Source organism: Necator americanus, chromosome III (genome assembly GCF_031761385.1).
Source record: "Necator americanus strain Aroian chromosome III, whole genome shotgun sequence".
Lineage (NCBI taxonomy): Eukaryota > Metazoa > Nematoda > Chromadorea > Rhabditida > Ancylostomatidae > Necator > Necator americanus.
The window spans coordinates 20102697-20172752 of NC_087373.1; the positions used below are offsets into that span (position 1 = coordinate 20102697).

Below are 70056 nucleotides of genomic sequence, written 5' to 3' on the forward strand. Positions count from 1 at the left end.
GCCACTCTGAGTTCTCAAAAGAAAAAGGAAAATTGGGGAAAGCTTAGCGCAATAGCATAGTGCCCCAGTCCAGCTCCTCGTGTCAAATGAGGTGCCGACGGACTTTTGCAGAGGTGAGTTATCTCCATCAGCTCCCTTTTGCCCACTACAATCGGTAGAAGCACGCAGTCTAAAACCCCTTCTGTGTTTTGGAGGAGCGTGCGTGAAAAACATTTCTCGTGGGAAACAGCGTAATAAAAGTGAGAGAAAAAGAAGAACATGCTTGAGCCAGATCCAAACCGTGGAACTATGAGCTCCTAGAAATACGAATGTACGATTATGATTATGATTATCTATTTTATGAAGAAGTGACTGTCTATACGTCATAACATCCACACATAGCTAAAATTCCATCAGCAAATGCGAATAACGAAAACATATAACTCCTTTTATTTCCGAAGGTTTGATAAAAACAACCACTTTATGCTTTACTCGTGTGTTTTTTGTAGACCGAGCATGATGTTTCTTACAAAAAATACGAAAGAAACACTTTATGCAGGAATGACCAGCACAGCGAAGAGAATTCGCGAAAAATATTGGATTGTTGCCCGAGCAAAGCGAAAAACATCTAATTTGTGAGATTTTGCACACTGTGATGTCCTGAATGAAATGAAGATGACACATCCTTCGGAAGTTATGCGGAGCACTCTTGGGCAACCAATGTGTTATAATTTTATAAATTAACTAGGCGAAATCCCAAAAAATACTCTGTAGGGGCGAAGGATTGGCAGTGATTAATGAAGTGCGAGAGTGCGTTGCGCTTCAAAGGGTCATCGCTCAAAAGCATCGAAAAGGCGTTGTGATTAATTGCGGTTACTGCACGGCCTGCCAATGAAACCTTCGATTCCAATCAACTGCATGCAGTGACAAGAACAATACACCGGTTCCTTATCTGGCGTTGCGATTTAGAGGAGTAAGACGAATTGACAGATTAAGACCGACGAAAAGATGTGAGACGCACAAACACAGCGCCAAGGCTATGTTCACTGACGGATTCATTAGAAAATTTGGATGGAAAAATAATCGAAGTGAAGGTGCGACTCCGCTGAAGCTCACGGCCACTAAATACTCGAATACTTTAACTGGTGTGAAGATGAGACGATTCGAATCTAAGCTGATAATGATTCGCTTCTTTGAAACTTCTGCACTGTTTTCCATCGTTTTATCCAGCATAACTCATTCTAAAGAAACAAATAAAATCCTGAAAAGTTGAGTTTGAAGAGGATAAAGAAGTTTATGTCTATGATAGTGTTTTCGGATGAAAAGTTACCCATAGATAGTGATGTTTTTGTTTTGCGTCTCCTCTAGTTTTACCACTTCATTCATCGTGATGACAAGATGGAGCATCATGCCTTATATTGTGTCGCCCCACAAACAGTGCGGTCCTCCGGGCAACGCAGAAATTTTCTTCGTCACGGATAAGTGAATCATAGAAGAGCTGGATTCGAAAGTTTGCCGGAGAAATGTGTGGGAATTACAGGAAATGATGCATCGCATAGTTCAAGTTTAAAAACTTTCGTTTTACCTCAATTTCGAAAAAAAAAGAGTGAAAAGAAAGAATACCACATTGTTTACGGATGACCCTAAAATACTGCTAAAATTAACCCCTGCCACTCTCAGCTCTGCACAGAATTATCTCAGGCACATATATCCGAATACGTTCACTCTCGTCTCATTTATCGCTCACTATCGCTTTTTTTTTAGAAAAAAACAAACGTTTTTAGTGCTCTTGAAAGGAAATTACTTCTGCTTTAAATTGATTAAGTTGAACGGTCACAAATTGGTGCACGCTCAATGAAAACATAAGTTAATCAACGTGTCAATCAAAACTTACGAGAGGAAACTTTTGCTGAAGAAAGCGCTCCAAAATTAAAAACGTGTAAGTGTGCGAAACTCATGTTAAGAACTAGACAACGTTTGCAGAATATTCAGTTTGCAACTGGGTGTTTTGAAATGGACAGGCACTAAAAAAGGTAGCAGAGTGGGACAACTTGAGAAAACGCATATCTGTTCCCCTGATTCGTGATTCTAACGGATACAAAAAGAAATGTCTGAAAAGAAGAGTCTCTTGAAACGAAACGATAAGAGCAATGCCAAGGAGGAAAGCTTTGGGCGGATCTATTCGCTCCGTTTATGTACATAGGCGATGGAGTGAAATCTGCACAAGTTGCGTGAGCTTCTTCATCACGCTGCTTAGATTTCCGAATCAACCTTCCATGATTCTGGAAAACATCCGCTGAAAATGCAAAGCGAAACACTCAGATTCCATAAAGAAATGTTTTTAAAAAGTTTTGAACTACCTGAAAGTAAGGTATGAGTTGAGTCTGTGTACTTCTCAAAACTTCCTCAAATGCTGCTAGGAAAAACAGCAGAGTGACTCACAAAAACGAGCTTTTACGTTACTGTTATTTGGTCTACGACAGAATGCAGCGACCTGGATCATTAATACTCTTCTCATGCTTCTTTTCAGCTTTTGAAAAAGAATGCGCTTAATAGTATCAAGTGAACGCATGGATTTCTAATAGACATTGCGAAAAACGCAGTTTTGAAAGCCATTAGTTTGAAAACCACACGCCAAATATCCGGATATATTTGTTTCTGTTCCTGTGGATCTTTTGAGCCGAGACCAAGTGCCGCTAATGAGGGGTGTTGCCGTAAAACAACATGCTGATATACTCCATCTAAGGGGGCGAGAAGGCCCTCAGCCATAAAACAGAAAAGTGTCTACCTTGACACTGCAAACTTCTCGATACTGCAGCTCATTTTCATAGCTACCATTGTAATAAAACTGAGGTAGACATCAACAAGTTTCTTAGCCGTAAGGCCACAAAGAAATGTGTGTCAGAAACGTAATTTTTTTAGAAGCATATATTTGTGTTTGAAAAATCGGAAGATAGAACCAGGATACGACAAGCAGATCAGACGATGGCTTGCGTGAATAACATGAGGTCTCATGTGGTCGGGAAAAGGGTGGCAATTGCTCTCGAATGCAAATTACTGTTTCAATTCCCGCCACGCGCTATAAAGAGGATATTTCTAACGAAATTAGCTGCAGCCATAGTCACGAGAGAAAGTTAAGGGGGTAGCTTGAGCGTGCACGGAATTTGGTCTCAGTTCGACCACATTTCGTCGCATGATTCCGAGCAAAGATCACTTACTTTCCATTTTTTGAGACCATGTTCTATTCCTCAAATATCGCAAAAGGAATAGAGGTAACTGCTTCGAATAGATTCGGATTTAAACACAGGGATCAGGAAAATTTCCGATGTTGTTCCTCTCCGGTAATAATTAGGATTTGGGATGCAGCTTTCAAGAACGGTGTCAAAAATGAGAAATAGTCCCTCACAAACCCGCAGGCCAACGGTCCCAGTTCAGATGACGAAGCTGCTCTTCACATGCAGTGGGTTGGAGAAATAGAAACGCATTGACGGTACCCAACAAAAACCTTTATCCACAAGGTTGTGAGACTAAGTCCATCTTTTGTGATTTTACTTCGTCAATCTTGAGTGCAGACGGGCGCGAAAAGCTGCCTCAAATGCCTCAATATCACTTGTTTACATACTAACCAAGTGATGTTTGTGAGTCTCCAGCACTTTCAAGCAAGCCCCTTCTGCATTTCGCGAGGCGGCTTCGAACTGGGACTGAAAGTAATGGAATAAATTTGTTGAATCAACCTAGCACTTTCGGCGAAACTACCACGGACAAAGAACTCCAGCTTTGATGCAGTGGTTTCCATGGAAGATCAGAGCAACGCTTCAATATTTTCCACGCCATTTTTCTGTCTTTAATCAAAAGATGAGATTGGCGTGACGTATGGAGGTTGAACAGTGCTTGAAAATATTCCCGCCGTTCGTTTTTGTGCTTCAAAAAGTGAAATGTTTACTTTAGAAACCAGTCCAATGCCAATGGACTAATTGTCGTGCATTGTGGAAGAAATATCCAACCTTCACAATTTTTTAAACAAAAAAAACCACTTCGAATTAATCAATGGTATGCTCTTTTTGTTGTTCCTCCTGTCCTTCTGGACGTTTTTCACAATCACTTCACAATCACTGAACAGCACGATGAAGAGGGAACACGATTCTCTCATAAACACTCTTTATCATTGGGAATGAGTGTGGGATTGGTGCGAATTTTGGAAAGTTGCAACAAACATTTACGACTCGCTGCCAAAAAGCTTAGGAAGGTAAATAAGGGCGCGTTTGTAGGAAAAGGTTCGCTTTTGTCCAGTAAAACAGTGAAAAAGATGGTTTTAGGGGCTCTCACGTTTCTATAAAGTCTACTTTGGTTTATTTCTTAATTTTAATAAATGATCCAGATTTTCGCCAGCGAAGTCCCAATTTTTGAGAGAATGAAAAAGTCTGTGAAAATACAAGAATCTAGAGGGGATAAACTAAAGAAGAAGAAGAACTAAAGATAAACTTTCCTATAACATATTTGAAGATGAAGATTTTTGATTAAATATGAGTTGAGTTCTTGGATTTTGTTTGAAGTCGTACCCATTTTGACATTTCGACGCAAGGAAAAAATCCTACTCTCTCAGCCCAGCAAAATTATGATGTGTGGAATTGACTATGATCGTCTTTATTCAGCATCTCCTGTAGCGAACAAGCGAATTGCATGGATTTTACTTCTGTCTTCAGTGTGTAGATGTCTTCATTCGCTTTGAAATATTCGAAATTCTTTTTGAGTGATAATATAAAAACTCGGCATTGTCACGAGAAAATTTCATTACAAGAAAAATTTGTGTTCAACTCTTCGAGGCTATACTCTTCCAGGGACTGACTTCGGACTTTTTTCTTAAAAGATGCTCTTCAATGCGCCGCGCCACATGGACACTTGAAGGGGTTACTGCGAATCCCCCACACAAATTGCCATTTCCCATCTTAAGTAAGTAAGTAGTAAGTAGTCGTGCCTATTTTATCAACGTCGTCGCGATTACATCTGAGTTTGTGGTAGAGGAGATTCTCAAACACGTCACTTCATCCGCAATACCTTCACTAATTTCTGGGAGACATGTTAGCCAGTCTCCACAACCATGTTTCTACACTGCTCTCTCGTAGGGTCTCTCATACTTCTGTCTGTTTTCGGAAATTTCCTATTTCGTCCCTTTCCGAGCTCACCTATCTTTATTTATCTTTATCTCATCTTACGGTTCTTTTACATATTGAGCTGGCAGCAACAGACGAATTGTTCAGAAGGAAATACTTTTTTTAGAAAAATCGTAAAAGAAACCATTTTCGTTTTATCATTGGATGGTTTTTTCATTTCAAAAATCACTATTCTTTATCACGAACTGATGCTTTAACGTTTACAATTTGTCCCTCACGTGTTCAGCATTTTCAATCAGCACTTTCTATTTTCTTGAAGAAAAGAGAAAAGCTTGATATTTGTAGAGTTTTCTAGGGTTCCGTGTAAAGTTTAGCTCATGATGCAACTAGCACTTGTGCATGCATTTTTAGTGTCTTTTTACAAATGTGAACTCTTGCTCTCATCTTTATGTTTCCAGCAATCCCCTACCATTTCATATGTTTGGTATTTTTCAAATTTTTTTCCTGGGACAAAAACCACAAAAGTCTCTCAATTTTTTTTTGTGAAAAGTCCGCGCCGTATTTGCTTTGAATTATTTAACTGTATTTAATAGTTTATTTTTTTTATTCCTTCAAATTCTGTTTCAAATGCAACTGTCGAACGTGGATTCCCTGTCCTTTTTTTATTCCATCCTTGAAACAGTTCCCCCTTCTTAATCACCGCTATCGGAACCTTAAGGTAGCTCTTTCAAAATGTACTGGTTGTCGACGTATTTTCAAACCTGCAAAATTTTCGCGCTCAGAGTTTTTCATTTCATTCATGACAGGTTCTCTTCAAACTTACCGCATTTCATCTGAAGTCAATCATTTTCTTTTCTGCTACACATTGTTCGCTGTTGGTTATTCTGCTATACATTGTCTACTGTCTGTTACTCTGAATGACTCTCATCATCATTATCGAATTCATGTAGTAGATTCAAATTAAGGTTTCAACTAGCTTCGTAGAAGGTACTGAAATGGTTTAGCCTACATGTTTTTACGCGGTTAAGGGCTGCCTCCACGGATCTCCCTCACTAGAGGGATCACAGCCGGTTAGTCGCGAGGCTACGTGGCGCGTCCCCGGGTGGCGGATAGGGGGCTAATCGCGGACCAAAAGCGACCTTGTGCTTGCTCAGAGACGCAGGTGGATTTAGGGGATGGACTCCCTGTTTCTGCTGAGCCAGAACTGACTCATGACATCCTTGTATCCCGCACGTCAGTCCGGCCAAAAGCCTGCAATCAAGTGACTGGGAGGTGCAAGGGAGGCGGTTTGGAGTCGCCTCCAACAAATAAGCTCCACATATCCACTCCGGGAGAACGAAAGTTCTCCCAGAAACTCATGGGACTAGAGGCTTGCAACCTGCTCGTGGGTTTTAAAATTTTATGCAAAACACAGTAATAGAAAAGAGTCTCCTGATTCCATAGAAAAGCCTGTTACGGTAGCGCCAGGTGGGACGGGGTTGCAGGAGTCATGTAGGTACCGAAACGGAAAAGGGCTAGGATGGCGATCTGTACTTATAACGCACGTACGCTTGCATCGGAAGCGGCTTTCGAAGATCTGATGATGCAAGCCAAGAAGATCAAGTACGACGTCATCGGACTGACGGAGACGAGACGACGTCTCAACGCCGTATATGAGACTGGAGAAGAACTGTTCTTAGGAACATGCGACAGTAGAGGTGTTGGTGGAGTTGGCGTCCTCGTCAACACGAGAACGGCAAAGAACATCGACTCTTTCGAACAACTTACGACCCGAATCGGACGTCTGCGGATGAGAAGATGTGGTCCAACACCAGCTTTGACTATCTTCGCCGCTTGCGCTCCAACATCAAGCTACGAAGAAGAAGAAGTCGAAGCTTTCTATATGGACCTGGAGAAGTTCTACCGAGAAGATCATGCCTTCTACAACGTCATAATTGGCGATTTCAACGCCAAAGTTGGCTTAAGAAGAACGCCGGAGGAACTTCACATCGGGACCCACGGCCTACAATGGAATGACCAGGGGGAGAGGCTCTCCGAGTTCATCATGATGACTAAGACCATCCATGGGAACTCGCAATTCCAGAAGCCCTCCTCTCTACGCTGGACGTGGGAGTCACCCGGTGGAGGGTACCGTAATGAAATAGACCACATCATTGTCAATAAAAGGTTCTGCCTGACGGACGTCGCTGTTGTACCAAAGTTCTATACGGGATCGGACCATCGCCTCCTCCGAGGAAGATTTTCCTTCACAAGAAGAGCAGAGAAAGCCGCCAAGTTCAGAGGGAGAAATCCCAGGACTATCATCAACTGGGATCTCTTCGCTACGTTAGCCGGCTTTTGGGAAGATTCCGCAATGAACAACATCGACGAGGAATATGACCGGCTTGTTGAACACCTTCACGACTGTGCGAAGAAGGCTGAGAGTTTTAAAACGACCAAGAGACGCCTGTCTCTTCAAACTCTTGAGTTGATACGCCAGCGTGGAGCAGCACGAGCCGCAGGGAACCAAGAACTCACGTCCGAGCTCGCAAGGCTTTGCAGAGAGGCGATAAAGGAAGACCTTAAAGAGAGAAGAGCAGAAGTGCTGGCTGAAGTTGCAGAGGAAAAGCATCCGCTATACCCGTCGAGACTTCGCCAGTCGCAAGACGAGGATGACTGCTCTCCGGAACCCAAAGGGAACAGCCATTGCATCGAGAAGGGGGATGCAGAAAATCATCTACGACTTCTACTCTGATCTCTTCGACAGCCATGTCCACTTGCCTCCTCACCATCTGAGGGAAGATGGACAAGTCATTCCAGAGGTTCTCCCGTCCGAAATACGACATGCTATCATGTCGGTAAGAAATCGTACGGCACCCGGTCCCGACAGAATAAGACCAGAACACCTGAAGAGCCTTCCGCCAGTACTCATCAACACCTCTGGCGAGGCTCTTTACACGTTACCTGTCGGAATGCAAGGTTCCTAAACAGTGGAAGACCAGCAAGACCGTGTTGTTGTATAAAAAGGGAGATCCACATGACATCGGCAACTATCGTCCAATCTGCCTACTGTCCGTCATCTACAAGCTCTTTACAAGAGTGATCCTTAATAGGATTGAAAAAGTCCTGGATGAAGGACAGCCATGCGAGCAAGCAGGGTTTCGAAAAGGATTCAGCACGATTGACCACATTCACACTGTTTCGAAACTCATCGAGGTATCACGAGAGTACAAGATGCCGCTCTGTCTCACCTTCATCGACTTAAAGAAGGCTTTCGACTCAGTTGAGACGGAAGCGGTCGTGGAAGCCTTGGACAACCAAGGCGTCCCTACTCAGTACATAAAGGTACTTCGAGAGTTGTACAGTAACTTCACGACCGGAATTTCGCCATTCTACAAGAACATCATCATTGACGTGAAGAGGAGGGTCCGACAGGGTGATACAATTTCACCCAAAATATTCACAGCCACCCTCGAGAACCCAATGCGAAAGTTGGAATGGGACAACATGGGAGTGAAGGTTGATGGTCGGCAGCTACACCATTTGCGCTTTGCTGATGACATCGTACTGATAACACCTAGCATCAGCCAAGCGGAACGAATGCTGACCGAATTCGACGAAACATGTGGATGCATCGGTCTTCAGCTGAATCTACAAAAGACGATGTTCATGCGGAACGGATGGGTCTCGGATGCCCCATTCACGCTCAACGGAACGAACATATCCGAATGCACCAGCTACGTTTATCTGGGTCGGGAACTGAACATGATGAACGACTTGACCCCCGAGCTGGGCAGGAGGAGACGAGCGGCTCGGGGAGCGTACAAGAGCATCGAGAATGTAGTGAAGAAGACCAGGAACACCCGACTCCGTGCTCACTTCTTCAACACCACCGTACTTCCTGCTTTGACCTATGCTTCGGAAACCTGGGCATTTCGCAAGCAGGAAGAAAATGGGGTGAGCGTCATTGAACACGCAATTGAGAGAGTGATGCTAGGAGTATCCCGTTTCACGCAAGTGAGGAACGGGATTCAAAGTTCTCTCCTACGTCAGCGGTCGAAGATTAGAGACGCTGCCGCGTTTGCCAAGGAAAGTAAAATAAGGTGGGCCGGACACGTGATGCGCTTTAATGACAACCGTTGGACCAGAGCCGTGAGCGGCTGGGTTCCCCGCGATATTAAGCGCACTACAGGAAGACCGCCGACCCGATGGTCAGATTTCTTCACGAAGTCCTTCAAAGAAAAATATCATGCTCTTCGTGTCCCACGCGAAAGGAGAAACCACTGGGCTACTCTGGCACGCGATCGGGACAAATGGAAGAATTACTAGCGCCCGCTGGACCAGTTCGAAGATCAACGGGAGTCAAGGTAATCAAGGTAATCAAGGGCTGTTTGTGATAGCCAGTGTAGGACTCGTACTGATGATGGCTTTAGGCCTCTTCAGATACTATGTCATGTTCCTGAATTGGTCAGGGATCTTTTTGGATCGGTTTGGCCAAATTTCAAAGCAGCGAGCTCCTGGAGCCGAGGAGACCACCCCGCCTGGACGTGCTGGATAAAGCGACACCATCACCGGGCTAATCGTACAAATGTGATTTTGTGTGAACTCACGAGCAAATTCTAAAGGTGTGTTTCAATAAAAGGTAAAAGGAAAGATTTGATAACATTTTGCAGAAAGTTCACTCCCTTATCCCTGTATGGTTTTAATTTTTTGTTAGCTTCTCCCTCAAACTCAATCAGCAGTTTTATTGGCTCAAAACCGAAAATACCCGATTTTTTGTGCTCATATTTGGACTCGAATTCCTCACCAGAAGCGAAACCACATTGAATGCCATGGACTGTTTAATTTATCATATTCGGTGTATTTCTAGACCTCCTTCACTGCTCGGCGCTTCTTCCTTTGGATGGAGATGTTATTATTTGGTAGACGGTTCTTTCAAATACTGCTTCCTTATTTCGTACTGCTGCGTTTCGGTCATCACAAATGAGGTAAGCTGTTACGATTTCATTGACCCTATCTAAATTTACTTAAAGGGCTGCGCATGCGGTCACATTGCGGCGCACTTGCTTGCTGCCAGTTCTGCTATGTTGCCGGCCCTTCGCAGCCATGAGGGTCTGCAGTGCTAACACTAGGCACTCGCAGCTATTCGGCCTCACCTCAACTGGATAGTTCGCCATAAAAGGGTCTATTATCTAGCCCAGCTTCCAAACGTCTATAAACTAATGTAGGTTATGTCTAGATGTGTGCTCCGTGTTGTGACTGCTTCTCTTAACTTGTGTCTAAACTTACACCCGGTTGTGGGAGGCTTTCCTTGGACCATTGTTAACGTTCATAGAAACTTAAACAGGGAATAACGAATGCCTATTTCCTCCGCCACTTCGGATTTAAAAGTGTGAGAAACTTACAAATTAAGTACTAAACGAAACGTTCATTAACGACTTCTATCACAGACAGAACGAAGGACATTGAAATAAGAAACAAACACAAGGAAGATATGGAAATAAAAATGTTGGATCCAATAGAATGTCAGAAGATAGCACTTTTTTTTGGATTTCTAGTCGATAAAACTCTGAAGACATCGTGTTTTTGAAGTATCACTTGTTACAGCCTCTTTGTCTTTGTTGCCATTTATGAAAGTCTACATGAATAACCATTTCGAGAATGTTGTAGGAATATGACGAAGGAACATCTGGAAAGGTAACTAGTGAGAGCGAACTCAACCGTGTTTACATGCCAGCCATATAGGCAGGGTCAAGCGTATAGTTGGGAAAAATCCCTCCTAAAAACGACCACCCCTCGCAGACCCTCCCAAATACGACCCCCTCATCTCGTTCCTACCAGTATAGCTGCCCATACAGCAATCAAAATTTGGGTATAATAATAAAAAGAATTAAAAAAAAACAAATAAACGCCTAATAAATAAATTAAAATAATACAATATAACAAATAAATAATAAATTATTTTAAGAAATAGTAATGCTACAAGTAAAACAAAATAAATATATATATTGTAATAGGGCGATATTAATGGAATAAATAATAACTAGAAATTATATGTTCATGTTAATTATATGTTCAAGATTGCGCGCGACGTGTGCCAGATGGAAGAAGATCAAGAAAAATAATCGAGGTAGAAAAGCATTAAACCTCTCGATGGACGGATCTAAACAAGGTTAGAATATTGTGTTTGATTTTCCGTAGAATTTCTGTAATAAGGTGTCTTCCAGGTAGCTCGTCTGGAGATGTGGAACAGTGCAGTGAGAAGACAACAGAGAAAGATGTTTATTGGAATTTACATATATAATAAATTTAATAAATGGTTTTAATTTTCTATGTCGAGCAGCAAAGACCTCGAGCGAATAGACTGCTCGAGTAGTTCTTGATGTTCCTGGACTTCGCGGTCACGCTTCCTTTGCTGTTTCACAACGTTTCGTTTCACAGCCAAAGTCTGAGCAGAAATAATGATAATAGCACAAAACATTTTGCAACGAATTTCAAAAAGCTCACAAATAGACTGGAAAAAAGTGTTTGCAAAAAAAAACCCTTACCACTAGCGCGATGATCGTTATCAAAGCGAGGAATCCGAGTACTGCGAAAAGAATAGTAGAGGATCGATCAGAGAGTGGAGCTGTCGTCGTCGTCGTCGTCGTCATCGTCGTCTGAAGTTGAGATGTGAACCATACATCTCTCAATTTTTTCTTCTTTGCCAGCCACTCCGCTGAAGGTCTTGGTTCGGAGTTAAATTCTTAAAACTGCATGAAGCTCTCGTCAGGAGTAAGGGCGGAAATATCCTGGTACATCTGTAAATACTGAAATTAGTGTATGAATAGATCCAATAAATGATTATCATTAGGCGAGGAGATTAAAAGACGTGTCAAGATAATAAAAAAAGACTAACTAGAAGGCAGTCAGATTGTCGAAGATGCTACCTGTAGGTCGCGACCCATTCCACATTGGCTACTCACCAAAAATATCCTCCAGGTATATTTGCTCGGATTAGTGAGAGGTAGACGTTACTGCAAGAATTAGAAGTGAGTCAGTGTATATGTAGACATATAGTTTAAAAAGATAAGTGAGCTCTAAATGTGTATTCGGGAACACAATTGTACTGTTTGACAGTGATAAAGAGATGATCTAAAGTTCGATCCCCGCAGGAACCATTATTTTTGCAAAACGAAAAAACAGCTGGAAAAGAAGGAGAACACCTTTTAAAACAATTTTCACACTATTTCCAACTATTAACAAACAATTTTACTCATCGTCAATGGAAATGAACGGATGAGAGTTCGGTTATATAGAGGTTATTTTAGCGATTAAAACCAGGTCTTAATTGGAAATTACTGCTGGACAGGTCGGATTTTGTTACCTTGAAATAAACATGAATAACTCACTAACGAAGAGAAATAAGAAGATAAAGCTGGCTGCGTTGTGTAGAGGAAGATTTGCGTTATAAAACGGTTAAAAAATCTTCTACAAAGACCTTCTGGTTTTTTTGAAACCTAGTTGGGAAAAAGTTGAGAAATTTGGCATTTTTCTCAACTTTTTCTCAACTAGCTTTTTTTAGAGATGAAACCTGCCTGTAAAAAAGCGAAAACAAAAATTATAATAGCAAAAATCTTCCTCTACAACATGCCTCAACCGAATTCGTTTTTATAAACAATGAGCAGAGTTATGGAAATTTGTTTGAAGTCACACAGATTTTGACGCGTTGCCGAAAATCTGAGATTTCGCTCTATTTCCCGTTGCGAGGATACGGTAGCGCCTTTGAAAAATTCGACTCCATATTTGGATAAAGCATCAAGGAAAACCATTGACTGCAAATTTTGGCCTCTGTGGGTGTTCTGGTTCTCTCAAAAGCTAGTTGAGAAAAACTCGGAAATTTGAGGCAAAAATTGGGATTTTTCTCAACTAGGTTTCAAAAAGACTTGGAAAGCTAGAGCCACCAAACTTTGTAGAAATATAGAAATCTCTCTCTGCAGATCGCAGCCAGCTTTATTGCATAAAATTCACTTTGAGCGTAGATATTCAGAAACTCGTGAAACCTACTTCGTACTAATTTTAACCCTAACTGCGCCTTTAGATGTCTTTTTTTTCGCTCAGTGGCAGCATCATAACTGCTTTTTCGACTGAAAGTAAGAAGTTCGACACTGTAGGATGAGAAATGTGCTCCCTAAATTTTTTTTACGCTAAATGCAAAACCAGCAAAACTTTTGCAGGGATTGATCCCTGACCGTAACATTAAAAACAGCGCGGTATCCTGTTGAGCCATCCAATCTTGATGAGTCAACAGCATCAGCCCTATTTCAACAGAGCATTTAATGGCCAATTGACAGATGTCCTTATCGAAGTCTTTGTAATCGCGCACAAATAAGTCTGCACTACACTTACCAACTTGAGCCAGCGTACTTGCTTTTCATTGCAGCTATGCTTCTACTTTTACTTAGTGCTCTTACACTTCTGTTAGCTTCTGAAGATCTCGTTTGTCATCCGTTCCTAAGCGGATTTTCGACGCTGCGTTCCCGTACAACTGCAGATCTTCAATATATTGAATTGGCTGTGACGAAGAGTGCCAAAGCACTGTGCAAGCTATGAAGATTGCCTTTTATGGTCTCTTAGTACTCAATGCGAAATCACCTCTGATTAGTCTCATTTCTTTCGTATAAATTAGTAACACACAATTTTTGAAAGAATAAAAACTTTTAGGTAGTTAATTGCATTTAAAATAATTGGTTTCCTATTTTATCACATCACAACATTATCACGTTATTTATTATGCATCACATTTATTCAAGATTTCAATTGTTTGTGCTAATTCAGAACTAACCGAGAGGCTTGTTAATAGAAATCTTGATTTTTTAGAGAGGATGCTACTGTCACTGGTACGTTTCCTTCGACTACGAGCTTCTTCTTTCTCCTTTCTGAAGGCTTTCCTTTTCGTTCAGGTAATGTGGACTCCCTTACCGCCTTGCACGTACGACGACTTATGATTTTTCACGGTTTGTGCCACCGAAGTGACTCCGATGTCATCAAGCATAAGTTAGAGCAAACTGCTAAGTCGTCCATCTTCAAGATTGGCTCAAAAAGCGCACTAATTTCATCACCAGAATTATGACGAATAAATTTTTTAAAAATCATTTTTTGGTTTGTGTACCCTTTTTTTATCCTAACTTTTTATGCTACTATAGTCTTCCTCAACTGCAACCGCGGGTCTTCTTCAATCGTTTATTCGAATATTAAACAAATTTATTTATTCTATATCATTTATTTTATATTAAACAGAACTTAAGTACTGAATATGCATCACTGACGTTTTTTCTTCTTTGAGACAACTCTTCCATTTTTTGTCGCAAATATCGGGACCTGAAAAAAAGCCTTAGAATACGTTTCAGTTGTTAATATCTTCTGATATGCGGTAAAAACATGCCATTCACTGCTGATCCTCCTTCAAGTTTCGGCACTACGTCTGAAAAGAAGCAGTTTTCACTTCTGTTTTTCTGCTGAATGTCGCATACTTAAATTACACTAAATTTTGTAAGCCTTAATATGTGTTTATTCAACCCCGTATTTCTTTTCTAGTTACTCCTTGCATTTTTTTCTGATTTTCCGACCCCTAGTTTAGTTTTTTTTCTTGGTTTTCCGACCTCCTCTTATGACCTCCCCCCTCCCCCTGATCCGACACCACTTTTACGACCCCCTGTTGAGAAATTCTCAATACACCCTTGACCCTGCATATAGGTCCGCATAGCAGACGAGGAACGGATCTCTTAAGTCTACTTATTGTCACTATGGATTTCGCAACAGTAACACCATCCAGTTAGTGTACTATCTTCTTTCAAAATCATCACTTTCAACACTATCACCTTCCGCTCCACCACACCAGTTTCATTGCAATAGTCGCTTATACATAATTACGTAAATTACATACATTTATACATTAATTACATGCATTTATACGTGCTATGCCACTTTTTCTATTATACAATAAATTATCATGATAAGTAACAAAGCCCATAAAACATATCGATTTCTCACCTACACCTTTGTGGCAACTTTCTGCAAAAATACTTATATCGTTGGTACCTCAAATATTACCTTGGTACAGCCCCCACTGTATAGATTCCGAATCCGAAGCAAAAAATGAGTGCATAAACTGACTGGGTTCAGTAGTACGCGCCCACTTTCGTACGACAAGAAGTACTAGAATCTTTTCTCAGAAACGTCGAAAATAAGACTTGAAACTTATTGAAATTTAGAAGATAGTGAAATCTGAAAATCACTTGCTTCGCTTCTGAATGCTATAAATTTCTTTTCAGTGTTTCAGTCTTCTTCCAATGTTAAAGGAAGATCATTCAGGACGTAATCGGTGGAGAATGTCCTCAAAGGAGGTGCTGAAGAAAAGTTTCCACTCTCACTTGAGAAAAATCACATGTTTTCCATGGTGGACTCTGTTTCGTTATTCTTTTGTGATCTTATCCAATGTTCACTATGCGATTCGTACGCTGCAGATCAACATGTGTTAGCCACTCACAGTTTTGAAGGGGAAACGGTAAAGAGGGTCTCGGCGGATTTCCCGCGAGTGCCTCCAAGAAATACCGTGCCCAGTGCATATGCCGGCGGATACGCGAACATACCTCGACGAGGTCGCGCTTCAGTCATTCATGAAGACGCAGACAACCGTCTCAGATGTTCTACTAGCCGCAGAGACGCAGAAAACTGCGCAGTTACAAGGAAATATGCAAAGAAGAGTGATGTGAGCTGTCCAAATTACCGAATAGGTCAAAGAATAATAGTGTTTGATGGAAGTACACGGAATTTTGTATGGTGTTCTAATAAAGAAGAAGAGTCAGTTTGTCTTCATATTACTTTCAGAAAGTCTAGAAATCTTATCAAATTTGAACTCTTTTTCTTCCTGTAAGTTCCAAGAAGTCAGAATTAGGTCTTTTGTATAAATTAGGCTACAAAAAGCTTGGGAGTTCCAGGATAGCGATAATTCTCATTACCATTACTTTTGAAAGGTGGAATGTTCCGTTTTAACGAAAAATTTTGTCTACGTAATTTGAAGCTATTAGATACATCCTTATTTCATATTTCACGTGAGGATTTCTCTTGCTTCTGGTATTACAAAATTGAGATCTTTCACATCACAAAATTGCAGTGGATGTGTCTGATTCTCCAAAACAACTTAAATAGTGAATTATATCCCAGCCTGTGATGCAACGTATGACTAGTGGTAGGTAAGCAGAGTCAGCTATTTAGATGCCAACGAAAGTGAATCTCTTTAGGACACACACCATCACTAACTGCTCCGACGAGGCATGACCAGGGCATGCTCGAAATTCCGCCGGGACCCTCTTTACACGCACCCGTTTTAAGGAGTTTGAAGTAGCGATATAAAATTTTCTTGTACAAGAGGATTCTAACAAGAACAATTCTCATTAAGACATGACGTGGCGGTATTTGCAGGAAATGTCAAACTACGTTCTACAGCCGCACACGCAAAGATATACGGATTGCCCTAGGGTCCTTTTTGAGTGATATTAAGAATGTTTTCATGCAGAATGAGCAGAGCGAATCTTTCAGATGCAACAGACACCGACAAGAGAATATCAACAGATTGGGCAAGAAAGATCGGCGCCTCCAGGAAAGGAAATAAATAATGCTCCATCTGAATGTCACGTACATTTACGACGTCATAGTCGATGTTAGTGGTTACTCTGGTCATGTACGGTATGACAATCCATCGCCCTTAGAAATGCTTTTAGAGTACAAAACACGATGAAGAATACTTAGAAACTTAGTGCAAGGTAATGTTTAATAGAATATTTAAATTTTGAAAAAGTAACCTAAGATTTTCTGTTTCAGAATTTATCTTCGATTATATCATTAAAAGATGGGAAGATTAACACTTCAAGTTTGTCAAAATAAACTATATTGCATTCCTAAAAGTCTATATTTGGTAAATATTGTTCGCAACAACGGTATTTTTATAAGCATTTTTTTACAAGTCTTATAAGCTATTAGCTAAGCTATTCTCATAAGTCTATTCAGAAATATTGTCCTAAAGTACAAGTTACGACCCGGTTGCCTTCACATGTTTCCTTTGAAGGATTTCATCATTTTTCAGCCCAATTCAGTGAGGGCAAGTTTCGAGTGTCAGGGACTAGTATATGCACCACAAAAATCGCGAAACTTTGGCACGGAAAACTAAAAACTGAGTGCTTACATCCAAAGATAACGCTGAAGCGCTAAATTTGTGTCGACCTTTTCGTATCCGTGAAAGCATCGAGGCACACATAACAGTGATAAAGGACTACGAACCGAACAAAGATCGAATTCGAAATTTGGAAGATAGAAAATTGATGCTGTAGCAATAAGCAGGACCTTTAGCATTAAAGTGAAAATTGAACCTTGTTGATGTGATCCGAAGGTGAGCGGCAATGCCCAAAAAATGAGGTTTTTCAACGGAATGTGACAGAATGTTTCAGGAAAACTTATTTAAAACTTATTTGTTCTGTGCATCCCTGTCGATTCGCATGTTCACGTGCAAGTGATTCTTCAAGTAGGATCAGCTATGGTCACCAAGATGCTATTATGATGCTCAGGAATGTAGGAGAGAAGAATATTGGATGTCCCAGCTCTGGAAAGACACCAAGATGAGGAAAGGAAATGAGCTTGGTATAACTACTGAAAGTAGGGCGATAGAACACCTTCACTTATTTGTAAAGATGGATGAGTCGTTAGAGAGGATAGTTGATTCCACGAACTGAAATATCACAACGTCGAGCGAAACCTCAACCGACGACTACAAGAGTTTACAAGGTAGCCATCTTAATATTGAAAGACTTGCGCATCATTGGAATAATGTGACTTTTTCAGAGCGGCGAAAAGTGGAAAAGGTTATTATATTAAAGAAACGAAATGGAATAATTGCGGTAGATCCTGACAAACGTAACGTTTGTGGAATCTCTCGATTACGCTATCATCTCTTACCAGAGTACACTGGTCCAAAAGTGTACGAGGCTTTATACACAGACTGGCTTCGTTGCGATAATACTATATGATAAATGTGGGTGCTTGCGATAGTGAATGCGATGCGATTGCGAGGACATGGCAAATAAAGTTTCTGTAGCTTGCTAAAAAAAAGGGGCAATATTTGTTCAGTTCTCCAGAGAATGAATGAAAATTTCGTAGGATATGTGAAAGTATAAAGTTTGTGGGGTTTTTTGTGCGGGTGTATGTGAGGGAATAGTTGCACTTCCGAAAGTTTCTACCCTAATAAAAGATGTACATAATGCAGTGATGAAATAATAAGTATGATGACGACAGAAGATGACTATTATGTACGATGAAAGAGGGAGCCTAAAAAAACCAACTAGAGGAGAAATGGAGAGCAGTAATAGCCGCACCGAGTAGTCAGATAACGAAAAAGTATAAAATTAAGAAGAAATTGAGAAAGGGCAACGAACAAAAACATGAAGGTGAAGTGAAAATAACGGAATACCGAAAGTGAAACAAACATGAAAAGAAAAGTGTGGCGAAATTAAATAATAAAACTATCCGTGCTAAGGAAGAAGAAATAGAATGCAAAAAAAGAAGAATCTTCAAAAACAAAAGTACTACTGCAAAAGCGGAAAAAAACAAGGAAGTGAAATGAAGAAATAAGACAAAAAGTGAACAATAGCTATACACAATAAATAAAAATATAACAATAAATAAAGCAGAAACGGAACAAGTGGAGCAAAGAAACAAGTGAAAACCAACAAAAAATGAAAAAAAAATAGCACAAAAAATAAGAGAACGGTGACGGTCACTGTAATAAGAGAAACAATCAAACAACAAGATTAAAAGATAAATAAGTCAAAATCAACCAAAAACGTGTAAACCAAAAACGAGTGAAAATAAGAGAACAGGAACGGTTACTACCCAACAAGAAACCAAGCACATTAATCATTGAAACAACGTAAAACTAACCAAACAAAGAACGAAGAAACAATAGAAATTCAAGGTACAGAAATGGAAGACGAACGTCGCAAAAACAAAGAACAGAGTTAGAACGCAAACTAACGGTAAGAAATGCAAGCAGAGCAGAAGAAAAATCAAAGTATAGAAATCTAGAACCATGTGAATTGCCTGAGCCAAATGGAGTTAGCTGCAACGTACTTGCCCCTGAAATGTTGTTCAATCCTTATTTTCCAAGTTTCTTTATGTTTATTCTTTTGAAACGACGGAGGAAACAGGTAGTCGTTATTCCTTATTCGAGTTTCGCGACGCATTAGCATTTGTCTAGGGTGTCAAGTGTGTATAATTAGTTACTGTTTTAAATGTTTACCTTTTTCTTTGGAAAGCACGTGCAGTCATGCATACGTAGGCTAAAAGAGACCCACATTCTAGTTCTGCGGTACCACTCTGTTGCCATCAGTGTGCTCCATACCATTCCTGCTTGCATGGGAAATGTCGCTACTCCCTCGTCACTCCTCAGATATGGAGTGCACCGAGGTATTGCCTACTGCGCTCCACAAGCAATGTATTTAATCACGCTGATCAACGCATACCAGCGAGCTAGGTGATTGGCACTGTCCTGACATTTGTATCAGGACCCGAATTCTGCGTTGTTATGCTATATTTTTGGCGCTGTATCATATATCCATTATACAAACATTCGGCATTGTAAAGAGTTATATTTTGACGGTCATCTTATCAAGATGACCGCCCACGAAGTTTGTTTATTCTACGATTGCTCATTATGCTTATTTTGTTAACGACCGCCCACAACGGCATTCCTGTGTTTCATGGCTCCCAGTGAGCACATCGCTTTCGCCTATCAATAACTTCTTCGCCTATCAATATCGCTTTTGCCTATCAATATCGTCTTTGCCTGTCAATAAATTATTATACTACTACCACTGAACCACCTGTACTCTGAGGCCACAGCCTTATCGCTTTACTAATAGGGCATGAAAAAGGATCCGTATAAATCGCGCCATCACAGGCACCCTCTTCTCGCGCTTTTCGTAAACCGTACTTCGCAATCATCTGGTGCATACACGGAGTAATACGGTTATTATGTTGTGTTTCGCAATCGTGTTTGAATTATTGCGCACGTGTCTCGCACTTGCTAGGAAGGTGCAGCAAACGGAGGAACAAATTGAAAAAATCGCAAATGCAACATATTAGAGAACATCCTCAGAGCTTTGGAGGCAAGCGGCTAGGACTAGCAGACACGACCCTGAATATATTTTTCTTTCTTTATGAAGTTCCCCTACACTTCCTCATACATCGCCAAGACACTGTAGTTTCATTGCCAGCAGATGAGTTGATAAACATGAAATGTAAGTTGCTGTACTCTTTCACGTAGATATACACTTGTTGGCCCATGGTTGGGAACAGGACACAGTTGTGAATGTTGAGTAGTCAGTAAAGATAGGTTTAACAGAGCATTAGCGAGAGACTCTCATGTTGTACATGGTCGGAGCCTACAAACAAGCTCTCTCGTCACACTTATGAGATTATCTCGTAGAAAAAAGTGTGATGTTTTGAGGAAGCCCGTCATTTCTTTAGTGAATGAAAGTTAGGAAATAGTCACATAATTGCTCGTATTTCAAGGATTTCATGACATAGAACATTTGCATACGCGCTCGAAACCGCGCGGTGGAGGCTGCAGTTGAAACCGAGGTGGGACCGTCGCAAACTCCAGCGATGGGTGGTGCATGCAAGAATTCTTGCGCGCTCCTAAGTGCTACGCTCCGCCGCACCGTCTCGAGAGAAGCCGCGCACGCAATTCCACCGTGGTTCTTGTCGTTTTGACCCTAATATACTTCATATATATGTACTAATTGACGTTACTCAATCGATTTTTGTACCACGTACACAACGAACGTCGAACGTTGTTAGTGCATGAGATGCTTAAGTTATTGAGGTCTTCATTAACAGAGAAAAAAGTGGAAACTCATGAGTATACAAATACATCTAAGATCTTATAAATCTACTTTTTCACAAGATCAGTCGTTTGTAGCAGTGCACCTGCTGACTTGCGTAGTCACCGTTACTTGTCGCCGAACTGATTTCACTGTTCTCCGAAAGCAGTGCGACTGAAAACTTCGTTTAGTGGTACTGCAGTAACAGTGTACAATGTATAACCAGATAATGTTTTCAAAACACTCCTAGACATACCCAGTTTCGCAACATAGCCATGATCTTGCGGTCAGCAACGGTGTTGATGATAGGATCGAAGATCATAGCCAATAACCTAGAAATCGCAAATAATTGTAGAAACACTCCATTTTTTAACAGAAATAGCAAAATAGCGTGAAAGTACTTACCATACAATGGCAGCTGTAGCTGCGAGTATTTCGACTTGAACAAATAATCGGCTATTCAAATAGGTTTTGCAAGGTGATTTCTCCCCTTCACCTAAAACAGCGCGATAAATTGGGATAAGGTGGTATTATATCACTGAAGATACCAATCCACCACGATTTTCCGGTTTTTAGGTCTGTCCGGTAGTTTGCCGTTTGAAAAACAAACACCACAGATCGCAGCACGCAGAACACTAGAGGCATTTTGTATCACCGCCAAAAGTCCAAGAATAACAGGAAGGATGAGTGCATTACGATCACAAACGAGCTATCCCCATATCAAGACCTATGCGGGTTTTGATCTGCGGGGCGGGCCGTGAGCTCCCCATAAAAAAACCTTTGTGACTCACAATTGTGGTACGTGGTGGTCTATTGCGTAATCAGATCTAGTAAATGAGGTAAGCACTATGTGATTTGCTGCTGTTTGAGTTTACCTATCGTTTGAGTGCTTTCTGTAGGGATAACGATAACGCCGAAAAGTTAGCTGTTGTTTAATGAAGGAAGATCAATACCAATCCTGGCTACAGCTCAAGAAAATCAATTATAAACTACGTTTCAACATGCCAGGATTCAGAGACAGTCGAACATGGGCAAAACACCGCAGAGGTGAAAACGGTTTGTCTATGTATGATGCAATACTAGCCTATTTTAGCCTCCCAAATTGTAAGCCTGCCAGAATATATTGAAATTTCCCTGCAAGATAGGTTCACTCAAAACGATTTTGTAGTTTTAGGCCGTGTGCCGCAACCAAAGGAAACAGTTGGTTGTTCATTCTTACCAACACCAAGAAGTGAGCGACCAACTCTAGCTTGGAATGCTTCCTTCATCCTTTCCTTAGACAGTAAGACTCCAAAATCATTTTAAATAGTCCTACTGTCTATTTAAGCGAATTTTTAAGGAAATGTGACAGGCTTGCACTTCCGGAGGTGTCTAGTTTCCCCTGTAAGTTATAAATTCCTCTACAGTATTCAAACTCACCTGAAAGTGTCTAGTAGTATCTATAGTGATAGCTTTTTGTCACTAAATTTTGTTATAATTCGAAGCAGAAACATTGATGTATCAACATGTAACATTGACGATATATCATAGGAATTATTTCCGCGTGCAGCTGGAAAGAAACAACTAACAAAATGCTTGGACGAATCCAAAGCAGTTTCAGAAAAGTTCTGAGGTCGAAACCATTAAAGACAAAACAATTCGGAATAGAAGTCAACCGCGCAGTTGTACTCCCGTAGCAACTGATCAGCACCGTACACTTTGTCCTTGTACTTTAAAGAATCAGTCGCGAATTACGGGAACCGGTGAACTATTCCAAAATCGTCTATTTCATCTAACACATTAGTGCTCAAACACGGTTCTTGGGCGGAGGGAGAAGTCACGTCAGCAGCAATGCTTGTATGACAAACTACGAGATGTGCCGTGTTCTCGATTCTGAAAACGCATGTTGGGATGCAGCCAACATGCGTTTCCTTCCTTCCGGTATTTCCTTGTTCTTGCTGGTTTCGTATTTGACCTGTGGTGGTGGCACATCGGTTGCGCACGGTTAGAGATCAGATTTGAAGAAGTAGATAGTACTGGATATTCCTATTACGTAGCTAGATAAGAATTGTTCGTAATGCTACTGGAGACAATACGTAGATCGGATACATGAAATGTGGCCGTATTTCTTAGTGCTTCAAAATTGCTCGAAACTCAATCGAATTTTTCACATGGGTGACGGTTTCGTCGTAATAAGACGCCACTTCGTTCCCAGCTTCCCGGGTAGATTATGCGAAGCGAGCGAAAAGTATAAGTGGTTGCAAGAATCGCTCAAACCTTTCGTAAACGTATTGGAGGTTGTCGAGCCAAGTTGAAAAAAACATATGGTGTGTGGTACTCTATGTTTTCAAATAAACCTTTTTTCGTCCGACTTCTTGTGTCGAAAGACACGTTGCAACATTTTCCCTCATGAGTACTCACATTTTATCATTTTTTGTTGCTATTAGCAGCGCACATGACGAAATTTTTCACTGGGATTTTCCAGTTGGACAGAGTTCAATCCGCTTTTAGCCATTTATGCGTCGTAACTCGCAACTCTGAGCTCCAAAAGAAGTTTTTCTTCTCGATTTCTGGAAAACCATGTAGCGCTTTTTGCAAGACGACTTGTAGCCGTAGTGGATTTGTTCTGCTGAGGAGAGGGGCTTTGTGGTTCTGGCTGGGAAATAATAGGGAAAAGTGCCTTCATAGAAGGAGTCTGTTGATTCAGTGTGGCGCAAATATTGTGCATTTGCCCTATAATGAACGGCAAGTAAATGTAAATTAGCGAAACCGAGTTTGGTGTCAACCTGATCCTATTGACCAGTTACCATACAGCCCTTCTTTAAAGAAGTGAAAGGTAACACAACTATTATAGGTTCTGGTCAGATTTCTTTCCTAGTTTTAGAGATAACAAAATAAAACGTCGCATTCTAAAATTGCGCTTAATCGTTTTGTAAAAGGACTCGTAGCATACCTAACGAAGATAGACTTCTTAGGTTCACCATCGCTACGATACACACGATAAGGATAGGAACTGAGCCGACGGCAAAAGTGACCATATTCATGCCCAGTCGATTCATTGCCCTCATATGAGTCAGCTGACGTTCGTCGTTGTGATCTGACTGAAAGCAGCAATTTGGAAGAAAGAAATCCAGAGTATTAAGTGAGACTTAGACTGTGTGTTTAAATATCGGAATCAATAACAGAACAGATCCGCAAATAGATCCTAACCACACTACTTGTTAAAAACGACCTGACCATATCAAGGAAATAAAGCCTTACAATAGCACAGCTTGAGGATGTTCACACAAAGATTTTGATTGTTCTTCAGCTTATCTTGACTGAAGAAGTTGTGAGAAACGAAAATTAGCTGAGCATTTTGGCAGAAAAATGACTCAAGTTGTAAAATGATAAGGTGATCACAAATGAGGTCGATTTTCTTTGAAGAGAATTCTTGACAACGATTATGGAGTTGTCTAACACGCACCCACAAAACGTAAGTAGTAATAAATCTCGTTAATTACACAAGAGTTCTAGTTACTCAATTTCATTTGTTGTTCAGTGTCACCTTTGTGGTTCTATCGAGAGAAATTCGACTGCGCCGCAGACGTATTTGTAGTCTGATGATGAGCGCAGCATAGATGCCGAGAACAGACCCATACGACATTGAAAGCCCAATCACTAGAAAAAGGTAGGAGTGAAGTCAAATTCGCCTAAGTATTAGCAAAATTAATATACGAGTAATATGTGACCAACCAATTAATATGGCCAATGGCTTCTGGCACCCTCGGAACGTACAGGATACGGGCGCGCTGTCCGGATAAAAAAGCGTTGCTCCCCAGAGACCGACACAAGTCTTGAAACATGGAAAAATCCTATCTAAGACAGCAAACTCAGTAGCTGTGATTTTGCTTACCGATGCTATCGTTGAGAAAAGCGATATAAGGGCGATCAGCACATAACAGTGTTTTATTGTTAACTCTGAGTGATAATAAAATGGGTGAACTATTGCTGTGTAAAGCAATATTGACAGGGCGATGTAGGTTCCTGAAATAATCTGGAATTTGTTCTAAACCGAAATGCATCAGTAGGATCGGATCTATTACAGAAGAAGTCGAACATTTGTCATTTGGTACATGAGGTACAAGGGTTCTTAGGAGAACTCAACAATTAACAGCACAAGAAATAAATGTCCAATAAATTTTGTTTGTGTTTTTATTCACGCAAATTACTTTTAGATATAGCAGACCTCAACACTAAGCAACTATCAGATCGTAGTAATTCAATAGAAACGAGAGGAAGAATGAGGTAGTTGGGAGTGTGGAGCAAGCTGGAGCGGCTGAACTAGGTAGGGTCTGTGGATGAAAAACTATCATTAGCAATGGGTTCATTACAAAACCGAAAACAGGACCCACACCTCTTTTCGCTATGAGATGGAAACGGGTCCCAAAAAGTTTGTGTTTTTCCTATCAGATCTTTCCCATCATTCTGTTCCTGTTTTGAGCTCAAGCATATTCAAGAGAGAAAAAGCACAGCGGGAACTTCGAACATTCCGAGCATACAGCCTCGACTTAAATCATTCTCTTCCCTATATCAGGAACACTAGATTATGTCTAACTTTAGGATTAAACTGGATTTCGCCATGATTAAATAGACTATGAATTATGGGAGAACCTGAAAAGAATGTAATGGAGAACTTAATTGATTAAGGAGAAGGTTCCTCAGATCCCCTTGTCATACCATCGGAACTGGGAGGAGATACGACGCACAGCAAAGAAAAGGACTTGCGTATTGATGAAAGACTCCTCCCAAATCTTTGTTTTGCAGACGACGTTCTTTTTTTGGAAAAGTAGAAGTAAAATAAAAAGTACGCTCATGAAATCAAACGAGGCGCGGAAGATTGTAAGAATCCCAGTGGACCGAAAGGAGACAGATCATGGAGGATCTGTAGTGAGGAGGGAGAAATACAACTTGGAGGTAAAATAGGATGAACACGCTTTTCATCTACTTTATCTCATTTCATTTGCTGAACACGAACACTATTTGAAGGAAGAACATATGGAAAGGAGGAATGGGGAGCGTAGCTGCGTTGTCTCCCGTCAGGAAAGAAAGGAATCAATTGACGGTTCGTAGTCATTCATTTCTTCGAGCTGGCAAACCTTGCTTTGCTCTGAAACGCAGAAAAGAGGCAGTTTAATGCTGCCGCAACGTCTAAAACGATACATATCACTGATGAAGGACACTATACCAAACTGAAATTTGCGCTCCTTCGAGAAGAATCACCTATCCTTACGACTCAGAGGAAACTACGTGAAAAGCCAAGCGTAGGTGAGCCGATTACATCGTTAGAAAAACGGCGGTGAACAGAAGATGGAGCGAAAAATGGCTAACGTGGATACCAAAAGTGCAAGACGTTCTCGAGTAAGATTACCCGACGACTATGGGTTGATTGCTCGCGGTGCAGAGGAATTGGATGAGAGCCTCACTTACGAAGCCTCAAACCAAACCTAGAACGTCTCAGGTGATTACGACGAGGAAAAACAAACGCCATGAGTGAACCATCTTATCTAACCGAACCACGATCTGAATAAATAGTATTTTTCGGAAGAGTGAAAAATGTAGAAAGTAATGTTCACCCCAACATTCTGGAATGAGGTGTAATTTGAGACGGAAAACAGTTATTTGTAGTTTCTAACAGGATTATAACAGAAAAGTGCATTCACCTGTAATAGAAAGGAAGTTGAGACCACCGAGAAGCAGAAATATCATGACACTTGCGTAGGAGAAGCCGCTAGCCTTCCAACAAATGATAACCACGTAGAGGAGAAGAAGAGCCATAATTGTACTCAAGGTCCGACTTATGAGGAAAAGGTACCTTTTCCGAGCGCTGAAAATATCAACAATTTTGAAAGTAACTTTGAATATCACCACAATGAAAAATCGGACAATGTGCAGAGTAAAATTAAACAACCTCTCCTCTTCTTTCAAATAAATTTTCAACTGAATAGCTAAGTAGGTCACGTTTAAAATCATCGCTAGAATGGATAGTATAATTGGTACGACAGCGAATCCATAAATACGGAACTCCTTCGCTCTGTGCAGTTCCTAAAAGAGACAGTCAACGTTTCCCAATCGCCACGACTTGCTTTCCTGACAGGATATACCTTAAGTAGGAAGCAAGGACTGTCTCCGTTGGTGATATTGCAAAGCGCATATTTTTCGTCTCGACCAGGAATGAATTCGTACGGACAGTCGTGGAATACAGGTGGTACAGTTCTGTTCACATATGCAGAATCGAGGTGAAGCAGGTGAAGCAAGCTAAAAAGAGATCAGCACTCCTTGAATGAATATTCTGCATTGAGATATGAAGATTACACCAATGGAGCATAAAGAGCTGGCTGGCTGAAGTTTGCGGATGATATAATTGTTGAAAGTTTGCAAATTTCAATACTATATCAGCTGAAATTACAGCAGAAGTAGCATCGATGATGAATTACGTGACAGTGTGCTTTAGTGCAACATGTTCGTATATTCATTCTGTCATCAAGCGAGAGAGACACTGCCCACCTATAGTTAGGCACTTGACGGCGAGAGAAAAGGGAACATCTCCTTGCTCCACAACAACGCTCACCCTTATGTGAAAAAGTCAGTGAGTCAGAAAACCTGAGACGTTAGTTGGAAACTGATGTGAAAGAGTCAGTGAGTCAGAAAACCTGAGACGTTAGTTGGAAATTGCTGCTTGCACCTCATATTCCCCGCGGATAGTTCCCACGACACTACCAGCTCCGCGGCTCGCTGCAGCACTTGCTGGAAAAATGACTGTTCAAAAGATGACGAAGTACACAGAATCGAGTCCTAGAGTCCCTCTAACCAGAAATCAAAATCCCACATGAAACGGATTTATGTCACTGTCTAACTTCAGTTCATTGCAGACTGCGCAAGTTTGAGCACTGTGACTGAAGTTGCAAATGAATGAAGCAAAAATAGATTCTCCTTCTGGTGTTCCAGAACTCTTTCACCAGTATATATGTACATTTCCATCTAATTGTAGAGATCGACGGCTGCTATGAGGGAAGTTCACAAGGAACTCCGTCGACAGTTCATGAGTTCAACGAAAAGGAAAAGTTGCAGTTGTGCACCGTGTAAGCGTTAGAGTACGTACAATTTTTATACACTTGTGCATCGTAAAAAAGGGGAAGGCCTCGTGATATCCTTCACTTAGAAGGAAAAAGTGTTCAGTTTCGAAGTTTCAAGATATCGGTGATAGTACTAACATAGATTTTTAATGTCGACAGTTGGCGTCCAAAGACATTTCCGACAACTAAACTCTAGTTAAAGCTTCCTCTATCTTTTAGTTCGGCAACACTGAATAGACTAAGAATACCGACGTTTATGAAGGAGTCTTGCGACGAATTAATTTAATGAATATTTTTTGTAGAAGCGAAAAGATTACAAATCTGCTTTCGACTCCCGCATTTACTTATTTTCGCCTCCCGTCCACCGAAGGATACGACAGAAGATCCCTACTGGACGAATTCGTGGCCTGTCAAGGTTTCATATTATATATTGAGTTTTCTGAGAGATTCTAAGCTGGTTGATGTCGATTAGGTTACGATAATTTAAAATTCAACATGTTCTCTGCTTAAATTTTTTGAACAAAATTTCTCTAATAACTTTACACTTTACCACAGCAATTAACGTCATCTAAGATATTACGCTGGCTAGAAAAGAAGCAATATCCAAGGTCGAAGATTAGCGGCGTCTTCTCGCGCACCTATTCACGTGAAACCAATAAACAAACTGCCGAGGGGACCGGAAAAAGTTGAGCGTTATAACTTACCTCGCGGGAAATCAAGCGCTTCCCACGCATTTTTTTACGACGATGAGGGAGAGAAGAGCGGAACCACTCCGGATCTCACAATCTATCTATCTAATCACTCTATAATCTACGACCCCGGATAGAGTTTGACCATCGGAAATCCGTACCACGTCAGATTCGTGGGGTGACGCCATTAATCCCCCAAAAGTGAATGCTCTATCTTCTGGCTTTGATGTTTTGGAAGATACTGTGTTATTTATGCATCTATCGTTTTTTCTAGATTTTGCAGGATTTTATTCAGCGGTTTGAGCTCTCGCAGGAATGTCTATCGCTTTCTTGCATGAATGAAAATATTCTTTGCACTTATACTAGAGATTTTATCGATCTTGAATATAATATATCATACGAAATTGATGTTTCTGTAATCGCCCTAATAGTACTATAATCATAAATTTAAAGCTAAAGTTTTTGGCGTTAATGAATCCGCTTGGGATGCGCCCACACGTTCACTTAAATTCAGAATCGTTTGAGGTTTACGAACGTGTAACTGTCCTATACAATGAATTGCGGTGGCTAGCCGATGGGTCAAATGAGTGTTTTATCCTCCCAGACAACTCTGGTACCAATTTATCGACCCCGGAGGGATGAAAGGCTTGGTGAGCACTAGGGCGGATTCGAACCTGCGATCGATCGTGCAGGAGGCGGAACCTCTAACCGCTACACCCACTATAATCACAATAAGTGATAATACAATACTAATATTTACAGAAGATATGCATAAACAACGTAGGTTAGCCAGCAGAGCCAGTCTGCCAAAATTACTGTTTTTTGATTGAGCGGACATCTATGCTGTGAATATAATCCTTGGCTTTTTGATTCGACGCAAAAAAAACACAAATTGCACCACTACCTTTTCGAAACTTGAATAAATCTAAATGCTGAATTTGCCAATCTTTTGGTTTTGGAGTCAACCTTTCGAGCAGAAAACAAAAGTGTTTTCCTTAATTTGGAAATTATCTTTCGCATATTTCAGCGTACAAAATCAGTGGGATAGTAATAACCAAATGTTGCGATACCTATGAGGGACTTAATTTAGCGGCACCCTCAATACTCCGCTTAGCAACATAAATTTTTCACGAAAATGGTGTTACTGAGCGTAGTAGGGGGAAAGAGAGTCGGAAACTTTAGTTAATACCATCAAAAATGTCGATATTCACGTTTCTTCCCTACCTTAAGTTCATATTTGTTTATATTTTTACCCTGTGCTAAATTATTGGAGTCCATTATAGAAAAAAACATTTGCATGGTATCTCAAAGGCAAGGGGAAACCGGTGGAACACACGCTTAACATTTCTCATTCCCTCGTTTTTCAAAATCCCAACTTAAAATTCTGTTCTCTGCAAGATATTTTCCATTGTATTGCTATCGCTATCGCTAATGTGTAGTTGATATTGGACAACATTTGATAGGAAATCATGTAAAGAGTCTTACAGATAGAGTTTTTCTTGACATTTTTAGTAACGTGAACAAAAAAACTTACAAATCAAAAAACTGCATTTGGTGTGGCAATGACTATCGTTACCTCCACATGGGTGATACTATTAACGAGCGTATTATCCGATCATCAGGAGATAATTGGAATTGTTTGGAAACAAATCGGTTACATAATAGAGAGAAAACCACTCCAAACTGCCTGCCAGAATTGTACAGGAATCGTAAAAAAACAGTTCCTGTTGGTGGTCAGAGCATCAAAACAGAGCCAACCAAAAATCGAAAGTTGATGAACTTGGTAGAATTGAAGAGAGGTCACCAGTGTGCAAAACAGCTTATTTTTTATTCACCACTAATTCATCGGAAAACAAACAACTACTGGTCAGATTTAATGGTTGTTTCCAGTTCCGGTAATAATCACCACCACCGACTCGCTGGTACTGAGAACTGCTAACTACGGACCAACAATTTCACCACGACCTGCATCCCGGGCAATGATTTTGACGATGAAAAGAAGAGTTGCATAACCCAATAGGATGAGTGTGGAAAAAGCGTGAGAAAAAATGATGGAACGCCCTGGAAATACGGGAAGCACTCAAAATGTGATCCTCTACAATTCATTCCTCTCAAAATGTGGAACATATAACTTTACAGCTCGACAGTCGTACTGCTACAACTTCCGACTCTACTACGCGTTTTTCAATGAGTTCCAGACGAGTGTGTGTTTCCTTCTGGCTCTACTCTTCGCCCTGATCACGAAACCACTTTTCAGAGAGCGCGCAACATCCTCATAAGACACACGGTAACCACAGGTGCTTCAGTCGATAGCGGCAGTCCTGCACACATTACAATACCAACTACGAAATCCTCGGCACGTTCTGCATCGGGGACGAAAAATTCGATTACTGCGTGTCGGTTCTTACGCAACTCATGGAAATCGGCGATTTTTACTGCTCGATATCGTGCAACAATGTATGTAACTGGAAGCGAAATTCCCCGCTTCGCACAACAGTGGCGAAAAGTTGAATTTGGGTCTCTCAAAATCACACGCCCTTGGTAGTGCCCTTTGCCGTGAAAATAAACTGTGATGCTTTTCGAATGGTCATCATTAAAGGCAGTGTATCAGGGAATTGACGTAGTACGGAAACTCCAAGGAACCCGCAGAGTTCGAATTGTAAGACTGAGGTGGCTCCTCTCAATCTTCCTTATCCGTCATGAAAATGGCGATGAAGCGTTTCTCCCTACGAGGTGCGTTAGAAAACGTCCTTCTGAGTGCGCTCCGTTCTCCTCAGCAGCCTCCGCTGGTTTTACGTGAATAGGCTGGTGAGAAGACCTCTTCAGTCTTCGCCGGCTTGCTCGTGGATGGAGCGCGTGCACAAGGGAGGCGTGCTGTAACTGAAATCGCGGTAAAAAAAGGTTTCCATACTCCTTTTTTTTACGAAGATTAGTAGAAGTTGAGCGAAGCCGCGCTGGGTTCCGTAATCTACAACCCCGACTCTACGGGTTCCCTGTGGTTTCCACACTATGTCAATTTAGTGACACGCTGCGTTTGAAACGGATGAGATGAACTATCACTAGTAAACATCGCTTCTAGTTTGTGCTTGACAGTTATGAATGTAAACGTTGAAGAAGTTGCATCCACCTTCTTTAAATGCATCTGAGTTCTTATATAAGCGAAGGACAGTTGTTTTTTCTCTTCCTTTGTCGCTTGGATCACTATTATTTTCGAAAAACAACAGTGGAAATGATGATGGAATAAGGATGGAATAAGGTGGAATAAGGAATAAGTCAATATTTTATCTTTCTACTATTTACACCTCGATGATCTCGCGTGGAGAACAGTGAGACCCAAAGCGTGAATTACTATCCGAATTTAAAAACTGAAGAAATCATTGCTTTCGGCTCACTTCTTCTTCTTCTTCCTAGCGTTTGTCCCGCGTTGTTGCAGGGTCCGCTTTTCTGCTTCTTGTCTTCCATTTGGTTCTATCCATTGCATCAGCCGTACACAAACGTGCATCTATCATATCCAGCTTCACACCGTCTAACCAGCGAATCTTTGGCCTCCCGCGCGGCCTCACTCCTGAAACGTCGAGCTTCAGAGCGGTTTTGGCAACAGAATCTTCCTCCCGCCGCAAGACGTGACCAAACCATCTCAGTCGCGCCTCCTTCATCTTTTCAGTTATCGGGACGACACCGAAGATGGAGCGCACAGTGTCGTTCGATACTTTCTCTTTTAGCGTTACACCTATCGTCCACCTCAACATCCGCATCTCCATAGCGTGCAGCACTCTTTCCAAGGCTTTCATAGTCGGCCAGCACTCGCATCCGTAAAGGGCAACAGGACGCACAACCGTCCTGTAGATCTTCGACTTCAGTCGAACAGGGACTTTCTTGTCGCACAGTACCCCTGTTGCCATTTTCCATTTCATCCATGCTGCATTAACACGTGCTCAACCTTCTTGATCAATGTCGCCTGTGGAAGTCACTTTGGATCCAAGGTACTTGAAGCAGTTCACCTTGTTTAATTCGGTGCCATCAACACGAATTGAACCATCCTCTACCCTTGGTCCGCACTCCATGTACTCAGTTTTTGATGTGTTGAGGCGCAATCCATATTGCTGCAGCTGATCCTTCCAAGACTGCACTTGTTTCTGAAGATCATCTCGAGACTCCGACGCGAGCATGACATCGTCGGCAAAGAGTAGAGTCCACGGATGCTGCTTCTGGATTTCCTTCGTTATCGTGTCCATGCACAGTATGAACAGCAGAGGTGAGAGGGATGAACCCTGATGAACCCCTACTCGTACAGGGAATGGCCTGCTTGTTCCAACAGCACATCGTACAACGCTGGTAGGCTTCGCATAAAGCAGCTTCGTCCACCGCACATATTCTTCTGGTACTCTATGCGACCTCATGGACATCCATAACAGCTCATGTGGGACACGGTCGAAAGCTTTCTCGAGATCGAGAAAAGCAAGATGCACACTGCGGTTCTTTTCTCGATGTTTCTCCAGAAGGATTCGGACAGCATGGATAGCATCCGTAGTGCTGCAGTCCTTCACAAAACCGCACTGGTTGAGTGAAACGCTAACAATTTTCCTCAGACGAGCTTCCAGGGCACGCTCAAAAACCTTCATCGTATGGCAGAGCAGTCGTATAGGCCTGTACGAGGTGCAGTCAGCAATGTCTCTTTTCCCTTTCCAGACAGGCACGGTCACGGAAGTTTGCCAAACGTCTGGAGTCCGTCCTTCTGCAACGATCTTGTTAAATAGAGTTGCGAGCCACATGGACCCTCGATCTCCTAGCAGCTTCCAGATATCAACAGGTATGTCATCAGGACCGGTTGCCTTGTTCGACTTCATTTTTGCGAGGGCAGCACTGACTTCGACGGCAGTAAGTGGTAGAACAGGACCCTCGACGCTGGGAACGGTTGGGATGGGAGGACGACAGAACTCTTCGTTACACAAGTGATTGTAGTACTCTCGCCACCTCTCCAGGATCTGACCAGAGCGGCGCAGAACGGCTCCATCAGCTCCCTTAACGATCTTGGTGTGCTCCATATCCAACGTTGAGCGATGACGTTCTCTAACTAAACGATACACTGCCCGCTCGCCTTCTCTGATATCAAGCATGTCGTACACAGCCTTGTAGCGGTCCGACTTCGCCTTGGAGACTGCCTTCTTAGCCTTCCTCTTCGCCGCTAGGTAAGCACCCCGATCTTCAGGCTGACGCGTCCTCCACCAGAGCTTATACTTGGACTTCTTCTCACGAATTGCCGCCTGAACTTCCTCGTTCCAAAACCACGTAGCCTTTTGTACCTTTGGCTTACGTAGAGTCGTCTTTCCCAGAGTGTTTTCTGCGGTCAAGCGTATAACACTGGAAGTAGACAACCACATTTCCGCCACACTACGAGTAGGGTGGGGAAGTGTAGATGGAGCCATGGACGCGAAAAATACCTCCTTTCGATCCTTCAGATTCCACCATTTGATGCGCTGTGTTTCAGTCCTTGGATATCTCTTCCTTGGACGGGAGATTTTCAAGTCCATAACGAGCAGATGGTGTTGGGCAGCGACATGGTCTGTAGGGATGACTTTTGAATCCTGCAGAAGTCGGCGATCTCGTCGGCGTAACATCCAGAAATCTATTTGTGTTTCACGACCTCCGCTGGTGTACGTGATCAAATGCGATTTTCTTTTCCGATACTGCGTGTTAGCAATGATCAAGTCACTTGCAACAGCATACTCCAGGTTTCGCAACCCATCGTCGTTACGAGCTCCATAGCCGCATCCACCATGACAACTCTCGAATCCGTCTTTCCGGGAATCGACATGTCCGTTGAAGTCTCCTCCGATTAAAAGTACTTCTTCGCTTTCCAGGGATTGGACGTACTGCTTTCGGCTCACAATAAACACAAATTTTTGAAATGAAAAACTAAACGCAACATAACATTGAATGTTTCGGCTATATTCTATAATATTTTGTGCAAGTCTCTTATTAAACACTAACCTATCGTCGCCTCCCTCTTTGGTCATAATCATTGCATAGTTGGTTCAGGAGACAACTGCAGACAGTGTGATATGAAATGAAACTGAAATAGGATTGTATGGTACGGTCATGAACGAACAAACAATGACTCAGGGTGAAATCTTTGACGTTCTCCATGAAAATGATAAGAAGCCTATGTCATCACAGTCATTTCCGAGGAAAACGGTGAAGTTCTACCAAAAACGATCAGAATTTTAGTGCTCAGCAACAAACTTTCAGCTCTGAACTCTGGTGATGACTCAAGACTCATTTGTGATATTAGTCGCCGTAACAAGAGGACAGAACAAAAGCGAACTAACAAAACAACTCTAAACTCTTGGGTTTATGAAGTACTGCAAGCTGCTTAAGTCATCGATTGGTTCTGTTCACATTTCCCTCTTTTGAAGGAATCAAGAAGGTTACGGAACAGCCTATGAGCTACAGCCGTACCCCCGCTCTTATTTCAAGACACACCGTTCAAAAAAAGGTCACGAACAAAATCCTGTCCTTGTTTGCAAGGTCTGCGTTCTCACTCTCAACGTATCACTTAAGAGAACCCTTAAATCTTCACCGGGAATGGAGGGAACAAAGGACGAAAAATAAAATGCTCGATATGGCTAGATTCCTCTGCGATGCGCCCACACTTACGATTGCAACTCAAAATCGTAGAGGTTTATGAAGGCGAATGCGAACTGAAAGGTCAACTGCTGCATTGAGTCAGTGCCTTTATCCTCGTAGGATCTACCGACCCCTATGAAAAGCTTGGCCCTGAACGATATTAAATCATCGGTCGTGTAGGCATAGTAGCGACCTCAGGCGAAAACGGTAGTGAAAATAAGGCGAAAAAAGTTAGGTATTCATGTGAATTCACAGTGATGGCGAAAATCAGTGTCTCTGATATCGTTCCTCTCAGTATTCAACATTCATGGATATTCATTTTTTCCACCTGCTCCACTTCTTGTAATCGCCCCTATCTGCAATGTATTGTTTGAAGTCACTATCCAGTACACTTGAAGACGTACACACGGTGTAATTTCAATATACAATTAATCATGAATTTCTGTAACTTTTTAAAGTAACCACTTATTGTAGCTTTTCTTTCATAATAGATCCCTTGTAGGAGAACTGTGTTCCTCGCATCTGATATAGGTTAGCCAGAGGATTAGTAGCCTTCTTATTATTTAGTGGAATATTCGAGGAGATTTCCGATGTTGAGTTCTTTCTCTTAGTAGGTAGGCTTCAAGACGTAGTTCACAAATAAAAGGATACTTGGAATGTGCCAGCGCGTTCTACTGTACTTCGCGATCGTTGAGGTTCTCGAACGGGAGTTGGTCTATGCAATGACTCTCGCGGGCCAGCCGATGATGAAATCAGCGTTTTTATCCTCCTAGCCAGGTGTGGTTCCAATTAATCGATCCAGGATGGACGAAAGGCTTGATTGATAGTGGAGCGGTTTCGAACCATTGACTGTGCGGCCACAGCGGACCTCCTCAGTCCTCAGTTTACGAAGTTTTTACAGCAGCGAAAACCCGAAACTTTAGAAATCTAGAGATGATATGGTTCATACTCACTTAATTGAATCTGTGAAATTGAAGAAGTAATTGAATATCCACCACCTAGTACTGGAAAGACGAACCCAACAAAAAATTCCCCTGAACTCCTTATTAGAAAATGGAGGGTGAGGTAGTTGAAACGTTATACTGCAAAGTTCTAGGCTTCCGAAAGCTTGTGGAGCTGCGACATGGAAAGTCTAACCAATTAGACTATTTTAATTTATCATCGAAATAGCAGAGAGCACGCCCACCGCAAATGAGTTCTGTCGTAACAAAAGTGTGTGACGGCTTGTATTAAAGTGCTTTAGAAGAGCACTCGAAAGTTTATCCAAATAATTGACTAGACTGTCGTGGAATCTGTTGGGACAACAAATTCATGACCTTTCTACGTTGACCGAACAAATAAATAGCAATCGTGCATAAAGTGGCAACATTGAACTAACTCTATACTATTAGATAGAGATGGGCGAAGTTGAAGGGCGATTTAAAACATACTAATCCAAACATCACAAGAATTCGATCTTATTGGAGAGTAGCACGATCCACGACAAGATCTCCGATTAAGTGGGATGTCACCGTTAGAACTTGTATGTCGAAAGATCTTTCGAACAGGGTCAAGCAAAGCACGGAGACGTCTCTCTTCGTTCTTCCGTCCTCTCAGACCAAAAGAGAAAACGCATAAATTCGTTTACCACAAAATCGCGTGTCATTAAAAATAGAGTAAGCAAGCAGCAGAATCCGCACCAAAATTTTCCCAAGGGATTCTTTTTTTGCTATGATTGTAAGAATATGTTGTTTAACCTCCATAACGGTTTACCGTCTCATAGTGGCGTGGAGGTGACTCTGAGGCGTCGAACTGCGATGCAAAGCGAAGGTTCGTTTGGCAAGGTCTCCTAAGCTGAGAAGGAGTTCGACACGTCCGACATTTGGACCTCCCGAAATCGGAAGCCTTGCTAATAGTAAACCACTGCTAAGATTCACCACCGTCTTAGCAAAATATTGCAAGGTGGCTCCATGATTCATATAGGTTGGGCGACGACCTGTGGTGAAAGCTAAGCTTGCCGTGGCAGAACTGCTTAGTTTGAGGAAAGTCTTTTTGCCACGCCAACATATTCACTGCCTCAGTACCCTGCACACTAGGTCCTGCCGTCTCAGACGTCGAACGGTATGGCGACCAGTAAGAGGCGATCAAATCTCAGGTTGCTCAAGACGCCTTTGATTCTGGGCCAAGGCGACACAGATATGACTCGCCATGGAGACTGTCTTGGACTGTATACTTACAACGCGAGAACATTGTCGACAGACGCTGGCCTGCATGCCATTCTCAGAACTGCAGAGCGTATCAAATTTCACGTGATTATTCTGCAGGAGACCAAGTGCAGAAGGAACGTACGACCGATAAATGACGTACACTCGTCAATCATGGAGAGAAGGTTCCGGTCGCGAAGTATAGGCGGTGCCGGTTTAGTTGTGCACCGCTGTCGCACATCTTATCGATTCTCACTAGATGCTATCACCTCGTCTGGCCATTCTTCGCCTCCGCCATCTGCGCCAAAAACCCATCAGCATCATTAACTGCTACTCACCAACATCAGCAGCTAATGAATCCGAATTGGACGCATTTTACGAAGAGGTGGGGGAAGTGATCCGCAACGAGAACTTTTTCTGGAAATTCGTTGTCGAGGACTTCGACAACTAAGAAAGGCTACAGAAGAGTAGTACAGGATCGGAAGATTTGGACTAGGGGACCGGAACGAAAATGGCAATTGTCTCTCTGGACTGTTGCCCGCCGCTCGCCTTTTTCGAACGATATCTCTTTTCATGAAGAAGAATCATCGTCGGTGGACATGGGAATCGCCCATTGGTGCGACTCGTGCGGAGACCGCCCACATACTCGCCAACCGGTGGTGGTGTCTGCTTGACGTCTCGGTAGTACCATCCTTTTGCAGTGGTTCTGATCACCGTCTCCTTTGTGCGAAATTACGACTTAGCCACACGGTCGAAAAGAACATCTGCTATAAGCAAAGAAGGATAAAAGAAGTGGTCTACGACGATTGCGTACTCGAGGACTCCTTGTTCCAAGGTGACTGGCACATCGAGGAGGACCCAGACGTGGACTACGAGATACTGCTCAAAGTATTGCGAGCCTGTGCTGAACTTGCCCCGAAGCAGCACACGACAAACGTGGACCGAATTTCGACGACCATCAAGGAATTGTTGCGAAGAAGAAGTACTTTGAAGTTTGATCCGAGTGCATCGCACAGTAGCAAACACTAGCTGCAGAAAAGCGTTGCAGGAGGATCTTTTGAAATAAAGGCAGAAAAGATTCTGACCCAGAGCACAAAGGAGAACGAGTCTAAAGAAGTGCCGCAGAGATCTTCGTGAATATAATAATCCGCTAGCAGCCTTGCTGAGCGAAGGCGGGACTCGCACTTCTTCTCAACGTGAGATCCTCAAATCATTCTGGAGAAGTTCTACTCGAACCTTTGCCTTTCATCATCTCCTGCGTCAAAACCGATCATCTCCACTGGTGAAGGCCCACCACGGATTCTCCCTTGTGAAGTACGAGTCGCTATAAAGAGCACGAAACTTCGCACAACCGATACCGCCGGACCTGATTTTATACCTGATATAAAATCAGGTCCGGCGGTATCAGTTCATCGAGCTGGTGGCCATGAGCTTCATGTCTGGCCTCCTACCTTCAGAAAGAAAGGATCTCAGACCATTGGAAGAGCTTGAACGAACTGTTCTTATCCATAAGAAGATGACTGAGAGGTCCTTCGGAACTACCGTCCGATATGCTTGCTGAACATGTTGTACAAAATATTCACTAAGATCATCCTCACGGGCATATCTAGGACGCTGAATGAAGCCCGGCCTCAAGAACAAGCTGGATTCAGTCAAGAGTTCAGCTGCTTGGACCACATCCAGCCCCTGATGAGGCTCATAGAGGCTTGTCGGGAATACCACCTTCCCTTGTTCTAACTTTCTTTGACTATGAAAAGGCCTTCGACAGCGTAAAAACGAATGCAGGGTTGTCAGCGCTGCTCGATCAAGGTGCAGACGCGTCGTATGTGAGGACATTAGCCAACTGCTACGATTGATGTACCTAAGATGCAGTTTTCCCCACCGGCCCCTCACCATACCCACTGGGAAGGGAATGCGATACTGTATCTCCGAAGCTGTTCACGGCTGCAATGGATAAAGGAACAGCTTTCTTGGGAAGAAAGGAGCATAGATAGAAGATTCCTCTCCAACCTTCGTTTTGCGGAGGACATCGTTCTGTTTTCGAACAGTACCAATGAAGCAGAAGCGATGCTCAACGAATTGAACGAAGCAAGGAAGAGAGTAGGACCGCGAATAGACAGAAAGAAGACACAGTTCATGATGATCGCCTACTGCGAGGAGGGAGAAGTACAACTTGAAAGCTCCCCAATCGTGGAAACTTCGTCATACGTATACCTCGGACTTTCTATGAATATGGAGAACGACCTGGAGGAAGAACTGAATAGAAGGATGAGAGCAGCGTGGGCAGCCGTCAGGGAAGCTACGGTCCAACTGATGGATCAAGATCTCCGCGCCCATCTCTTCGACTCGACAGTTCTTCCAGCGCTCTGTTACGCAGAGGAGACGTGGGCAGACACCGCTGCCACGTCTAGAAAACTATTCACTACCCACATGATCTTTGAGATGTGTTCAAAAATTTAACCGGCGCATAACAACACCTTGCCGGTCTTCGCAGCTCCGATTTAAGAGGAATGTCCCGTCCTCGCGACCTAATGGAGTATATATCGAAAGCAAAGCATAGATGGGCCGGTCACATTATAAGAAGAATCGACGATGGATGGAGTAGAAGAACGCTAGACTGGATCCCAAGAGATGCTGAACGCCCTCGAGGGAGACGGCCAACGAGATGATGTGGCGTGTACGCCACACGGATGGAAAAGCTGAGAGCTCAGCTGAATACGGCTCAGGGACCTCATCAGCGTCATTCACGAAACTTGAGAACATCTTGGATGACAATGGCGAGGGAACGAGTGAAAGAGATACTGGGGCTCGCACATCCAGAGAAGACGGGGCAACTATGTATCTAAGTAGGTATCTTGTTTAACCCTTTGACACCAGCGTGACTTAACGGTGAGCCGTACACATTCAGCAGCTATTTTTCATGATTTCCTGATTTTTAAAAAAATATGTTTTGTACCCAATGGGCAAAATGTTATGTTATGTACCCAATGTTATGTACTGTTATTACTTCATTTTCAAATATAACTCATTAAATTCAAGTTGTTCCAGATAGATAAAAAGCGCGCTGTTGTCAGTCCGCTAAAGGTAACCGATCAAAAAGCAACGAGAGTACCCATGTTTCCATTCGATTTCGTTCATTTCGCGAACAGTCGAAAATGAAGTCATAAAAGGAAGCTACTCGTGTATTATGAATAGCGCTGAACAGCGTGAAGTAGGTGTCGTTTCTTCTGTTTTGTCTTTTTTCTTGCACCTTTAAAGAGTCTACCTTTAAAGGCAGTATATCGCAAAATTAGCGCGTTGGGATCTACACACGAAAAGGTAGGGATAGGGATGTAGATTGCGACTATGAGCTTCTTCATGCTCAATTCTCCCCTAACAGTTCTCAAAAACGCATGGGAAAAGGGATTCAAATTCGCATTTTCGTATGAGGGACGTAATAACATATCATTCCTGCACAGAGCCGCGTCCGTCAGCAAGCGGAAGATAATCAATGGGATTCTCTTCGGCAGCATGTTCAAGTCAACGTACCGGTCGCTGAGGAACTGGCGTACAGAGTTGACGTCGTAAGATCCCTCGTAGGAAATTAATAGGTAGGAAGGCCCTCGTCGCTTTCCACAGCTGTCGTGTGGAAATGAGTGAGAACACGTTAACACTCGTAATCAACACAACCGACATTCCGTTCTCGTGCAGAGGTCGTCGTCGTGGCCCGTTGCATTAAAATTGCAGGACCTAGGTTGTTCTCAAAGAGATCTACGAACATGACATGAGCATAGGAGAAAGAAAATACAGGAAAGGTTTAGAGCATAAGCAAAGCTTTTGCGAGCAAATTCGAATTGTGTTAAAAGATGCTTGAGATTTGCAATCTTTTACTTATTCAAAAAATTTACTTGTAACCGTCGGTTTTATAAGAACGGGGAAGTGGTGGAGGCCTACAAAGCAAAGCAGAAGACAGGGGTATGTCAACGACCATAGTCTTCACATATGGATGTGAAACACAGGTTACGTTCGTCATCGATGACGGTGCCTCCCGCATATAATCGATACCAAATGAAGCAGGTGAGCGTCATGGACATCCGATTACGATGGAAAAGAGGAAAAAGGGAGCTGAGCAGAATATGCGAAAAAGATTGAGAAATACAATAATGAGTTCGAGAAGGTTTCACATGTCGGTTACTGCATTCCTACGCAGTCTTCGTCGTCGGTGTCCGAACTATCAAAATAAACCTCTGGCATCATATAATGAATCTTTTGATTTGAGGCGGAGATTTTTGGAATTTTCGGACTAATGGACACTTGATTACTGAACTCACACGTAAATATGTTATAAATATGTCATTAATTTTCACAGAATTTCAGGTAATCTAGCTTTCCCTTCCGTCCCTTTCTCACCACGATATAGTCGGCGCCGAATGTGTTCAACTGGATGAGCTCTATGCAACGTCGATCAGGACACAGGAATCTCATGAGAGCATCCCTAGCAAATAGGGACCGTGTGTTGCAGCAGACACTCACTGGGAAGCACGGGTTTGGTTTCGGCTATGATTGTAACTTTGTAATAGATGTGCTCCTTTGGGGATCGACGGTTCTGCACTCACCACCATGCCGGAAAAGAAGTCTTCCTTTAGCTCGTCTATTCTATCCTAGAGTGCTCGTTGTTTTCGACTGCAACAAACATACACAAGCTCCGCTTGTATTATTTTAAAAATGACGAAATTCCTAGATCCTAGTACGAGTTTTACCAAAGTAGATTCGCTTTAGTGGACGGTGCGGTGGTATCGAAGAATCTGCGCATGTTTTTCTCTTTTTCTCTTTCTCGCTTCCCAATCCTTATAAAAAGAAATTTGACTAAGCTTCAGTTCAGAAAGAAGATACTATATATCATAATGATCCAACTTCCAAAGAATCTAATAATCTCTGAATCTAATATCCAAAAAACTTGGAAGATCTCAGATTAGAAGTGTCAGTCATGGAATCAAGAGCAGCCATACAAAAGAATGTGTACAGTTCCCAGCAATCAACTGAATTACTTGATGGTATTACGGAACTAAAAACTCGAAACGGGCAAACATGATGTTAAATAAATATTGTCACAACCTGTCACAAGACGAGCTAAAACGAATAAGTACAGTGATTCTTCTAGAATCGATGCATGTACAAAGCTCTGCTTACCCAGCAGTTTTCTCTTTGGCGCTTTCCCACACAAAACCTCAAAACCGAAACACACAGGAAAAAACAACAACATATCAATAATAAGCATCTTTTTTAATTTTATAATTTTCTTCACACCTGCATTCGCATCCCCATGCAGGACAGAAAATAACAGAAACGAACGATGTTCAACTCGAAATTTACAAATTTCTGAGGAAACCAACCAATGAATATTTCATTGAAATCTTGTTGCTTTACGGATTCCTTAATGATAACAACAATAGGGGAAAACAGAGCTTGCGATATACGAAACATCCAGAATTCGCGTCTAAAGGACTGCTCACGATAACTATGTGCAATGGTTGTCTACAGTATTTTTTGTGGTACGATAATACGTCATGGTGTGGTGGTGGATATCGTGCTGTTCTTACGGAGAAACACACCGTTCTATCTCTTCGTGAAGGGCGTAACACACGAAGATGAAAATGAAAACGAAACTAAAATGTTTCTACAAGAAGGATGAGCCGAATCAAAATTTTTGCCGTTTGCCCAGGGAGGAGAAATGAATCACAGGAATTGGAACAAAGTCACCTCCTTGTCATCAGATAAGTTTCGTCAACTTTGCCACATCCAAGAAAATCCACCTCTTCAAAAGGTGACTTCAAAAGCCAGATAGAATTGGAGTGCGATTATTATCGTCGCTTTGTACAACTTCGTCCAGAATTTCTCGGTATCGCTGGCATCAATCCGCAAAATCGATAATGTTAAGGATTCATATGCAGTGCTTCGGAGCACGGGTGTCCCTACTGCTGTGTACGTCTATGGAGGTTGGACTTCTTTTCCAGTGAATCATCTCTGCATCATTCTTTCCTATTCTTCTCTGGGCCCCTTAGATAAAAACACCCTTAGAGAGATCATCAAGGTAAGAGAAAAACATTAAGTGATTCTATTCCAAAGTTCAATCAAATCAGTTTGAGTTCGTTTCACTGACATTTTTGTTTGAATAAGGAGCATTATTGTGAGAGAAAGGTTTTTGAAGAAAAACAGTAAAAACAGTCGAAAAGAGTAAAATAAGGAGCGATTCTTGTTATCAAAAGCAAACAAAGCCATTAGCCATTCACAACTATCAGTGAAATATTTGACGATGCATTGCCCACATACATATTTGATGAGCATGAATTGAAAACATCTTCTACGTCGAAGGAAACTTAACGCGTCAAAGAAGAAAGAGGAGAACAGCGAGCAAATCATAAGCTGCAACGTTTCCAGTGTAGAAAATGAATAAGCGCTTTTATCGCAGAACACACTGAACTGATGACAGATTAACATAGATAAGACAGAGTTTAGGGTTCTTAGCAAGACTTTTGTGCAGGAAATTCTGAGACACAGCGTTCGTCAGAGACAGAACTCATGAGCAGTGAAACTCCCACGAATGAGCAAGCGCAGCAAATCCAGCCATCATCTTCCACGAGCACTCTTTTTCCAATCAGCTGAATGGGAAATTAGCACTTGTAACTGTCTGTTGATACTGCAATAATATCTCCAGAAAGGAGATCTAATGCTAAACGAGCAAATACTACTCCTTTTTCCACAAGTGGTAAAACATGCTGTAATTTATCTCAGAAAAATGGAAAACTGCAGAAAGAATTAGTCTTCACTGCATTGAAACTTGGAGTTGAAGGAAATAATGACTTTTGCAGAAGGACATGCATAAAATATGCGTCGCGAGTTTCCAGGGGACAGTCGTGAGATACAGGTGTGGCTACTCGCTAAAATTGCGCGCTAATCGCCGGCTCAAATGTTACGATTAAATCGGACATTTTCAAAACAACCGTGACCCGTTTCCATTGCCAAAGTTTGTGTAGTCAGCAATGTCAGCATGCTGATCCCAAATCTCCTTACTGGCGAAGGCTAGAGAACTTAGTTTGGTGGAAACTGTACCTTTATTTCTTTCTTTTCACATCAGAGGGTGTGCAGTGCATGCAGTAGCGCGGTTTGCGACGGCACGGAAGATGGTTCAAAATGCCCCAGAGTCAACCATACTATCCTTTCACATCGATAAATTGCTACCTCAACCGTCTGGGAGGGGAAAAGCAGCCCAAAGGGATTGATTAACGTCATTCTTTAGTATTTTAAAAGTCGTTCATCCTTTGTCTTTTGCTTATGAGGAATTCTTTGAAAAAACAGATGCATGATTAAAACCAGCGTATCACGAAGCTGACAATGTTGGGGTCTCCGTGGGCAGAGATAGAATTCGGGATTCGGTAGATTACGACTATGAGTGTGACCGCGCTCAACTCCTCCTAATTGTCCTCAAAAACGGCGTAAGAAACGGCATTTTTTTTGTGAGGCGTCTACGAGAGAGCGGTCGAAAATCCATGAAGTCTCCTCAGCACTGTATTCAAGCAAAAGTGGAAAACACGCTACTAGAGAATCGGAGCGTGGCGTTCCAACGTATCTCGTATTAACAAACACCGCTTCCCATGCCGTTTTTCTGGACGATCAGCGCGAACTGAAAATGACAACGCCTAAACTCCTAGTCAACATCCCGAGCTCTAATTTTCCCACGAGTTTCCTGACGCGCTGCCTTTAAAGGAATCACCCCAGTAATCTGGTGTGACTTAGATTTTCGTTGGAGTATACCTATGTCGGGTGGTAGATTATGGATACTGGGGTAGTTCCGCTCATCCTTCCCTGTATCACTGTAAACAGGCGGTTTCGAAATGTGGAAATATAGGAATGCGTCCGAATGGAATGTCGGGGCGTCCAGATGGATTTTTGACGAGTCGTAGGTGGAGTTGGGGCGCAAGGGTGATGCGTTGCAAAAGAGGACGTCGTAAGGGACCGCATTCCCGATATAGGTATACTTCAACGAAAATCACCACGCCAGTTTCGGTGGGTGATGCATTTAGGGGAATCTTGTACAGGCCTAAAGAAATGCACTCGAAGAAGAAATTGATAATCTAGAAGGGGATTACTGAAACGCCTCCAGCTTAATTTTCTTAAGCTTTTTATACAAGGCAGTCTAGAAATTCAAATTCAATTTACTGCTTGAGATGTGGAAACAGTTCTCAAAATACATGCAAATTGTTAGGGCGCACTGTTACTGCACGAAAGATTTTAAAAATGGAAAGTCCAGATTCTTTGAAGGGTTAGTTACTAACGTAACTATGAATTTTTTGAATACAGGACCATTGTTAGAATGATTTGATTGATGCTCTAGATTATTTTCGCCCAACTCGCGGCGCCGATGATAGCGAAAGATTAAACAAATATAAAGAAAAAAGCGAATGCCGCTGAATATAAATGATAGTTGGATTTTGTACGGAAAAAGGCACAGGTATTCTTAAGAGCTTTTTACACAGAGCTAAGTTTCACTAACCGCTAAAAAAAAGAAACTAGAAAGCAGTGAAAAATCGCATATACGATCCAGAAGGGATGTATGGAGGCGTCTGAGATCTCAGATTTAGAAAAGGCATGAAATGCTGCGGATGGCTAACCCTTGCTTCTCATATTGTGATATTATCGTAGCATACGAACCCAGGGTTCAGTTGTGCTCGCATGAACAGTTCAGCGATGAACGCACAATATATGAAAGTGAGGAGGAAACGTAACTGGCATTTGTTTGCCGACACTGGCGCCGCACAGCCCGATTGCACGATGAATCACATTCAAATATGAGGTGTTATAACCACTTTAAAAAAATCGGAAGCGCTCATTTGACAAAGAAGTAGAAATCCTCTTTATCATCTGTAAAGGGGCATAATCAGAAAAAGAGGTTGCACCAACAGTAAAGATGAGAACCATTTTAACGGCTACATGTTTCCGCTACTTCCAGCCCGTGCTTTTGCTTTGCTCGACAAACAGTGTCTTTCTCAGTTCTATCAAGATCTCATCATAACACAAATTCAATGCCGCCCATATCCTACTTGCAATGAATGGTTTGTACGATAATTTTGTCATAACACCGCATTTGGTCAACCCTTTTTGAACATTACACTTCATTGACAAAAACCCTCAACTTTATCCTAACAAATCAACAAAAGAGGGATGGTACGGTAATAAAATAGACCACATCATCGTCAGTGAAAGGTTCTGCCTGACGGATGTCGGTGTTGTGCTAAAGTTCTATACGGGATCGGATCATCGCATCCTCCGAGAAAGATTTTCCTTCACAAGGGGAGAAGAAAAAGCCGCCAAGTGCAGATGAGAGAAGTCCCAGATTTACCATTAACTGGGATCTCTTCGCTACGTTAGCCGGCTTTTGGGAAGATTCCGCAATGGACAACATCGACGAAGAATATGACCGGCTTGTTGAACACCTTCACAACTGCACGAAGAAGGCTGAGAGTTCTAAAAGCACCAAGAGATGCCTGTCTTTTGAAACTTCGGAGCTGACACGCCAGCGTGGAGCAGAACGAGCCGCAGGGAACCAAGAACTCACGTCCGAGCTCGTAAGGTCTTGCAGAAAGGCGATAAAGGAAGACCTTAAAAAGAGAAGAATAGAAGTGGTGGCTGAAGTTGCAGAGGAAAAACACCCGCTATACCCGTCGAGACGTCGCCAGTCGCAAGACGAGGATGACTGCTTCTAAGAGCCCGAAGGGAACAACCATTGCATCGAGAAAAGGAATGGAGAAAATCGTCTACGACTTCTACTCTGATTTCTTCAACAGCCATGTCCATTTGCCACATCTGAGGAAAGACGGACATGTCATTCCAGAGGTTCTTCCGCCCGAAGTACGGCATGCTATCATGTCGGTAAGAAATCGTACGGCACCTGGTTCCGACAGAATAAGACCAGAACACCTGAAGAACCTTACTCATCAACACTCTGGCGAGGCTATTTACACGTTACCTGTGTGAATTCGAGGTTCCTAAACAGTAGAAGACCAGCAAGGCCATGTTGTTGTATAAAAAAGGAGATCCACATGACATTGGCAACTATCGTCCAATATGCTTAGTGTCCGTCGTCTACAAGCTCTTTACAGAAGTGATCCTTAACAGGGTTGAAAAAGTTGGCTGAAGGACAGCCATGCGAGGAAGCAGTGTTTCGAAAAGGATTCGGCACGATTGTCTACATTCATACTGTTGCGAAACTCATCGAGGTATAACAAGAGTGCAATATGCCGCTCTGTCTCACTTTCTTCGACTTGAAGAAGGTATTCGTCTCAGTTGAGACGGAAGCGGTCAAGAAAGCCTTCGACAACCAACATCCCTACTCAGTACATAAAGGTACTTCGAGAGTTGTACAGCAGCTTCACGACCGAAATTTCGCCATTCTACAAGAATAGAGGGGGGTCCGACAGGGCGATACAATTTCACCCAAAATATTCACAGCCACCCTCGAGAACGCATTGCAAAAGTTGGAATGAGACGACATGGGAGTGAAGGTTGATGGTCGGCAGCTACACCATTTGCGCTTTACTGACGACATCGTTCTGATAACACCTAACATCAGTCAAGCGGAAGGAATGCTGACCGAGTTCGACGAAACATGTGGATGCATCTGTCTTCAGCTGAATCTGCGAAAGGCGATGTTCATGCGCAAAGGATAGGTCCCGGATGCCCCATTCACGCTCAGCGGAACGAGTATATTGGTATGCAACAGCTACGTTTATCTGGGTTGGGAATTGAACTTGATGAACGACCTGACTCCCAAGCAGGGCAGGAGGAGACGAGCGGCTTGGGGAGCGTATAAGAGCATAGGATGTACTGAAGAAGACCAACAACACCCGGCTTCGTGCTCACCTGTTCAATGCCACCGTATTTCTCGCTTTGACCTATGCTTCGGAACTCTGGGCATTTCGCAAGCAGGAAGAAAACACGGTGAGCGTCATTGAACGCGCAATTAAGTGAGTGATGTTAGAAGTACACACTTCACGGAAGTGAGGGACGGGATTCGAAGTTCTCTCCTACGTCAGCGATGGAAAATTAGAGACGCCGCCTCGTTTGCCAAGGAAAGTAAAATAAGGTGGGCCGGACACGTGATGCGCTTTAACGACAACCGTTGGACCAGAGCCATAAGCAACTATATTAAGCGCACTATAGGAAGAAGGAAGATGATGAGATTTCTTCACGAAAACCTTCAAAGAAAATTATGATGCTCTTTGTGTCGCATGCGAAAAAAGGAACCACTGGGCGACTCTGGCGTGCGATCGGAACAATTGGAAGAATTACTGGCGCCCGCTCGACCAGTTCGAAGATCGACGGGAGTCAAGGTAATCTAGGTAATGACTGCTTGCTCAGTGAGTATCATAGACAGCACCATGTTTGGTTTATCAAAAGAGGCATCTCTGTGGGAATCTTACGTGGTTTCCATAAGTGCGTGTGCACTCGTAATTCAAAGTTTGAGTTGACCCTTCTCGACTCCGCGTACTCTCTTCCTATCAGAATCATCGCAGTGGATAATGAAGTTATTGATACTGATCGGCAGCCTGATGCGCGTTTTCTACAAAATGTGCATGGAGATATCGTAACAGTCTGGACAGAGCCGCTGGAGTTCAATCGACAGTGACCGGCAGCTCAGCCTTACGAGACGGATGTTTGTTGCAAATGGTTTCACGTTCCTTAAGGTATTTGACCTGTGGAGGTGTGAGCTCTGGCGCTTTGCTTTACGGCAGCTTCTTTTTAGAATATTTCAGGAAGGTACGTCATCAATCAGTGCTAAGATACTTAACGAAGATTATGGTAATCAGACGTGTACGCAAAGCCACAACAAAAGTTAGAAAGCTACATCCGTAGAACTCACAAGCCTACAGCAAATCGCTATGTCCAGACTGTTGCTAAATCTGACATCTGCATGCATTTCTTGCTAAGACTTGTTCTGAATGGCTTACAAATATGTAAAACATTTTGTCTAGAGCAAATTCTACGAACATCTTTTGCTTACACAGAGGTGTATCTACGGGATATGCCAAGATTGCGGAGTTATGAAAGTATTTAACTAAGGTTGGAGAAGCCTTTTTGTTTTCAGTCCGTACATTTGTCTCAAGTATTTTCTGGAAATATATTTGAAAGTGACTGTGGCAGTGGCAGTGACTCATTTTCTTTTGAATGCTACTTTCAAAACTTCATCCCAAGAATCCAAGACTTCCAATAATTCCGATGGTTGCGACGGATTAGTCTTTCCGACACAGTTGAAGTTAGGGGCGGTGTTGTGTGCAGTAAATATGGTTTCCGGAAGAAATTATTTATCCAAAGTTCATCACACCTGAAATTTGTTTTACGAAGGAAAAGAAAAGGATAAAAATGTTTCTTCCGTTATTACTGGAGCAAATATAATTGAATGAACTAACTACAGTGAATTCCAGGAAGATTGTTATATTTGTTTAACGACAAGCTCTGTAATTGTACTGTGTAGCGAAACGATACCACCGAAGGACTCAAAGGCACATCAGCAGATCCCACAGTATAGAATTACAACTGACAAACAAACAAAAATCTTAGGAAAATGGATAATTTCCAAATGTATAGTACCAAAAAGGTAGTCCCACTGCAAATGCTATGTCTTTTAGTCGACAAAATGACAAATTTCTTTCTCTTCTAGTTTTCTTTCATTCTTGACCGTTTTCACACTTCTATCTCTCTTTTCAAAGAAAACAAGAAGAATCAGGAAATTCCCATGTCATGATAATGCCCAGACCTAATATTCGCAAGAAGCAATGGAAATTGAAAAAAAGGATGAATCGAAATTCAACTGAGGTCACAAGTTTTCCGCATGACGTGACTGGACGTGAATTGAAAGAATCTGCCAACTGATCTCACTGAAAAAATGAAAGGGCCTAACAAAGAGAGAGTGGCACTACAGAAGCAGATTCAAATTCCACCAACGATGCAAAAATGCTTCGCATAGCGAAGGTGGTCAGCGATTCACTCACGATGATGTGGTGAGTTTCATCAGCTTCGAACACTAGCCTGGCAAAAGAAGAAACGTGTCCCTCTCTCGACAAAATTTATTTATTTATTTTATCTGTTTATCAATCCGCTTCCGGTAAAGCAAGCAAGAAAACGTAGAACAAAAGGGCAAGAAAATATACAAATATTTCGAACAGAAATTTCACCAAACGATAACCAGAAAGCAATCCTTGTTCTCGTTGAAGCTCATATTTTTGGGTAAACGCCAACATCAGTGCTGCCATGACGTTTAGGCGACTCGTTACGAGGAAGAACCGGGGCGAGTCCAGTATCTCAAAACCTTCTTTAGAGGCAGCGTATCTCGCAATTGAAGTAGTACTGAAACTCAAAGAAAACCATAGAGTTCTACTTTTAAATAATGGAAACCAGCCAGCCTCCGCTCAACTTCCACTAATTGCCGTTAAAACACTAGTGGAAGCGCCGTTAAAACACTTCTTTCATACCAAATCAGTTCCATCGTGCCAGGCTTGTGCACATGACGCGTCCACAGGGGCGGTCGAAGACGAATAATGTCTCCTTACCATCCTATTCAAGCAAAACAAATGATTATGCTGCAGTGAGGGCAGAAGCGTGTACAGCAGGACATCTTCTAACGCACCTCCTTGGAACAAACGCCGTCTTCCCCGCCGTCTTCACCAGGGTTAGGAAAAGTTGAGCAGTTGATTTCCATAGTTTGCAAAACGAGCTCTACGGCTCCACTGGGGCTTCCATACTACGCCAATTCAGTCATACGCTGCCTTTAATCTTTTGCAGATGCAAGCCTCGGGCGCAGCCGCTGGAGCGTGCTCACAAAACGAACAGCAAATGATAAACGGGATGGCGGAAAGTGTTCAGTGATGAAGCTGGAGGGTAGACCAGTTTGGAGCGGAACACAAAGGCTTATCCAAAAGATAACTTGCATTATAAATTGAGTCTAAAACACCGCTATTAAATATGTGAGACATAAAAATGCGGAAACAAAGACAAAAAATGTACTATAATGCAAGGCAGCAATATCTGAGACAGGTTTAGATAGTTAATTCTTCAAATAAAGATCAGGATGCATGGTGAAGACACAACTTCAGGAGAAAGGAGTTGTAGCCACCGAGCAGTCAGCACGAAATACGTGTTTGAGAATTTAGCATTGCAAAGACGTGGGAGGCAATGAGAACGTATCGTAAACTCACCCTCTCCTTCTATTGCTGTACCTGAAAATCCAATACTGGTACTTGCTCTCAATTTCTAAATTCAAAAAGCAAATAGAAGATTCTTAAATAGTCTCCAATATCATAAGCTGCCTATAATGAAATTGTTAAGTCTTAAAATATTCGAAGATAATATTGAATGCTTAGATACACCTGGGCTACGATAAAGAATTTTGGAGAACGTCTTCTGCTTTTTTCCAATTTCCACAATGTCTTTTCTTAGGGGAAAAGACTCCTAGAAGCAGTTCTCAGAATGAGGCAGTTCAAAAGAAAGGGTTAGTGAGAGTACGGGATCATTGCTACGAACATTTAGAAAAAATTGCAGTGGATCAATATGTTCTTTATTTGAGACAGAGGAATTCTGGCTTCTGAAAGAAGGCTTTCCATTCTTTTATTTTCCTTTTACGAGTTTAAAACACAACACTTCAAATCTTAAGTTTAACTTTAAAACTTCAAGTCGTGGCAATGTTGACACCCTAAATGAAAAACAGTGGTTTTCGACAAATTGACTGCCAGTTTATGACTAACGGACTATTTTTTCATAGCAGTTATTGAATCAGCTAAGACAGCACGAATGAGCAAAAAGTTTGTGTTGCCATAACTTGCACAGATTATGAAATCATCAGAACACAACTGAACTTCGTATTGTAGAAGAATGAATTTTCAATTTAGAAGGTAAATCACCTGTTGTACACGCGAGATCAACCCGTGTTCATAATCAGTTCATAGCATACTACTTCCTTTATATGAGAAAGGGGAATTCAGACAATTCCATGTCGATGAGGTTCACTTTCCGGGCCACCATCGAGACTGGACTGATTGACATGACTACTAGACATCCAGCGACGAAAAGAAAAGAAAATTTGGCAAGTCAGACGCGAATAGATTCATTGTTGGGATATCTATAAGAAAGCAAATCAGTTCTAAAAGGTGACGTTGACGGTGGATCTGGAAAATATTTTTATCTCATGCCACGGAAACACTTTGCCTTCAGCACCACATGCATAACTTTCATCAACAATCAGAAAGTGTTAGATGGCCATTTTTCTGCTACCCCTTTATTGTTCAATACAGTTCCTTTAAGTGATGGCTCGCTTATTTTTTCTGTCAAATCTGGTGAATGGCTGGCACGTTCGCTTAGACTAATATCAATTCAAGTTGCATCCAAAATGGTTGACTGCCTTCGGAGTCCGACGCACTCTTTATAGCAGTTCCGCCCGCCCCGTTTAACATTTTTGGAACTCTTATTGTCATTTAAGAAATAACAGCAAGCCCCCGTTCGCTATTCTTATTTCCTAAAGGACAATGAGAGTTTAAAAAGGCTAAGGTTAGGGTGGTTAAGAAGGGAACCCGAAACAACGAGTAAAATAGAAAGTATACCATCGAGTAGCAAAAAGTTAATGACGAGACAAATTTTTTGGTGCACTCGAAAGAGAGCGATTTACCCAAAAAAAAAAAAAACTCTTAAACGACGATGAGAGCTGAAAAAAGCTGCAAGTTGAAATTGTGTGCAGACAATTAGTTGTGATCTTCATTTTTCACAAGAATCACAGCCTCTTCAACGCCACAAAGTTCTGCTCTTTTGAGCTTTTAGGTGAGGCTATATTTTGTGGTGTACACAATGTATATTATGTATATGATGTAGGTTCACACAGGATTTTTCTGCAGGATTTTTTTCAAAGTGTATAATGTTTGGGTTTTGCTTCTGTCATATATATATGGTCATCCATGAATTATACAATATTTCATAACCCTTTCATTTTTCAAAAATAAGACAAACAAATTTCGTTTGTACAAAATATCTTCTTCTCCATTTTCCTCTTTCATACTTTAGGCCGAATCTTCCAGAATCCATTTGTCGCAGCAAAACACACTCCACCAGCGCCGCTGAAAAACTGCTTTATTCATGGGGTGACCAGAGATTTTGAACTATGCACCCAGCAATTTTTCGAACTTTTCGACTTTTTTCGATTTTTCAATCCAGCAAAATGTGCTGTGCACTAAACGTACCCGTCCTAAAATGTATTTTTTCAATTTTCTCTAATTCCTCTTCCATCTATCAATTCCAATTTTCCAAATCCCACAGACGCCTCTAGATTTTGCGCGAGTTTGTTTGTGTGTTTTGCATCGCCTCACGTTTTTTTTTCTTAACAGCCACTGACAATTTGACTACCGAAGTATGCATAGCTTTACCAAAGAATTTCTCTGCCAAAGCAAACGCTTCGATGCTGCGTAATGGAAGTAGCACGGATAAAACAAATCCAAAATAAAGTTCCCTCTCAAAAGATAGGATGCTTGTGATGTTGAACACAAACTCCAAGAAGATGATGGCTTCGCAGGTGTAGCTCGTAAAAGTTGTGCTGGTAGTTGTAAAAAACTGTCATGCAGAACGAAGTACATGTGATTCCACCTACATAAAAAGAATCGTAACTCACTCTACTCAACGTTATACTCATTACTGTTTTGATTGTTTCCGGAAGAACTCCCAGAAGATACGAGTGCATGCAATGACTACCATGACTGACGAAGTAAATAAAATCTCGAACCAATGATTGTGCATATTTGTTTGCAGACTTAACTGTTCAGTACATGTAAACTTTCTAAAAATTGTGAAAATTTGCGGAAAGGTGATAGAAGAAAGGCGACTCACTGGTGAATCACAGTGTGCCGAGTATAGTAAAAATCGCAATCTCAAAGGGACCGGATCGGTGCCATAAATAGGTCAATTGGTAATGTTTGAAGTTATTTTTACTATATATGCTAATGGACCGAGTAACGGAGCGAATATGAGCGATTGACCATGTAAATAGAAGAATTGGACTCGTGGAAGCAGGAATTACAATCGGTTTTAGAGCAAAGTGCGGCGCTACGCAACGCTGGAATGGAAGATCAGCACCACCCGTGGTCGTCGGTAACGCCCGGAAGAGCTTACAAAGAATCCAATCTTATCTAGAACTTGCTCGCTAGTCTAGTTTCGCATGAAAACGTGTGCCCTTCTCGTAGAATTCGCAGTGACTCAACTCATAGTAGAACCTGTCATTATCTCATCCAAAACCTGGTTTCTTTGATTTCTGAAGATGTGCAAGGGCTTCGTTGTCACCTAGGTGGTGTATGAGTTAAAATGGCAAATTAGTCTTCCAATTTGATCTTTTTTTTGAAACGAACGCAAGCATAGACCGTGGTCAGCAAAGTAGCGGCCCTGTCCATTCGGTTACACTATGCGAAGGCAATACTTCTGGATCCCACCACTATTTCCCATTTTCTCCATCCGTAGTAATTTCTCGCGCAGTATAGTAAGGTCAAAAGGACGTGAAGCACAGTGCACTTGCGCAAGCGGCTGCGCTCGATGCGATGGAGAAAGAATCGAATCGAATGGAAAAAGAAAGAATCTGGAATCGACGTTGGATCGCCGCGAATTGCAACTAAGAATGGCGCTAGAGTTCACTCTCGATCCTAACCACCGCGGCCCTTCGAGTGCAGCTGCTTACGCAACTCCACTCTGCTTCATGTCGTTTTGACCCTACTGCAGCTTTAGACGAAGGCTCTAAACACATCGCTCCTCTGGATTCTGTGGGAAAAGGCACTCCTACGACACAAACAAGAAGTGACACAGTGCCTCCGTTTGTTCTATCAAATTACTTGTAGAATATTTCGAAACTCAGTTTGAAGCGTAGTTCCAACACATGCTAGCAGCATATTTTGAAAGAAGAAGAAAATTCAACAAGTGAGGTATGCCGGAATTCAAACGTTAGCACCTCCGGCCGCCTTCCTCAACTCACATCGCTCTCACATGGGAGAATATAAGTGTTGCCTATGTGTTGTCCATTGTTGGACATATTTCCAGTCCTCTTATATTATTTTAGTGGCCTGAACGTTCTACACGTTTGAAAGTTGATTACAATGCAGCTTTGGAATGATGAACAGAGAGATCCCACTGTTACAGCTCATTTAGGAAATGACGAAAGTTCCAAACGTACACCATGCGAATTTCGCGTCGTGGTCTTGCTCGAAGCTTCACGATTTCTGAGACCGCTTCAGCAAAAATATAGGACTTCAAAGCGGGTGCTTACGAAGAAGTTCATTTTACAAGAATGGCGGTACCACTGCGTGTCAGAACGAAATTTAGTATCTGAACACTCTGAACAAATGCTCACCACCTTTTTCGAATAATATCCAGGAGATAATTTTCTCTCCTTGCACACCAACCTCCATTAGTGTTCTTAGCCTTTCTGCATTCTATGGCTTAAAAGATGTTTCTGCATGTTTTAATAGCTATAAATGGTGCAATTTGAGTACTCCACACTTAGTTTTTTTTTAATTTTCAGACGAAGCAATGTGCACCATCAAAGTTAAGTTCACAAATGTTTTAAGTAATGGTTAGCAGATTTTATACATTGATTTAAGTGAATGAGTTAACAAACAGAAATTACTTTAACAAAAAATTGCTGTGCCTGTGTCTCGCTTTCTCATTTAACACCAGCTACAATCCGTAGAAGATACATAAATATGTAGGTGGTGCATAAAGAAAGAAGGATAAGGTGCTTGGCTTTGACCAATCAAGTTGGGAGATGGGAAGGCGATGGACTTCAATTCAGCATCGCTTGAGGATGCGACCTACGCAATGACTTTCGGGGACTAATATATCAGGCCAGTGTTTCTGTTCCTCCAGCGAAGATCCAGCGCCTATTTGTCGACCTCCGGAGAGAAAAAAGGTTGGCTGGCTCGGAATGGGTCCAAACTAACGACCGTGCAGCCTTCTTATCACAGCTCTACATCCATCCAAATGCACGTCACATAATGCATATATTTAATAGTTCTGAGTTTTTTCTTCGACTTGTTGTAGTTATCGAATCACTGGGCAGGCTACCACCAAATTTTCTTCAAGTTAGTACGCCAAGGATATAATTGTGTGTGTTTATACTACAATCACAGATACACATGCTTGGACAAAAAATAATTCATGGACGCATCGCAGTCATTGTTTGCTTTTATTTGATCTTGAAAGTACGCCTAGAAATGAAAAACAGCAGCTATGTGTTTCTTCCCTTTCGGAGGAAGATTTTCTGTTCTACAAACCTGTATGTTTCGATCTTTTACTTTCCTTGCATTCTACTTTCGTGTTAAAGTGGATCAGATGGACAAAACATTGCACATTCCGAGGAAATTTGCTTTTTTTCACTTTATTAAGGTATCAACGTCGTCAAAGTCACCTGTGAAATTTGTGTTGTGTATGGAAGCATCGAATGGGGGATAAAAATGAGAAATGAGGCATTGAAGAGCTCATTAAACCACAGGAGGTAGTTTTGAACAAAAACGTGGGCCACACTACTGATAAGTACAAAAAATGCTCCTGAATTATTCCTAACACAATGTGATGTCTTCATGATACTTTCCCACATCCTTAGGCTACTAGTGTTCAGTTTATGCACATCACCGGGCATATAAAACATATAACCCGGCAAACAAACAGATTTGTCTGATTCTGATTTGTGTTTGACAATCTGAAACGCTCATTTTAAATCCATCACCTCCTCAATTTTCGAACACTTTCGAATCACGAACATTATCTGAAGAATTAAGCTGCTGCCAGAGTGTCCTTTCTCAACTCATCGTGACACTCAATACTCCTCTATTTCTGGAACCATTTTATGTTTGAAATCAAACATTTTCCGAATTGTATGTTAATTTCGTGGTTAATGTATCGTGCCCTCTTCCAGCGATAAAAAAACTCTAGAAATCTTAACCTTCGATGGGATTAACCACTGAAAAGCTCTGTAAAGTCTTTTTTTCCTGTATCAGAAATTAGATTTTTAGCGCTCTGCAAAGAAGGAAGCGCTGAATTCTGTCACCGAGTGCAAACAGTTTGAATGAGACTGCTGGAGGTCAAATGTTCAACCACTGAGAAGTCGAAACGATATCGAATATACTTTCATGTGTGTCCACATTGGTTGCCATTGTGTCTATTAAAAATAGGAGATAGTTTCGGTGAATTTTATTAATTTCTACACATTACAGAAATAAAAATCTATCAATATATACAAACTAAGCTGGCAATGCATAATAGTTACGATTGGCAGCATCAGCAGAATGAAAAACTACGTCTACAGAATAAAGCATAACAGCTAGACGCTTAAAACGAATTCACACCGGACTGGATATACCCGTACATGATGACTGACTGAGATTCTTGGCGGGGCACCCAGCGACCATCGCATGACCCTCACTGATGACGCACAAGGTGCCCTTGAAATGCTTTCTTGACTGGTCGATTTCTAGACGGATTCCAGCCCGGAATCATGCCCCGGACCAATGGAAGAGTTCGGAGAAATGTGGTGGTAGAGGTGCGTCTGCGGTATCGTACATCCGGATCGGAAGGTGTACGGAGCGACGATGGACGACTGAGCGCCGAGAGAAGAGGCTGAGTCGAGCGGCGACGTCGTCGTCGCCTCGGATTTCGATGAGGAAGACAGCCAGTAGGTGAGCGGACGCGTTTGTTCCCACGGCATATCGTAGCTGAAATATGAACACACACTAGTTCAATTGTAACGAACGCATCTATCATAACTAAGGTGAGGTGTGAGGTGATGCCCATTAATCATCCGGCGATACGGACGCACGCATATCTCGCCATCGTGCGATGATATATGGCACTATTACAAAAAGTACGCCCTACTGACGATAACGTTCACCAACTATATCCACATGTAAAAGTAGTGTGGCATACCGATTCTCATCATCAGCGGTCTTGCAGCTGGAGGGAGAATACGGCTGATAGCGTGGTTTCACGGAGATCTGGCGATGAGTCCTTAAAAATTAGAATTAGGTCTGATTGGCATTGTTTGATTAAACTTAGGGGGAAAGCTCTAGAAGAAGCATCATGAACCTTTTTTGTCGAAGGAAGGCGACGAGCACACAAGCGAAGCCCAGAGATGCCAATATGGCGATACCTGCCAGAACTAGTACGGATACATGCAAAATACGGTCGTCGCCCTTCAACTGCGACAAGATCGACGCTGAGAACGTGGAGACATCTTCTGGCAGCTGAAAAAATGAAAGATGACAAAGGTCCAGAAATCGACGCAACTATGAGTGAGATATTCACAGCAGGCGGTCGGCTCGTAATTGAGCACCTACGTAGAGGGTCACAATGACTAAAGTGTTGGGTCACACGTCAAATGTGGCCGATTCACTAAGCTCATGTGGCCTTGCGTGAGTGTAACTTTTGTACCAAGCACCCCATCACTAAATACTGACTGTTTTGCGATTTCACGTCGCAAAACAAGTACCCTTTAAATTTGAATTTGTAAGAATTTGATCTGACACTTCTAAATATATGGAACGCGCATTCATTCCTTTGGAACCGAATACCGCCGAGCAAATCACATGACCTGGACGTGAACTGCTGAATTAATGAATTTCCACTCACTCTTTGCTCGATAAGCGTCACGTCTGACGGATCGGGGCACCATGGACACCTTTCTGTGTGCTTTTGAACTGCCACTGTAGCATTGAAACATTTGGCACGGATCTCAATTAGCTTCTTCCCTAACTCGTCCTCAGGGACAGCGGTCGTGGTGGTCTGATGGCGTCGATTCCGGCCCTACAACGACATCCATGTACGTTAGGTCATTGCACTAACTATACTAACAAAAAGCTCCCATTACGCAATCCCAGCTGTCCAACCACATTCAAACTAGAGGTAATTAGCAGCAATATAGGACTTATGCTAACTCACAAACGCCTCCACGACTCCGTCCTGGAATATGCGGATCGACGCAGTTTGGTCGCAAACTCGCGGGAAACCGTAGGTTGGGTCGGTGCCAACGACTTGGCACGACAATGTCACGTCTTCCGGCTTGCCGTTCGCCCAGTGCGATACAAAGGAGCGCGACGAGTCCTGAAAGGACCAGCTTCAGATGCAGCACGATGAAGAAATCAATGCAGATTACTGGGGAAATCCCGGAAATTATTTCATTATTTCTATTGTGACAGAAAAAAGAAATAAACCATTGCAATGAAAAAGTGCGCCGGATTCTGATTAGCCTCACGATTCTCAATTGACCTTACATTTTGCATCTATTTCGTAAGGAGTTTCTGCTGGAATCCAGTAGGACAGCAAACTTCTCCCAGCTTCCCTACGCAATCGCTGATTGACTAACTAATTACAACACTTCACAGAGTTTGCCGCTTAATGACGCAAGCACAGCAACACGATACTGGCGCATTCGCGGCTATTAGCGACATTTGCGATCCGAAGCACTATTACTGGTAATCTACTGGTAATAAAGTCGGTGCGTGGAAAGGTACATACAGCCATAAATTCGGTGCGCAGAACAATACTCGAACGCAGTGCGGAAAACAGTTAATCTCAATTAGACGTGCCATTCGTGCACAGTGAGTGACAATGGGTAGGGCGGGTGGATCAAAGGGGAGCATTCGATGTTTTGGATTCAGTGAATGAATATTTCGCAGCGTTTTTCTATTTTTTTCTCATGATTACTCACAAACTAAGTGTTTTATAAATGTTTTTTAATTGAATCCAAGAAAAAAATCGGGCCACAGTGCTATCGAATGAACAAAAAACACGATTTCTTTGCAGGATAGCGCGTTTAAATGAGAATTATAGAGATATATATATATATATATATATATATATATATATATATATATATATATATATATATATATATATATATATATATATATAGAGATATATATGGTTCCGGTGACATTTTCAGAGATCAGGCCTTCATCAATACGGTGTTATTCATATTGAAACCCCTTACCTGCACAAAATGTTCGGATACAGGCCAACTGATGGATATCTTCTCAGTAAGTGGAAGCATGTCCTCGAGTAACTGCAAATGTTATTGGTTTCGAATGTTTTTCATAAGAAATGAACGTTGGAAAAGACAAACGGAGACAGAAAAAATCACGAATTATGCAAGCACCTTAAATCTGGGTTGAGAACATCCTGCGGTGGTCAGACAACCCTCTCTCCAATCCACTCGCAAAAGTTCGGCTGTCATCCAAAAAGACTCCGCCAACGCAACAGGGAACAGGATCAGTGATAGCAACATCTGCAATAAATCGTTTCAAATCAACAACCTTCCCATAGTTGACAAACAATAAACAAGAGCGTTAATTATGATTTAACTGTGGTGACGATGTCCTTACAAAGGGGTGGTGCCAGTTGGGCGGATCCGCACCGCCCCCTAATTATGGATGCACGCCAGCGCGGGAAAAGCTCAAATCCGGGGATAATCATTGGTGTAGATCAAAGGAGAACAGAAAGATTATTAATGGCCACGAAAGCGATAGAGAAGATAGGTCACGTACGAACCAGAAAATGAATAATGTGTAACAGAAAATTGATTGGGGAGATCGCTATCTTGGAAAAATTTCCATCGGGTGAGTAGTAATGAGTAGTAATGGTCATATTATAGTATAATCAGTAGCTAATTCAAAAAAATTTGATCTCAAGCAGTGAAAGTAGTTGTATGAGCATGAGTTCCAAAAAATAAGAAACGGAAATTCTGCAAATTACCAGTTCAAAAACTACAAAAGTGCAGCGAAAGTAGAAATTTTACATCGAGAACAATTTAACTGCTTTCGCAGGCAAATTTGTCGGATTTTGATGGAGCAATCCGTGATGGCTAAGAGCTAGTACTACTGTTCGTCATAGGAGGCAGGTGAGTTTAACAAATCAATCAAAGGTAATGAATTATTTTACACTTAGTCGGTTTCGAAAGAACAAACTGAGTGGCCGAGACACTGCAAAATTTGAGAAAAATTCACACGTTTGAAAAAGTGATGAAGATCGAATAATGGTGTCTGAGCATGTCCGGGGATAATCGCTGTATCGGAAATCTCAATCTAAAGTGCGCTAACACCACCTGAGATCTAATCTTCGGGTACATAGATTCGTATCGTCTACAAGACGTCAACCACATGCTATGAGTATGAAATCAGATAAGCTTCAGCTAAGAACTCCAAGAAGCAACCGCGCCACCACGTTGGTCATCACAACTACCGTCGACAAACAATGCAGATAAGGTAGCACGCGCCAAGTGATAAAAGAGGAGGAAGAGGTGTTCTGCCGACTGCACTTCTGGAGCAATGGGATAGAAGAGTCAACGTGATGCTTTTATACTCACACAAACGATGCTGAGAAAGTGCTCACCTCCCATATGCAAATCTTGGGAGCGACCACCCTCTGGGCCACGAATCCGTATCCTTGGGGTGTTCTCCCAGACATGTCGCACCTGCCAACCACGCCCTACAGTCATATGGAACATGCAAAGGACATGGGTCATTGGGAAAACCACCATTTCACCGGTAATTTCTGGGAATTTTCTCCTCGACCTCGACGAGTCATGGAAATTCTTCTCAGACGAATTTTGGGACGGATCTGTTGATTTTACTGCAAGCCTTTTTCTCAGGGTGGAAGCCGAACACCAAGAACTCAGGAAATTTCCACAGGTAGATAATATGTGGTATTTATGCGCCACTAAACATTATACGTCAGAAATCACGTCGTACAAAAAGCAAAAATTATTGTTAAGGCTGATGTTCTGAAAATACTTGAACTGTTGCCATAGGCATTTAAAATCTTTCAATATTGCGAGGAATTCCCTCATAAGTGAAGAGAAAGCGATCTTCGACATAGAAAACCCAAGCAGAAATTACATTGCTTTCAACAATTTTCTGGACTGGACATTGTCAGTTTCGGAGCCGCTAGGAAATCAAGGGGTTTCAGGTGAATGAGGAAATTCTCATGCTAGTCAGCACTTTGCGAAACTTGTTGGGCAAAAACACCACTTGGACTGCATGGCGCCTAGAGATAGCTGAGAAATGAGAACTCATGCAAAAACTTCTAATTGCCTACACTTAGAACTGGCCTCAGTTATGGAAGACCCATTGTGGCGATTCAGTTATTCCTTAATTATTCATAACAATCACCAACCAGGATTAGTTTAAAATCATTCTAATCAGATTCTCTTGAGGGAAACTGCTCTGTACTAGTTGTATTGAGGAGATGACCTCAACATTAATACTTGTGATTACTACCAACGTAATTAAACCTACTACTAAGGTTCGAAGAAGCAAGTGCTTTCAACGCAGAAAGGTCATGCCACAAAAGAGAGAAACACAAGGATGAAATACCCAAGTGTCACTAATCAAATTTTAGCAAGATGTTTGGCGTCCCGTGACTATTATTATTACCACACCATCTATTTAAAATTAGAATGACTAGTAGAAGACAGCGGTGAATGCATAAACGATCGCGACAAGTTCAGCGACCCGCGAATTCCACACGCTGGTTACGCAAGACGACGACGCGCAAGATGTCGATCTAGTCGGCAAATGTGCGACCGATAGAAATCTACAATTACGTTGTGGTTCAAGGTGCTTTTCTCTAGCCCGGATGAGGATGAAGCCAGATGCAGGTTTACGATGACCACAGGATCATGAGAGGATGTGCTGACCACTTGAGAGGAGCGAGGGCACTGTACGAGTTCGCAGCAGGGAAAGGCAAAGAGAAGATAAGGCGAGTTCGAAAAAACGTTGTAGATCGCTATCTTAAGTGCCGAAATGTCTTAAGAGATAGTGGTTTTGACGAATAGAGGCCAGATTCACTATTGGTTACCGTGAACTTGAACCTATTGATCGGTATTGATTGAGTTATGTATCAAATATTCAAACTCAGAAGAGAAAATGCGAAGCAAGAAGCACCTTGAGCAGAATTTCCTAAATGACCGTCTTTGCCGTCTTTGTAAGCTTTTAAGCGGATTAGCTTATCAAAGCACCGCGTAAGCCAATTTCGAACCAGCTATGTCGATCTCAAAAAATGGACAGCACGACATGGTATTTGATAGTTGTGTAATTTCTGTGAATTTACAAAGCGCATTTTGAGATTCAGGCAACCATTCTTTAATACCGTTTCAATTTGAAAACTTCAATGAGGCAGTTCTCTGCAGTGCATGTGTAGTGAATGCGAGAAGAGGAGTTTGGGATTCAGTCAAAAGTTGCTTAATCTAAAAGATAACACGGTCATTGTTAGGGAGGAAGGAAAGGATCAATGCAGAGAAGTGAAGATCACTTAGAAGGGGTCAACTCCCACACTTGACACGCAATCTTTGACTGAAAGGAAAAAAAGGAAAACTGACGAGCGAGAATAAAATAATTAGTGACCTCCACCAGATACAGGGACACTTCCCACATATTTTCAAAAGTCCAAAAGTTTCTGCAACTTCAGCAAACTGTCTCATAGTTGCGAAAAATTTCAGGGAACAACAGTCAACCGAAAGAAGGATTCGGATGAAAGAGTAAGCCGACGGCGCCAAAGCCGCCTTTAAAGCGGAAGTGCGGTTATGCTGCCGAGTGTTCCACATGAGCTTGGACACCTTACGGTCCTGTCACTCAACCGTTAACGAGCCGTAAATGGCTGCCGGCTTTGATGGCTGTTCCGAAACGCATTAACACGTAGCCGTAGGCATCGAAAGTCCCCTGGTCTGTACTAATTGAGCAGCGCAAATCCGGTGTCGGTCCCCTCAGAACTCAGCGCGCGAACGGTGGGGTACAGCGAGGGTACTCGCAGAGCGAGTTCACCTTAGCAGCGCCCAAAATCCAAAGCGCCCACTTACGAGCTCTTCAGAAGCTGTTTATTCGGTCAAAAGATCGCGCCCATCATATCATCGGTATGCGCTCTTTGAAATCCGATACGGCTAGGCAAGATCCCGAAGATTGGCTTAGCGCATCTGGGGCGACACACAGGATTGATTCAGAGTTGTAATCGATAACTCCAGGGTAGTGAAGATCTAAAAATGTATATCTTCTATAGCATCGATTAGAGCGAACCTCCTCCAACTTTCTAAGAGCCCTTAGAAAAACCTTCTTGTTACATTCTAAGAAGCTGGTAGGAAATGCAGATCCTCTTTACAGCTTACTCATAAACTCCACCCAAAAAGATTCTTTGAAAAAGTAAAATGCACTGTGGATATAGGAGGAAATGAAGGAAACAAATAATTTACTTGTCTTATTCTTTCATATTTGAGGATTTGTTGCCATTTTGTAATTTTCAAATTGTCACTTGAAGCAAAAACTAAAAGTGAAATCTCAAAAAAAAAACAAAAGTGACATTTTGGATCTTAAGCTATGACAGGCACATTTCTCATCCGCCTATTCATCGCTAGAAAAACACTGTTCAAGCACTATCGGGAAGGTCATTGGAAAGATCCATAAAATCAGAAACACTTCTGTCACCCCAAAAATGTGGTATGATATCTCTTTCCTGAGCTATTTCCCTATTTTTCAAACGTGTTTCCGTCGTTTGTTTCAGTGGGTGAGAAGATTGTTGTAAAAAATCGAAGTGAAACGGATCAGACGAAGAAACCTGAAGCGCAAAACTGTTCATTGAGGTCATTATGCTCGACAACGATGTTGTCATGGTGAAAAATGGAAGAATGAATGGAGCATCGGTCACAAACAAATACCAGTTCTCTTGTATATATGTATGTGCACGCGAGAGCAACCAAAAATTAGACTGCTAGATTAAGTGGTCAAAATAAAACTCATTTAAAAGCCACCCTGAGAGAAAATTACAAATACAACGTACAAGAGTTCTCCTTCGTGCGATGGGTCACACAAGAGTAGAAGAAGAGAGAGAGATGGTAGTAAGAGGGCATTTCATTGGTTTCTTAAAGAGCCTCTGATGGCAACAAGAACCTTATCAACGTAACTATGGATCACTAATTAGGCTAATAATAAATTGCTTGCGGCAAACAACGGTGTGAAACACCTGCAGTTGAGAAAATTGTTGTAGGAGACTCTCAGGTCACTGGGACCTTTCCCCTATTTTGCTACCGGAAAAACCACGCCACATAATGCTTTGTCGAAAACTGGAGAAGAAGGACCCAAGAGTTTTTGAGCGGCTAGAGAAAAGGATTTTCCTTTTCTCAAATCCTCATGGAAGTTAGCAAAAGTTGCATGCTAAAAATGATTCAGACTAGCAGATAATTTCCAAGAGATATAGAGAAACCAGGTTATTGCCACACTTCGTTCTTCTTCCTACTACTGAAGCTCTCTGAAGAAAGATGGTAGCAGAAATGTGCATATCAGCTCAGGCCCCTCTCGCCCCACCCAAGATCACGTTTGTGAATATGCAGGCGTTTATTTTGTAGAATGTAAACGAGTGAAGAAACAACAGCGAATGAGGACAAAAACGAAGTGTACGACATGCACAGAAGAAAAGCGTGAGATGTTTGGGTGGAAAAAACGTAAGCACTTCTTTTGCTGAGAGTGGAAATAAAACCAAGGAAAACTGCTGACTGAATTAGCAGCGTTCTGTTGTGTTCCCGGAACGTAATTCCGGGAAGCGTCGAGTCGCAAGGCTTGGATTTGTGGCTTCTTCGTAGTTCTTGAACAGTTGCTATCGTAAAAGAGCATAAACGTGTTTATAACCGCACATCAAAGCGTTGGAAGTTTGTGGACGCGGCGGAACGGCTGTCTCTGTACGCCCTTACAGTAGACTACTGTGTTCAAAAAGTGCAACGTTCTTCTAAGTCGACGAATGCTACCGTAGCCGACAGCTGAAGAGCACTTCAGTCAGCAGTGGACGTTTGGTCAATGAAGCGCCACGAAGAGCTACAGAGAGGAGCTAGTCGCAGCGCTGGCGGTGCGTTGTGATGCACGTGCATAAGAGACCGTAAGCTCCCTGGCAAACATAGAGCATGATCGCGAGGATTTTCCTACTTACCGATCATTTACTGACAGGTAGATGTTGTAATATCCTTCCAGAAAGTTTTTTCATTTCTCGAGTCAAAACAGTTTGTGCTGAAGTTATTGGAATAAACATGTGCAGAGGTTATGAGAATAAATATTATCTGAGTATTTTATATGCATATGTATATATATGTATGTATATATATATTAAGGATATTTGTTGAAAGTCGCGCTTACTGGTCCCTAAGGCACACTTTTCTGAATTCTACAATTGCTGTCATTTGGAATGGCCGCGAGATATTTCTACGATTAGGGAGCGGTCGGTGGAAAGCAAAGCTTATAGTTGTGTTTTTACTGCTGCAAGGGGATGAATCTTCTGCTTTTCTTTCTTTTTCTTTCTTCTTTGCAGTATATGAGTACACTTACATCGCTGAGTACGACAGAATAGAAATTGATGATCTAATGGTGATGTTCATCTGTTCATGACCTAGGAAAAATGATAGTCAATCGGATGTCAGCTGTCGCGAAGAAGAAGCCTATCGGAACAGCCTGAGTTTTCCTGAAATAACTAACCCTAAAGTAGAGGTGACCGTAGAAAATTACTACAGGGATCAATCCTGGACCATTGTGGGCACATTTATGTTAGATGCGGTCTCGCTCTAGCAAAATATTGTGGTTAACTATTATTGGCAGAAGATAGAAGATGATAGAACTTCTTTCAAAACATTATTTCTAGCATTCAAGGAGGTTTGAGAGGAATTTTCAGATCTGACAGAAATCTTGTTGCAGAGCTAAATTGAGATTTTAAAGAGGAACGCAACAGCTGTTGCTAATGTTTTTAAACTAGAAAATCGGATTTTGGGAAGAATAGCCTCTCGTGATTTTTTTTTCTCCTTTACTTATTGATAGTAAGATTTCTGCTGCGGGTGCAACAACTCCGCGACGATCCAGTAAGGCATTCGACAAAGAACACGATGTTTGGATAGGTTACATAAGAAAGTATGGAAGATGAAGGGGTGAAACCGCCAAGGAATTGTCTGTTGTGGCATTGCGCAACGCAACGCAGTGAACAACGCCAGATGAAGCCGAAAGAAGAGCGAGACCCGCGGCTTCTCATAGAGAAAGCAAACAAAACTCTGGATTACTTTAATCTGGCGATTTTCAAATGGCGACTCGAAAGATAACGAAACTATTTCCGCAAAGTTTCTTAGACGATTTTTTTTTGTAAAAGAAGGAGCACATCCATACAGGTATACTAAAGCCAAGCAGTGGTGGTGAACAGCTCCGCTCATCTTGAATGACTGAACTGAGAGTTTACTACGAGTGAAAGTAACACATCCTCCCATCACTTGACTTTGAAGTGACTTGTCAGGAACTTCAGAAACGTGTGCCGAAAACCTGAGTGTCCACTTGCTGGAATGGGGTCCCGAGAGAACGAGGACAAATCCCAACGACGACATGATTGTAAAAAGCGTGAAGTGTGGCCACTTGGCACAGTGCTCTAACGATGACAAACAAATGCAGGCTAAACGCATCTCCAAGCACCATCTCATCCAGCATTTTTAGATTGTTTTCTTTCTTGACCGGCTTCGATATTTGTGGACCTTCTGCACGCTCGATACTCGAAAACAACTTACACGACGGTCCTCGTCAAATGAGAAAAAAGGCCGAGAACTTTGGCGCAGGTGCGGCGACGAGACCAGATGGAAACGGGTAGAACAAGTTTTAGACAGGTCTGCTGGAACTGCGTTGGAGAAGCGAATAATTTGCAAGGACCTCGATAGGAAAGGTCAAAGCGGTCCACCAAAGGCAAAGCACACGACTGTAATCCGCAAGAATAACATGGCATCATGCACAACACAAGCGAGGCGATAACGACAAGCATGGGAATGGATGATGGAGTTCATTGGAGTGGTGTATTCGCATTAGTGACCAACAGAAGAGGAGAGGAGCCTTGAGAAGAAAATCTTCTCGTATGTATGGTGTTAATACGAAAAAATCTTTATTTTTCCCTTGAGCACGTCGCTATCATTGTTGCACCCTCCCTTTCTGCTGAAATAATGCGTGAAGGAACTAACGACTACGGAAAAGTCTACAACACATTTTACAAGAACTCGAGAGTTGTGGAAAATAAGGGAGCACAACAGTTTTTGTTTGTTTGAGATGATTTCGGAAACCAGCAAGAAAAAGGAGAGTTTAAGGAAGGTAGAACATTGCAAAATGCCATAAGGATTTCTTTTGTGACTCACGCAAAGAAAAACAGATCAAAATGTCAGGCCTTCGAGGGGTCTCGTCATGACCATCAAGTAAGATCTGTGCACTGGACAGTAATGGTGTTTTGAGAGTGTAAAACAACAAAAAATCATAAAGTAAGATGAAGACGCAATTTCGTGCACTCCCTGTAGAGATATGTTCATGTACAACATACAATTAAACAGGAAGCGTCAACATTTCTTTAACAAACTGGAAGCTTTAATTTAATTAAAGGTTTGTCACCAACAATAAGCCGAGTCAAAAGCTCTCAGTGAAATCAACAACGAAGTGAAAAGAGACGTCGACAAAAAACGACACGCCTCGGAAACGCCGACTCCATCACAAGCAAATTCGTGAAGAATGCCATCATGAAAAAGCTGTTTCTTCTTCTTTCTCAGTCAAATTCCTTGTGAAAGACTTGAGGTTCTTCCAACTGCAAAATTGTGTTCATAAATTACCAGATTTTATCGACGACTTGCATACAATCAAAATCTCGGAGGAAAAATCCCGCGAACTCAGTCTATCCGCGAGTTCTGTACAAAATCGCAGTTGTTTTCGTTCTCAGAAGGTTAAAAATACATACTTCAAAGCGAATTCAAGAACGAACAATCCGTTTAATTTCGGTGACTAGATTCAATTCTATAGCAACGGAAAGTGAATTTAGTCCGAATCTGCCAAAACCACTGTACGTTGAGGTATTTCGCTGGGAAAGAATTGTTATTCCGTCCGAACACAGAGTCAAAAGGAATTTCAGCAAAATGGTCTTCACAGAGGTGACTTGCGTTTGGTTTGTACAAAAAAAGTTTGTTTTTTTGCCCACTACTTTCTAAATATGAAGGCGAAAAAGAGAAGGGGAATAATCGCGGTTAATTGACTGAGATTATTAATTGGCGTCGTAATAAGATGAAAGTCCTTTACAAACTGCACTTTCAAAGAACAAAAATTGCAACGAAGATTTTCACGATTCCCAAGTTCCTTGCGAGTCCTTCCAGAAAGTTCTTCTCCTGTCTTTCGAAAGTGTTATATTCCCGAAACGATGAATGAAAGCAACAGTGCCCTAGCACTTTGCGGCCAATTGACGATTATTTGCTGTCTCCGGAAGATCCCTAGGGTCTCAAAAAACGTCCCGAGATGGTTCGGGAAATTTCCGGGTGCAACATTGCGAAGAGACAGTCGAAGAGCAGCTCGGCAGCATCCAGTGTGGCAAACGTGGCTGAGCGGCGCCGCGCGTTTTGTTTTCCTCGGCGATAAGTGATA

At 42.1% G+C, this 70056-nt stretch overlaps 11 protein-coding genes across 20 annotated transcripts; 7 read left to right on the forward strand and 4 right to left on the reverse strand.

Annotated features, from left to right (window-relative positions):
• Nucleotides 1-6609: 6609 nt before the first annotated feature.
• RB195_010218 (uncharacterized protein) lies at nt 6610-9398 on the forward strand (the record flags this gene model as incomplete). Of its 3 annotated transcripts, none has more annotated exons than XM_064191113.1 (2): nt 7742-7923; nt 7982-9398. In XM_064191113.1, the coding sequence occupies 2 exons, from the start codon at nt 7742-7744 to the stop codon at nt 9396-9398; spliced, it is 1599 nt and encodes a 532-aa protein (XP_064048696.1). The 3 variants fall into 3 exon arrangements, with proteins under 3 accessions (XP_064048695.1, XP_064048696.1, XP_064048697.1); XM_064191114.1 differs by having other exon boundaries at nt 7872-7927; XM_064191112.1 differs by lacking the exon at nt 7982-9398 and having other exon boundaries at nt 6610-7824.
• Nucleotides 8304-9398, forward strand: RB195_010219 (uncharacterized protein; the record flags this gene model as incomplete). The annotated part of the gene is made up of 1 exon (XM_064191115.1): nt 8304-9398. One exon carries the CDS (start codon nt 8304-8306, stop codon nt 9396-9398), a length of 1095 nt encoding a protein of 364 aa, XP_064048698.1.
• A 1993-nt stretch (nt 9399-11391) lies between these two features.
• On the reverse strand, nt 11392-15216 carry RB195_010220 (uncharacterized protein; the record flags this gene model as incomplete). Of its 2 annotated transcripts, XM_064191117.1 has the most annotated exons (4): nt 11685-11787; nt 14360-14429; nt 14494-14532; nt 15162-15216. In XM_064191117.1, the coding sequence occupies 4 exons, from the start codon at nt 15214-15216 to the stop codon at nt 11685-11687; spliced, it is 267 nt and encodes an 88-aa protein (XP_064048700.1). The 2 variants fall into 2 exon arrangements, with proteins under 2 accessions (XP_064048699.1, XP_064048700.1); XM_064191116.1 differs by lacking the exons at nt 14360-14429; nt 14494-14532; nt 15162-15216 and adding an exon at nt 11392-11517 and having other exon boundaries at nt 11618-11722.
• On the forward strand, nt 13934-16972 carry RB195_010221 (uncharacterized protein; the record flags this gene model as incomplete). Of its 2 annotated transcripts, XM_064191119.1 has the most annotated exons (6): nt 13934-14011; nt 15383-15454; nt 16533-16589; nt 16650-16770; nt 16868-16873; nt 16932-16972. In XM_064191119.1, 6 exons carry the CDS (start codon nt 13934-13936, stop codon nt 16970-16972), a joined length of 375 nt encoding a protein of 124 aa, XP_064048701.1. The 2 variants fall into 2 exon arrangements, with proteins under 2 accessions (XP_064048701.1, XP_064048702.1); XM_064191118.1 differs by lacking the exon at nt 13934-14011 and having other exon boundaries at nt 15401-15454.
• A 4095-nt stretch (nt 16973-21067) lies between these two features.
• RB195_010222 (uncharacterized protein) lies at nt 21068-34789 on the reverse strand (the record flags this gene model as incomplete). Of its 4 annotated transcripts, XM_064191121.1 has the most annotated exons (12): nt 22423-22532; nt 23916-24063; nt 24510-24622; nt 24698-24797; nt 24858-24988; nt 26665-26828; nt 26913-27046; nt 27106-27259; nt 32159-32268; nt 32330-32658; nt 32707-34682; nt 34758-34789. In XM_064191121.1, 12 exons carry the CDS (start codon nt 34787-34789, stop codon nt 22423-22425), a joined length of 3501 nt encoding a protein of 1166 aa, XP_064048705.1. The 4 variants fall into 4 exon arrangements, with proteins under 4 accessions (XP_064048703.1, XP_064048704.1, XP_064048705.1 ...); XM_064191122.1 differs by lacking the exons at nt 22423-22532; nt 32159-32268; nt 32330-32658; nt 32707-34682; nt 34758-34789 and adding exons at nt 21068-21157; nt 21240-21315; nt 21389-21479; nt 27319-27329; XM_064191120.1 differs by lacking the exons at nt 22423-22532; nt 23916-24063; nt 24510-24622; ... (7 more) ...; nt 32707-34682; nt 34758-34789 and adding exons at nt 21068-21157; nt 21240-21315; nt 21389-21479; nt 21532-21628.
• RB195_010223 (uncharacterized protein) lies at nt 32174-32668 on the reverse strand (the record flags this gene model as incomplete). Its single annotated transcript, XM_064191124.1, has 1 exon — nt 32174-32668. One exon carries the CDS (start codon nt 32666-32668, stop codon nt 32174-32176), a length of 495 nt encoding a protein of 164 aa, XP_064048706.1.
• A 2706-nt stretch (nt 34790-37495) lies between the features above and the next one.
• Nucleotides 37496-37903, forward strand: RB195_010224 (uncharacterized protein; the record flags this gene model as incomplete). The annotated part of the gene is made up of 1 exon (XM_064191125.1): nt 37496-37903. The coding sequence occupies one exon, from the start codon at nt 37496-37498 to the stop codon at nt 37901-37903; it is 408 nt and encodes a 135-aa protein (XP_064048708.1).
• A 246-nt stretch (nt 37904-38149) lies between these two features.
• RB195_010225 (uncharacterized protein) lies at nt 38150-38605 on the forward strand (the record flags this gene model as incomplete). Its single annotated transcript, XM_064191126.1, has 1 exon — nt 38150-38605. The coding sequence occupies one exon, from the start codon at nt 38150-38152 to the stop codon at nt 38603-38605; it is 456 nt and encodes a 151-aa protein (XP_064048709.1).
• An 837-nt stretch (nt 38606-39442) lies between these two features.
• Nucleotides 39443-40036, forward strand: RB195_010226 (uncharacterized protein; the record flags this gene model as incomplete). Its single annotated transcript, XM_064191127.1, has 1 exon — nt 39443-40036. The coding sequence occupies one exon, from the start codon at nt 39443-39445 to the stop codon at nt 40034-40036; it is 594 nt and encodes a 197-aa protein (XP_064048710.1).
• Nucleotides 40037-40241: 205 nt separating this feature from the next.
• Nucleotides 40242-48422, forward strand: RB195_010227 (uncharacterized protein; the record flags this gene model as incomplete). 3 transcript variants are annotated; one of them, XM_064191128.1, is made up of 4 exons in its annotated part: nt 40242-40422; nt 47729-47829; nt 47881-47956; nt 48241-48422. In XM_064191128.1, 4 exons carry the CDS (start codon nt 40242-40244, stop codon nt 48420-48422), a joined length of 540 nt encoding a protein of 179 aa, XP_064048711.1. The 3 variants fall into 3 exon arrangements, with proteins under 3 accessions (XP_064048711.1, XP_064048712.1, XP_064048713.1); XM_064191129.1 differs by lacking the exons at nt 47729-47829; nt 47881-47956; nt 48241-48422 and adding exons at nt 46904-47178; nt 47252-47587; XM_064191130.1 differs by lacking the exons at nt 40242-40422; nt 47729-47829 and having other exon boundaries at nt 47848-47956.
• A 9672-nt stretch (nt 48423-58094) lies between these two features.
• RB195_010228 (uncharacterized protein) lies at nt 58095-60902 on the reverse strand (the record flags this gene model as incomplete). The annotated part of the gene is made up of 7 exons (XM_013443811.2): nt 58095-58335; nt 58547-58627; nt 58706-58863; nt 59249-59422; nt 59558-59719; nt 60609-60680; nt 60774-60902. 7 exons carry the CDS (start codon nt 60900-60902, stop codon nt 58095-58097), a joined length of 1017 nt encoding a protein of 338 aa, XP_013299265.1.
• Between the last annotated feature and the right edge of the window lie 9154 nt (nt 60903-70056).